We start from the raw sequence: 72,089 nt of genomic DNA, 5'->3' as shown, positions 1-72,089 counted from the left end.
GAATATATGTTTCTTGCATTAAGCACCTGAGGTTTGGTGATTGTAATCTCAGCCTAACTCTTCTATCCTACCTTAAACAGGTCTTAGGAGAAAAAAGACTGACATCCCTCAAGGAAGAGGGAATTCTGCCTGCAGTCCGCCTTTGAACTTGAGCTGCAATGTCAGCTCTTTCCTGGACCTCTTGTCTGCCAGCCTATCTCTGCTGTTTCTGGACTTACCCAATGATTAAATGAATGAATTAACAAATGAATGCATACATACATACACACATACATCCTATTGTCTGTTTCTCTGGTAAACACTGACCGACACGCCATCAACCTACAAATGTAATAAAGTACCACAACTGTAGCAGAGAAAATGTTCAACAAACATGTCTTGCCCACAATTCTTCATGTTCTTAGAGTTAGATAAGACCGTGTGAATAGTTTGAGTATATATATATTTTAAACATCCAAAATGAATGTGTAAAAAAAAAAATAAAGTAGAAAGTGAAAAGATTAATCATTCTAGATGTTGCAACTTTAAGATGCAAAGCCTTCCTTATTCTGGGTTACAGAGTGGCCAAGTGGAGTAGAGGCCTCTGCCAATCTCTGTAGTATGAGTGTGAAATAAATGTTTCTTGTATTAAATCTCTAAAGTTCAATGATTGTAATCTCAGCCCAACTTTTCTATTCTATCTAAATAAGGATACACCATGCTTACCATTTAATAAAAATAATCAGTGATATTCTTAAATAGCTAGAGACTCCAACCATTATATTAAGTAAAATATATTGAATTATATACATAATCTATAAGGAGACTGAAGAGTGTCTTCTCTTTTTAATATTTTGTTTATACATTGGCTTTTAAAATTTGATGTCAGGAAATTTATATACTTTTTACTTTAGATAATACTCATTCTGAAACTCTTTATAGTATGTTTAATTAATTTTAAAGAAACGACTATGTATTAAATGGGTTTAATAGTTCTAGTTACAAGACACAGTTTGATATTTAAGATAAACTCTTTTATAGTACAAATTTACAAATTTAGTTTCAGAGAGTTGAAATACCATTTCCACTGTTATTCAGACATCATTGTAGAATCAAGATTCTGTCAGAATCTGAAGACCAGTATCCTTCAATCAACAGGATGTTTAGATATTGAAATGACTCTAAAATGAGTTTGAAGAAAAATAGTTTCAATCATCTCTGATGACACCTCGAAGAGTTGTTCGAGTACCAGTAAAGCAATTTATATAACTCTAATACTAGTGATATATATAAAACTATGACTGGGACATATTGGAATGTTAGATCATTGTCAATAGGTTTAAAATCTTAAACCGCATAAATCACACATTTTCTCATTAAAAGTAGAAATTATTTTTTAATTAAATTTACTGGGGTGACACTGGTTAATAAAATTATATGGTTTCCAAGTATGCAATTCAATAATATATCATATGCATATTACATCATGTGTTCACCACCCAAAGTTAAATTTCCTTCTGTCACCATATATTTGACCCCTTGTACCCTTAACTACCCACCTTTTCTACTCTCCCCACTTTCCCTCTGGTGGCCCCTAAACTGTTGTCTGTGTGTATGAGTTTTTGTTTGTCTTGTCCGTTTGCTGCTTTCAGTTTTCTATCCCATATATGAGTGAAATTATATGGTTCTCTACTTTTTCTGTCATGTTATTTTGCTTAGTATGATAATCTCAAGATCCATCCATGTTGTTGCAAGTGGCAGTATTTCATCTTTTCTTATGGTTGAGTGATACTCCGCTGTATATAAGTACCATGTCTTCTCCTTCCTAGACTAAATCATGAAGAACTGGAAAATATAAATAAACTGATCAACAGTATGGAAATTGAAACAATCATCAAAAATTTCCCCAAAAGGAAAAGTCCAGGACCAGATGGCTTCACTAGTGAATTCTACTAAACATTCAAAGGAATTTAATATTTATTTTTTTTCAAACTCTTCCAAAAATTGAAGAAGAGGCAATATAAATTATTTTTAATCTCCAAAGAGTGAATTTTTCTTTAAGTTTAAAAAGAGTATATTAAATATAAGGAAAGAAATCCAAAAGCACACTAATTCCTTATACTTTCTAGAAATTGTAATGCTGAGATATAGTTATAATAATACTCATTCTAGATCTTAGTAAAAAAAGTGTATTCAAAGTAATTTATTAACTTTGGTTGGCAATAATCTAGCTGGTCACAGGTAGTTGTTTTCAATAAAAATTACCTATGTTAATAATATCAATAGGAATGAAGATCCAAAACAGCATTTATAATTAAGAAATGTTCAATTAAAAGGTGACATCTTCCTTTTATAAAATGTTTCAAATATAATCCCAACTCCCTTTACATTAGCAATAGAGTGTCCAAAGCTAAATAACAAAGAAAAAAAATCTTTTGAGACAAGCAAAACCAAAGTTACTTTAAAAAAGATCTGCAAATAGATTTCATGAATAAAATATCTTTGACCATAAGTTTGGTCCCATAAGTTAGGAGAATTAGTAAAAACTCAGACTTTAAAGATAAAAATCAAAAACCAGGATCACTTGTGTAGACAATGAATGTAGTTAGTTCTAGGTAAGGTGCACTCATTAATTAGGTCAAAATTTGAAGATTCTATCTGAAGAAATATCAGTTTTCATGTACAGAGCATTTTAGAATCTCTAAAATATGGAACATGAATTAATTATTAATTGGGAGAATTGTACTAAGCAAGCACAGCCAGTAAGTCATGAAGGCACAGGGTTCATGTATAAAGATTTAAAAGAAAAAATTAAACAGAATCCTCTTTTTTTAAAAAAAAAAAAACTAACAATAAAATGTTAAGATAAAACCTGAAAATAAGAATATGTCTACTTTTATCTGTGTGTTTATATGTTAAAGAGTTGTGATCTTATAACCTCAATTCGAAATGGATACTGCTTTAACAGAAATGTGAAATTTTTTGAGGGAATAAAATGAGAATTTCATTTATATGTAAGTCCTGCCCTTGAGACAAGGGTTGATAGGAGAATCTGGTTGAGAAAGAAAGGATGTTTTTCCTAAACGAGGATGATAAATCCTAGTTTAAAAAAAATCAAATTATAATTGTGAAAAAATTATGTGTGCTAAATCAAAATAATGGCATGGAGTCAGAATAAAAGTCTATACAAATAATTATTTGGTATCTAGAAGATCAGGAGCAGAAGTGTTTTCTGTCAGGGGTCACTTCATCTAGGGTGGTCCTAATAAAAGTAACAAGATTTTGAGATATTTTACATAGTATAGAGTAAAAGTAGCTTTTTTAGGAACTATATTGATATGACCACATTAACACAACAGATCTGAAAAATAAAAAGAGCAGAAAATTGAATATATTTTTCTGTTTTATGGATTCTGAGCTTCTGTGAGATAAATCCATCTGAATTATTTCTCTCCTCTGAGAGCTCCCCTCAAGGACCAACAAATAGCAGGAGTAACTAACTTCACACACTCAGCACGTAACTTGCATTAGTGGTACTGTGTCTTAAGTGCTCAAGAGCTATGTTATTTATCTCTTATAAACTATGCTATTCCTGCCCTCAGCCTGCACCTCAAATGGCCTATTTCATTACCTACTAGGATGATCAAATCTACAATTCTGAAGAGTCTAAATTCCAAGGCTCTGACTTTATAGGTTTTTCTGTTATCTTCCACTGGTCTTTACTATAAAAAATGGAAGTAATAAGAGATGCACACTAAGAATTCTTTAAATTCCATACATTTTTTTTTATGACACAAATTTTAACAATCTATTTTCCCCTTGGTTTTGTAGCTTCCCTTCATCTCTGGTTGTTTGGGGGCAGGAGCAGCTCAAAATAGCCAGGGGTTAGTCCTTACTCCCGATTTGATAAAACACTTATATCCCCTGGTTAAACCATTTCTTCATTAGGAGTGAAGATCTCTAGCAAATCTGTGCTCAAGTTTGCAGGAAGGTAAAGCAAAAACTTGCAAAGTAGGTCATTTGTTGCCAGGGAGTCCCAAACACACACCATGAGCAATGCATGTGTTTATGATGTGTATAGAAGGTTGATTAGAGAAACATATGTAGGATTTATTGGCAAATAACTAACAATAAGAGAAGTAGTACAACACACACTGTCTCCTGAACTCTCATTATTCCACAGCTTAAGCAGGGTAGAGATGGTCTGAATGCACACTGGCCACTGTTCCACTGACCTGCCAGAATTAGAAGGTTGACAATGAATAAGCCCCAAACCCACATTGTATTACAGATTTATTATTTAATCCAAAAAGGGATAGGAGACACCTAGTTTCAGTAAAAATTCAGAAATATATCAAAGTATCTCTGGGCCCAGGTACAATGTTATAGAGAATGCTTAACAATCACCCAGGTCTGCATACTGAGTGTCTTTGGGAAGTCTTCAAGCCAGAAATTCAGATTAAAGGCCTTCTTATCTCCCTGTAGGATCTTAGTATAACTGAGCCATCTCTCTGCTAAGATACCCAAAGTGGAGAGGGAGGGTGAGCCTTCAGGGTCATCTGGACTTGCTATTATTACTTTTGTAGATATAGCAGTGAGAAGGTTCTCTCCCACTTTCTGACTTCATTCCCAGATTAGTGCATTCTGACTATGGAAAAGAGCACCGCATATTAGTCACTCTTTCAAAGCAAGTTCAGCAACATTTGTAAGATTGCAAAACCAACTTTATAGGGTGTTGTGTCCCAGGTGTCCTCAAAACTGAATCTTTACCCATCTCATTATTCCTCCAGATCAGCTGGTACATAAGTTAAGTAAATTCAATGGATATGGATTTGTTGGCCCCTTCTTTGGCTGTGAAATGGTTTTCTCAGTTAGAAGCAATGCGTTGTAGGATAACATGACTGTGAGTAAGACATTCTGTAATTGTATGAGTGGTGGTGCTAGAGTAAGAAAGAAGGTGAATGGGTAAGGCAAAGCCATTTCCAAAATATGTATCTATTTCTATAAAATAAATTTTGTTCCCCAAGAGTTGTTTCTCCTTCTGTGAGGTACGTGGTATAAGTTGCAACAACCTAGTTTTTACCTTAGAGAGAATATTCCAGCATACCCTCAGAAATCTCACTGACAGGACAGAGTCCAGGACTTTTAATTTTTTTAGCCCCAACTCCCTACACACAAATAACTACCTAGGCATGAAGGATATTTTTGTTACTCCCTGCCCCTGACTTCTAGATTCAAAGAGCATCAGTGTCATGGACCAGTGGGATGTTCTTAGGAATATCCTGATCAAGGTTCTGAAGACTCTGTAATGACAGAAATCAGACAGCTGATATAACCCTAAGATAATGGCAGTATCCATACTTTATACAATATACATATAATATACCAGTATGTCTGACAAGTAAAAATGAGTTGTTTCTTTTCATCCTTTCAAGTTATTATGGAGAAGAAAAAGAACAAAATCCACTTTGCTAGCCAGATCATTAGCTGTGTACTAAGTTCCAAAGGCTGTTTTGATTTCTTGTACTCAGGATACATAGTGGAACAGTAGTTACAATTGGAGTCATCACCTGATTAAATTTAGAATGATCTACAAGCATTCTCTGAGATCTCTCTTGCTTTTTGCAGATGAGTTAAATGTGGAGGTCCTAGGAAGTGCTATTTCTTCATTCTTAATCCTCTAGAGTTTTGATTTTAGATTACTATTTAATTAACATTGGGCCCTTCTTATTATAATGGTCATTGCAGGGATTCTGTCAGTTTCTTAATTTACTTTACCCAATTATGTAATCAGGAACTGGGAAAATAGCCAAAGGATGGATCCATGGATCCAATAGACCTACTTTGAGATAAACTTGGGCCCAAACTTCATTCACCAGCCAACTCTCATAAGCTTTAGTGGGCCATAATGGTGTTTCAGATTTATATGAATTACTGTAAACTCAGAGCCAGTGCAGAGTCACAGGCAAAACAGTCACATACTCCTTCAGGGAATGCTTGGAGGAAGATTTACAGTCTGTACACATGACAGTGCTGTAAGGCCTTCCTCATGGGGGTCTGGTCTCCACTTCAATCAAAGGTTTCAGGTTTATGGACTAATTTGGGGGAAGGAATTGAGTGTTAGGCCATGACTTCTCATGGCACTGACTCGAACACGATTTCTGCTCCCCAGACTGCATTTATTTCCTGTTATATAAGTCAAGTAATATTTTATAATTGTTTATTTTGTTCCTAGAACCTTGTAACCAATTAGCCATGCCCCAGATTCCTGGAGGTTAAAACACTCGGAATGGTAATTTATCCTTACAGCCAGTAGGGAAACTGAGCCCTCCTTACCACTGATAGCTAAGTGCTGACACCCGGCCTCTGTCACTCTGAGATCTCACCATTTTCATTAAAATCATGTATATTACATCAAGGATGGCAACTCCCATCATCATCCCCCATCTGCAGATGACAGCCAACACCAAGTTTTCAAGGATTCTGCTATTTCCTTTACAACGCATTTCTCAAAGCCTCAGGGATGGGAATATTTTCTGTAACTTTTAGGCAACGTTGTTCAGAGAAAGAGAAAGCAAGTTGCACATAATATTATTCTAACATTACCAAATTTGTAAATCTGTTGAAGTCCTTTCTCTAAACAATTACAGAGAAATTCTGACATCTTGACCTTATTAAACATAGCCTTTTGTGGAATCCATGCTTTAGTCAGTCAATCGAGCAAAATGTTAGAGCCATTTTCAGCCGATCAACTTGGTACATTAAATCTTATAAACCAATAGATACAGCCAACTTAACTTTATATTCCATCTTCTTAGTCTAACATGCTTAGGATGTACATGATTCTCAAGTTCCAAATGGTATACAGAAGCAAATTATTACAATCCCTGCAATGTGTAGGCTGTCTTCTCACAAAATAACTAGTGATTCTCCTATGGGTTTTATTGAAATTTGACTCTAGTTTTGCATCTAGAGACAATGAGATATAAAATGGGTAGATCATGAAAGAAGGCTAGTTTTCTCAGAAACAGAAAGTTCCGATAGGAAAATGAATTTGGAGATTCAATTATGGGATTCATTTAATTCTGAGGATCCGAAGTTTTCAACTTCATCTGAGAACACCCAAATGTTTTTGCCCATATCAAAGAAATTATCCCCTGCTCACTAAAAAACTTGGCAAAGTTGTCTGACCAATCTGCACCAGAATTCTTCAAACTCTGACATAAGACTTTAGTCCTGATCTTCAACCATTTTTACATTTTCTATAATGAATTTAAAATTTTCATTTAAAGCTTTCATGAAGCTTTCTGTTTTTGAGCCAATAATTCAAAATGTTGTTGACTTTTTTGGGGGGGTGAAGGGGAGGGTGGTGGTAAGCCTTTCGATGTCATCTCACATACTTCCCAACCTGTACAATATCTGTAACCATTGTCACTGCCAAGTTCAGCAGATTACTTAGTTTCTTAGAGCCCTGATACTTCAGGTGGTTGTGATGTCATTACATACCATGGGTTACTAAAATTCTCCTTTCTGCCTGCAAGGGAGTCATTCCTACACTTATGCTCTACTGTGTGAACAACTCTATGCTACAATTTTTTTCTTGGGGATTTGTTTCCTGTGATCATTCCTTTAAGCAAAAACATATCTGCCACATTTAAACCAGGTAAATAGAAATCACTCTGTGTACCTAAAATAGTATGTTCGGTGCAGGAAATTGATTATTCAGTGATGAAAAGAGTTAAGGAGATGGTGAAGCAAACCAGAGATTAGCAACATCAGGAAGCCACTCCCATAGAAGCAAAAAACAAGTAACTATGTTAAGGGAGCCAAAGGCCAAGGCTATCTGACAGGATCTGGGAATATGGCAGGAGCTAAGGCCACAGAGAAGCTGTAGTCACTGCTGGAGATATAGCTGCTGCCTGAGATGTTGACCAAAGCATAGTGAGAGGAGAAATATTTTGGCTTCTCCCTATTTCCTGGTCTCACACGCCAATCTCCTGAGAGTGCCAAAGGTTAATCTTCCTACGATACTGAGTATAAGAGATTGGAAGGTATACAAAAAGGATCTGAGAGCAAACAGTCCTCAGACTTACAAAGAAACAAAAGTGGTTGCCCTACCTAAGAGGAGAAAATATTCCTCACTCTAACTTCAGGTGGACTGCTCTGACCACAGTAAGCGGCTTCCACTACCCAGTAAGAAGGTCATAAGGCTCAAAGTACACAATAAACCTATAATAAAGCTATCTGGAGGAGGAGAACAGACCAAGCATGCATTAGGGCATTAACTAGGAGGAAGAAAATAAGGAGAAACAGATATTCACTTAAGAGAAATGAAGAAAATATGATTAATTGGGCGAAATTTTTGATAGAAGACAACATGATAGAAAACCAAACACATGGTACAGCCAGAACAAGGAGGTTGAGGATGATGCTTTTAGAGCACAGATCTATTTAGCTTGCTTTATTCAACACATGAGATGGTATCATAAGGAGGTGGAAACTACTTTCAGATTATTGTGATAAATTATTCTTCCTGATGAAAGTTTGAATGACTGTAGATAATCACATGAAATTTGAACATAATGAAATTAAATATTAACAAATGTTCATTGATATTAAAATTTACTAATTTATTAGTTTCCCAATGAAAGTCATAGAAGCCAACATGGATTGTTAAAATTAAGCTGAACAACTCACAAGGACTTTGTTTTTAAAACAATGCTGAGTTAAATGAGTAGGGGGCAAGGTTGTAATGTCTTTAATGACATATGTCTGTAACTTTATCTACAGTGTTGGACGTAATTTGTAATAAGAATGTGCAAAGTGTTTCTTTTTCTACATTTCTATTTTTCACCGTTGAGTAATTCAAACCAGCATGTTGAACACATAAAATGAGCAAAAAGTCTAAATTATGCACAGGCTTGACTATTGTCTCCTTGAGGAATAAGCTGTGTTAAAAATACAAATTCCAGGGTTTCAAATTCCTAAGGGAATAGTGCGTCTTTTTTTTTCTTCTCCTTTCCTTTCTCCTTCCCCTCTTCCCCCTCTTCCTCCTCCTTTCCCTCCTCCTCCTCCTTCTTCTTCTCATTGTATAGATACTAATGACATTTGTTCCAAAGAGAGTCTTGGGAATTTTTCTTTGTTCGACTTTGTTCAACATTGTCATTTTGAATCTTTATAGCTCAGACTGCCATTGACAGCCGAAGTTATCAAATAATCTTTTTCAATTGTTATTCTTTCCAAAGTGTAATAGCTCCAGGAAAATATTAATTCTGATGTTTAAATGTTATAGTATTATATTTAGAGAAAATATAGAATCACAGAACATTTAGAACTAGAAGAAGCCTTAACAATTGTCTAGCTTTATTGTCCTAATTTTATAGATGAAGAACACACAAAGAAAATTTAGTGATTTTTTTTTTTCCCAGTAGCACACAGGTTGTTAATGTGAGAATTAAGTCAGGACTCCATTTTGTTCAGATAATCTAAAAAGTATCCTTTCAGGAATGCTTCATTTACACAGAACTATATCATTCATGTGATATAGTTCTGGTGTGTAGTCATAAATAGTTGCAAACACCATATAGTCTTTCTTTATTATTAAGAAAAACAAGACTTCTTTGTCCAGGGGATAATTTATTCCTCACGCTCCTCAGATTTATGTTATTTGCACATAAATTCTTCAGTTCAGAGTCATTTTACAAACTTTTTTCCCCTGTTCATCCATGTCGAACTCCTTCCAAAAGTTTTCAGCTTTCCCTTCTGCCTCCTTCCCTCAATCTGAGGCTTTTTAATATGTGTATGTGTGTGTGTGTGTGTGTGTGTGTGTATCGTGGCTATTAGTATGGAACTTTCTTATCATCTTTGAATTTGTAGTTTAATGTACTGCAACTGGTAAACTAGAAAATTATACATACAAGGCCATACACCAATGCTCTTGTAGGTAGGGCTTTCTTTTTTACAATGAGACATGTTTAGGTGGCAAGTGCATAGGTAGATTTGCCCTAAGTTAATAACACTAAAGCTTTAGGGCCCTTTATTTGCACAGGACCCATCCAAAGCCTTGGGATAGATCCTAACATTTGTGTCAACATATGTCTCAGCAATTTTTCTTTTCAAAAATAAGCTATTTTAACTACAATCACCTAAGAACACTCTCACTGAAATAACCTTATCGCACTTTTTCCTTGTGTGGTGGTGTGGATCAAGTTAAAGGAAAATTGAGTTGGCAGATATGTGTAGTTTGATTAATACCATTCTAAAACACTTCCACGTATAATTTAATAATCACATTTTAGTGTATGAATGGCATCTGGGAATATTTGAACTCCTCACTGCCCTGATTCAAAAGAGGCTGAGAGCATAGTACTTGCTGAATAGGTCCTATGAGTGTTCTACCACCAACATTAAGAGGATAGTGAAAAAGAAACACATTTGAAATGTGAAGATAAAAGTTAGCTGTTGGAAGAGTAGTATGTTATATCATAGATGTGTTTTAAGTAGGTAAATATAAATTTATATAACTTTTTGGATTTTGTGTTTATGTTATCCATCAGCTTTTTCAAATTTGTTAGTTGTGATTTCTCATTCTAAATAAGTATTTACTTTTATACCTAATTTAGGATTCTTTTTGTATTATTTTTTTAAAAGCTCCCCCCACACACCCACCTCAACTTTTTTAAGTTTTAGACCTGGCAAATCCTCCATCGTCCCCTAGGTAATTAACTTCTAAAGTTAATCCTTTCAGGCTCAGGAAAGCCTGATCCTGCTTTATTCCAGGAGCCAGAGTTCAGTAGAACTGGGACAGAAAAGACCTGTTGTTATGAGCAACCAAAAAAGTCAAAACAGGTAAAAATAAAATTCTTCTGAGAAGTGCAATAAAAAGATCATCATCAGAGAAGGTGGATTCTGTTGACAGGTCTGAAAGAATTATCATGTGACCACAAAACAGACAAGTTCAAAAGCCTCACAGGTTCAGACATACATCAGAGAACAAGGAGCAGTGGTTGCATCTAAAAATATTTCTATGAAAAAGCTGACATTTCTAAGAGTTGTTTTTATGAATGTGTACTGCGAGGGTAGTTTGGCTTTTTGTCAATAGTCAGTAGACACTATAACCACTATCAATTGTCAGGGAAAAGGATTTGATATTCATATGACTTCAAGACCATGAACCCTAGGAATTAAAATAACTACTTTTTTTTTTTTTACTTGTATTAGTACTGTTAGCATATATAGTTGACCCTGTAGAAAAAATAAATGGGGAAAGAAAAAATATGTTATACCAACACATACACATTAAGTTCTGGGGTTCCAGGAGCAGGGAGAGTTCTCCTGCTCTATTTTTATGGAATTTGGAGAGAGAAGACAATGAGGTTTATCTCTTTTGTCCACAAATTTATGATAATTTGATTTCTGACGAAGAAATTGAACTAGATTTTCCAATCAGTCATCATGATATCTCAGTCATGGAATTAGCTGACCAGTAATTTAGTTCAAGGAGCACAGCTCATTTGTGTCATAAGAAGTTTAGATGCCAGGCATCCAATCACCCAGAGTAGGATCTTTATGCTCTTGCTTACTTATATTTTATATGTGAATGTGAGCGAACAGTAGGTAGAAATGTTAATTGTTTAGTAGATTGGGAGGCAACTTGGCATAGTGGAAAAAAACACAAGCTTTGAAGTTATACAGACTGAGTGTTTTTTCCTGATTCTGCTTTAGGCAAGTTATTTAAAATCTGTACAACTCAGTTTTCTTATCTGTAAAGTGAAAATGAAAAAACCCACCTTAAAAAGTTGTGTTGAGGAGTCAAGGAGACGACTTTTGTAAAGTTTCTTGTTACAGGTGCCAAATAAACTGGCATCATTAGTAATTAATACATGAAATCCTAAACTTCCTAGGAAGTTCAGCATTTATCAGGCATTTATACATTATATCATTTAATCTAATGTATACTCTATAATGTAGGTATTACTTTTATTATTATTATTATTAATGGGGAAGAGTACTTTTACCCACATTAAACAACTGAAAAGTAATGGATAAGAAGATTAAAACCAAATCTTCGTGCAATGTCTTAGCTTTCTGATAGTAAAGCTGAAAGTTAAGATATCGTGTGTTTTTGAATGATTTATTCTATCACTTTTCCTCCTGCCCCTACACACACTCAAAGTATGAGAAATGAGGATACTTCACAAACATTATCTTAATTATAGAAAAAGAATTAAAATGTAATTTTGATTTTTAAGCAGGCCAAACAAGAACTCATCACCAAATAGAGTGTTGGCATTTTCAGATAAAAACGTCAACACAAAAAGTTATAATTCTTTCAACTATTATTCATTATTTTAATAAAATTTGAAGTTGACCCAAGTAGAAAAATAACCATGATTCTTCAGACCAGAACGATGTGTTCAATAAATTGATTCTGTATTCCCAAATTATGAAGATTGTTCTGCAACTACAAAATCTGTCATAACTCTGTTTTGCTCAAATGAGCCATATTACCCTTGTTTACCCTTCTAAGTACCCTTCTCTTTCTGGCCATTGTCAGTTCCTCCTACCATCTTTTTTATTTCTTTCAGCTAAGACATTATTAAAATATGCTCACAGCAAGTACATTTAGATGAACAATAATAAAAACTTCGCTGTGTGGCGGGAGAGCAGTGTGGTGTTCTAAGATTCTTTTTTTGGTTAAATCTGAGTTTGAATCCTGACTCTGTTACTTGAAGCCAAATGTCCTTGAGCAAGTGCTTACGTGATGATTTCTTCAATTCTCTAAATTACTAAAAAATGAGATTAATAAAAACAATGGTATTGACTTAGCGGTAAATGATTTGTATACTTTAATTCTCGTAACAACTTGGTGAAGTAGTTACCTTTAATATCTTTATTTTACAAATGAACACACTGAGATTTAAAGAGGTTAAGGAAATTGTTCAAAGACATACAGCTTCTAAGTAGCATCACTAAAACTCAAATCTCCATTTTTTTTTAAATATTACTAACAGCCTCCCAAATAATGCTATCTATAGACTGCTATTTGTGAGATTCCTTAAATTTGTTTATTGTTCATGATATATAGAAGACTTTTAATAAATATCAGGTCCTTTCTCTTTGTATCTACATGGTACTTTTAGTTTTCTCAAAGCAGTTTATATTTCTTATTTCATTTGATCTTCATCTGACATATAAAAAAAAATGAGACCGAATGTATCAACAAATTGCTAGAGGAACTAATCTGAGGACCTGGGGGGATTTCTCTCTTCATATTTACTACCTTCTTCTCGCCAAACCTTCAACCTGTCAAAATCCTGTAAGAAGAGATTCATTTTTCTCTTGAGTCTTCCCTTCCTTTTTGGCTCCAGGCAGAAAGGCATATGAGTACCTTGATGTTACAGAACCTGATAACATACACTTAGAATGATTTCTCTGTGATCTTTGGGATCATCATGGCAGAAGGCCACTCTCAACTAGACTTTTGCTTCCCTGCAATGACAAGCCTTAATGGAATCTGGCCTGCGGAGTGTCTGGGCTGTGTGCGAGGCTGGTGTCAGAACAAGTGCAAGCAAGTTCCCTGAAGCTCAGCCATTACAACATTGTGTAACTCAAACATTCCTTCAAGGCAACACCCACCTTTTCCAGTGGGAATCTACTGAAATAATTCCTCTGGAAGCAGTGTGAAACTGGGGGGAGGGTATGAAGTATGTGCTTTTGGAGGAGATCATGGATGGGGGAGTGAGTGGAGACAAGGAAGGGGGAGAATGACAAGCAAAGATGGAAAAAATAACCAGCACTGCCATCAAAATATTCTCCTCAAGGATGAGAGAGTACACCCTACAGCTGTTAGCACTGTTCAGCATATTTTGCATATTTACATATACCAAGTATTTCCAAACAGCCTTGTGTTTGTTTTAAAATCTCACACGGAGATGTCTGGTAAAGCTGTTACTGTGGAAAGCTTATTTTGTTAGTGATGTTTACAAAACTTTTTTAAAAATTTTGTATATACTTTATAAGTTGAGCCGAAGAGTCACTGTAAGTACCCACATTAGAGAGAAATATGGATTAGTTCATTTACCCATAAGACAACATTCAGACCAAAACATCCATGTCCTAAGGCAAAGAAAGCACTTATATGGTTGAAGCTAATTTTTGAAATTATTATTTTTGGTCCAATACAAAATGAAACACAGGTAATCACCCAGTGATCCTTGGTTAGTCCTTAAGCCACTAAAGCGTGATTTTCTTAGTTGCTGTTGAGTCTCATCTTTGATTTAGAAGTTTTGTTTTGTGTTTTTTGTAAGAAAAATGGTCATACTGAATAGATTTCTCATATAGCCAATTTCTTTTGGAAACCTAAAATACCACAAAACCACACATAGCCCATTTGTAAAAGATTAAGAAACTTCCAGCAGAATGCAGTTGTTTAAAGCTGTATTTTCCTTTTAGCAAGATCCACTAGAAAAGGATAGAGTGTCATGCTTAAAGGGGAACAGATTTTGTATTTTTTGGCAAGATATTAAATTCTCTATTGCTATATTTGGCTCCATGCAAATAGTCTCCTGTACAAGTGCAAAGCAAAGATCAATGCCGGTGTTCTTCATTCAGCCATAGCCAAACTTGGTATGGAAAGTAAAACAGTTTTGCTTGTGTGTTGTTTTTAAGAAAGTCTAGCTCATTTATTGATGAACAGAATTTTAGAATATAGGTACCTATTATACTCATTAAATCTATCAAAACATGTTTGGTTTCTATAACAGTTTTTCCACTGCTTAACTGATAACAGATGTAATGATTCAACCTAGACAGAAATGTAAAAGCTTTACCACGTCAGAGTGGTTATGTATAGATATTTAGGCAAATGTGTATAAGGAAGTCAAATGAGATGCTTAGAGACTTAGAACATCACAGGATAGGCATATGTTCCCAAAAAAGGAAGCAAAACAATTAAATGGTAGTGATTGTCCCCAAAGAAAACACACTTCAACCAGGAAGAATCTGCACCAGATGTCCTGCTCTCTACCCTCCTGAGTGCCTGTCTGAAATAAATACCACATAACCCTTTGGGTCCCGAGGCACTATAACCATGTGAAATGTTTGAAATAGCAACAAAAATTTCTTTTATATGCAATTATTTAGGCGAATGAATATGAATCCTACATAAATGAGCAATGCAAACATGGAACAAGCCTTACTAGTTCCAGTGATACAGTAAATCCTCCTAGATTATAAGGTTGATTAAAAAAAAATATTGAAATCTAATAGTAACTGTAGTATGATAGTAACTGTAGTATAATAGATAGTATGGCTCCTCACAAAATGTCTACATCCTAATCCTCAGAATCCGTGAGTATGTTACCTAACATTTAATGATTTTGCAGATATGATTAAATTAGGGACCTTAAAATGGGAAGATTATCCTGGATTATCCAGGTAGAGCCAATGTAATTACAAAGGTCTTTAAACATGTAAGAGGGAGGCAAAAGAAAGAGTTTAGAGTGATGCCATATAAGAAGGACTTGACCAGCAGTTGCTGGCTTTGAAGATGGCAGGAGATGGCCATTAACCAAGGACTCTAAATGCTGAAAACAGCAAGGAAACAGATTCTCCCTGCTTAGAGTATCCAGAAGGAAAGCAACTGGCACTTTGCTTTTAGCCCACTGAGACCAGGGCAGAATGTCTGACCTACACAGCTGTAAGACAATACATTTATGTTCTTTTAAGCCATCAAATTTGTGGTCATTTTTTACAGCACCCATAAAAACTCATAACACTAATCTAGTTTAAATATGGCAGACCATTCAGAAGCTTGTGCCAAATTATTTCACCTGTAATGCTGGAAGGTCTACTGATTTCCAGGCTTTGCACTTTCACATTCAAGATTCATTTAATAAAAAAGTAGAAAACACAGGTTGGGAAACTCTAGTTTCCTTTTAAAATATAAGGTCTCGGACTACTTTCTGTGTGCACTTTTTCAAGTCAATGAATTGTCAGGAAAGTTTCCTTTGTTTGTCCATACTTCTTATAGTAAATTCTGTATCAACAAATGTAAAACTGAAACAAAATACACCTGTCCCAAAGAGTCAATCTATAACTTTAGAAGTATTGTATTAAAAAAATTTATAAGCTTCCTGTTATGTAATTATATAGCCCATTTCACTTGCAATTCATTATAAATACTTGTTTTATAATCCATTCTTCACTGTGACAATACATTCTTTGACTCTAGAAATTAACTAATCAAGGAAAACATCTATGATGTTTTAATTTCCAAAGATATCTGTAAGTTGCTTAATTAAATAAGAAAACAAAGAGCTTTAGGTTGTCAAGAAATGCTACATTAAATATAAACATTAAGTTCACATTAAATTATTTATTGAAGAAATTGAAGATGACATCTGATTTTATTACAAAGTCCTCCATTATTTTATATCATTGACACAGTTATGAGACCTGCATTTGAAAAGTGAATAGAAATATGAAAATGTCTCTTCTCCCACCCTCAAGAAAAACAAAAAAAATGATTTTATAATTAGCTCGTAAAGCTAAAACTTTTATGAATTATATATTTTTTGTAAATTGAGAATGACAACATAGCTAAGATTAATTTGTCCTTCTGAAAATGTAAAATTAAGATAGCATAAAATTGCTCAAAAAACTAACAAATCTGGAATTTCATTGTAGTTCAATGTTGTAAGATATTTCTATCATTAGATTTGTTCACCTAATCAAGTGACAGATATAAAGTTCACCATACTATGTATTTTTTTATAAAAGTATATCATCTTACCTAGATTTATATGATGAAAACAAATTAAATCCATGTTTTTCTTTCAATATATGCACTTTAAAATGACACAGAGTTCACATGAAAACCTTTCCCTATATTGTATATCCAGAAAAAATGTATGGAATAGTATTTTTAAATCAGATATAATATCCAAGATTGTAAATATCCTAAGAAATTAAATCAAGTATGTAAATAATCATTATTAATTTTTGCCCTAGCCACAGCATGGAAAAAATGTACACCTTTATTAGTATAAAGAGATATTAGAAAAGTTCACATCTTATGCATATACCAAAAGAGCTAATTAAAGAATCTTGTATTCTAAAAGAGTTTTTCTTAGGTCAAAATTTAGTAGTCCTGAAACTGTTAAAAAGGAAGTTAATTATGGTGACACACCCTTTTCTAAAAATGTCATTGCTTACTTATACAATGAAACTGGCAAATTACACTTAATTATTATTTCTTGGAATTTTACAAGAGAATTCAAATTAATTTGCTATTTCAAGAGAACTAGTTGAATCAATTATTTGAAACTATAAAAATATTTTTCAAACAAACAAAAAGCACAGTAGATGATAAAAGAAATAAGAAAATTAAGATATTTTAATAATAATGACTATTTCTATACTTTGGAAAAGTGTATAGGGTAAAATTCCCAGAGAGCACTGAAAGAAAAAAAAACTTACAGAAAAATTCTGAAAGTTTATTCTGTGACCAATCTCCATGACCAAGTTACCAAGGTAATTAACATTTTGAAGATATTGAGACTGAAGTTTCCTTGCAGGCCCTGTCCACGCCTCAATCTCCAGTCATCCACTTTTGTGTAGTTTAAGTATTTATCTTCAACATACATTACTGAATAAAACTTTAACCTAATTTTTCTAAAACAACTTTAATAATAGTTTTAATGGTTTAATACCAGATTTAAAGGGCTCTTGGGCCATGATTTTAGGAAATAAATTTCAATGTCTCTCTCAAACAAGCCTTAAATTTTCTGAAAGATGTGTCTTTTATCCTGGATGAAAGAAAAGCAAAACAATAGAACAAAACAAAACAAAACAGCGTCCTTAAGGTCCTACATATTAAAATCGACAGGCTGATTTCTGTCTTGGTCTCAGTTTATGCTTTCTGCTGTCCTTCTGCCTCATATAAAGGTGATCAATCACAGGAATTCTAACTGCCATCAATACCCCTTCGTAACTGTAATGGTTCAACTAGACTCTTTCCATCTTCAATAACTGACACAGTGTCAACATCTGCTTCCAATAAAGTTGTTTCTTTTTTTCTCAAGTAGAGTAAATCTGCTGACTGAGATTGTAAAGGGTTGTATTTTTTTCTCCCCCTTTCATGCGGAAGATTTTTTCCACCATATTTTGCAATTTTTCCTCCAAAGCAAGTAAAAAAAAATTGGATAACTTCAAAAGAGTTGTTTTTATTCCAGGTGCTAAGGAAGTCCAAAATATAACTGAAAAATATAAACTTTGGTGACTTAATGAAACTGTTGCTTTAATTTTAAAGAAAATAATACATGCAGTCCTAGATGAATACAGTTTTGGAATATATGAGAAAACTCAGAGTTGGACTACATCCATTAAGAAGTTAACTTATTTTCCTTCATAAATGGAACACCAAGATATTAGAGATAATTAATAAATTTACATTCTATCTTCAACACCTAGTGGAAGGCAAAAACTCTCTTGTAATAATTTGTTACTGAAAAGCACATATATTTGACTGCTGCAGAAACGCATATGAAAATTAAAAAGAAGGGACATTTTAGGAGCTCAATTTTATGATCTACTTATTCAACCGATAGACTTTTGTGGTAGCTATCATTTATTGAACATCTTTTATGAGACAGATAGATGACTGATCATATGTATGATTTCCAACCTTCACAGACTGACTGTTAGGTATTATTATCCAATTCATTCACAAGACAAATAAATGAAACCTCAAATCACACACATCTAACTATGGCTAAACCAGAATTCAGAGAATGACCTAATGCCCAAGCCAATGCTCCTTTCCATTAATTCATTCTGCTTCTCTATTCAACTCCCAGTCAGAACTCCAACATAAATACTTTCCTTTTCCACCACTTAATGACAACGCCTCATAGACTTGAATTGGCAAATATTATCTAACAAAGGGACACTCAGTAAGGAATAGAATGCAGTTTCTTGAAATATAATTTCTGATCACCACTTTAAACTACAGATATAACATTAAACCATAGTAGATGTAAAAGCTAGATAGATTCTGTCATAAATTCTACAGGTCTTAGAGTAGGAATGGGCAATATTATTTGCATAATAAATAACAAACTCCTCAAGGGTATGTTTTTATGCCAGCGCCTAGAATTTTTTTAAGTTTATTATAAAGTTAAAGAAATTAATCTCTCAATTATTTGAAATCCACTGGTTCTCATTTGCAAAATTTAGAGCAATCCTGGCCATTTTTGCTTAAGATCATCATGTAAATAATTTTAAAAAGAAAAAGAAAAATTAGAAGGAGAAGTTAGGGAAGATCATTAAACTTTTTAAGAAGAAACATCGTTTTTTAAAAATTTAGAGACTTTTCAAATAAACAATGATAGATCAATAACCTGTTAGGATCTAAATTGTCATTATTACATTGTTTCTTAGCTCATGATAGTTTAGTGGTCAAAGCATAGATTAGATGTCAAATAAATGAGATGATTTTCTAGGGTCTAGCACATAAACCTTTAGAAAGCTTGAATAAAGTCTGATTTGTAAAACTGTCAAAGGTGGAGTGGTTCCAAATGAAACTGGGGAGGTGGGTGGTAGCCCTCAGTAAAGCAGTTTGGAAGACTATAAGTTCAACAGCATCATTTTAATGTGAGAAAACCAGACCCAGTAAGTGACAGCATTTTAAATTTAAATTCAGAATATCATTGCTAAATTACAACTCATCCTCCTTTAAACTTCTGGTGTTAAGAGCAATATGACCATAACAAGGGGCTGCCAGACAATTATAGAGAGACAGGAACTCACTCTCTTTTGACTTAGATTTTGATCCACTCCTTGTATATGCAAGGATCTAACCCTTGCAGTATGCCAACAATGCCCAGGCCTGTTCTCAGTAGGAGAGTCCACTTATAAATCTTTCCTGTGTATAGCAGAATTCAAGTTCCCAACTCTTCTTGGGCCTCCAGAGTAAAGGAATATACTATCCTATAGTTACCAAGAGTAACACAGAGCAGTCTCAAGTCAGGGAAAAGCTATCTAATCATCTATTCTCTCCCCTTCAATTCAATCCAGTGGAGAATAAGGAAAGGAGCAAAGAGTTAATACTTTTTTTCTCTTAACTGGGAAAATACAATTGAATAAACTGAATGAGTTAGAGTAAAACACTATTCTAAGAGAAACTGCAAAGGAGATTAATAGGTTACAAGGGGAGGTGAGAAAATATATAATCTCCAGTGAATCATCCCATGGGAACTACCAAATATTTGTCTTCAAAAACTCAGGAGGACACTAGATGAAACCAATTTTATAGACTCGTTCAGCTCTGTGCTTCACAGATTTGGGCAAATTACAAACAATTGTATCAAATCAAATTGTAAATCAAAATGTGGATAATTTAACCAAGCCAGGCCCTAGAAATTTAAGTTAATATCATTAGTAAAGGGAAGAAGATACCTTAACTTTGGACCTCACATTAGGTACAAATGTGTATATTATGTTAAGGAGAGTCTGGTTAAGAAGAAGCAAGGTATGGAGTGATGAGAATACAATGAGACAGTATATAGATTTATAACTCATGAGATGTACCAGGAAAGAAAACTAGTACATAAAGTAGAGCTAAGGGAAATATTTAAAAGTTATTTGTGAGAACTCTGCCTAGCTAAGTGGAGGTCGTGCTGTTCTTGTGTCTAAAATGTTCACATACATGATATACACAATTTAAGACGGAAAGTGGTATTTCACTAAATGGTGTAATTCACATGGTTGAGGACAGGTATGGAAAAAATTTGAGAAACGTTTTTACTAAATGAAACTTCTATATAACATTAACTTTTTAACATGACCCATTTCTGGAAGCAGTTGAAAGAAAAATGGACTTTGCCTTAAAAGTCCTTAAAATATCGTTAACTGCTACTTTCATAATTCTAATCTTTTCCTAACAGGGTCTTAATAATAATTGCAACTTTGCCTTATTTAGATTCTGAAGGCCATGTCAAGTTGAATCTGGGGACTTTAATAATAAATTTCAGATAATAAACTATAGATTCATTAATCCAATTTTAGTAATCGTGGCATAAATCCAAATTTAAATTTCATTTTCCCTAATTTTTTATTAAAAAGAATTAAATCAACTAAAACCAGATTTAAACAACAACGACAAAAAAAAACTTGTAAAAATCTATGTTTAAAATAGTATATATACAATATATTAGTTTTCAAATTACAATGAAAGCTAACATTATCAGAAACAGCCACTGAAATAAAGGCTTTGTGATGTGTCTAGTACCTTCCCAAATATTATCACTTCAAACTATTTCCAGGAAAAAAAATCCACTTAAAATATGACCTTAAAAATAGCCATGAATGAATAATTAGGAACATATGAAAGAAGTCACTGGCACTCAAAGGTAGCATGGTTAAATAATTTTTTTTTTCCGAGAGTTGGATAAAGCTCTGGTCTTATTTATCAAAGTTGGATGGATGAGAAAAAAAATTATATACTCTGAGCAAACTGTCTATCTGATCAAAAGCTGATGCAAAACTTCCTTAATCAACTTCTTTGGGAGAAATCAAAGTAATGAAATATTCTTTCTTTACTGTGGTCATTAAAACTTCCTTTTCAAGCTTTTCATATGACTCAAAGCTAAGTAAGCTAGCATGGAATTAAATCTTCACTGAGATTTAATGTAATACAATACTATGTTGGCTTGGCTATGGTGCTATTTTTATAAAAAAGAGAAACTATCAAACACTTGAGGTAACCTAGAAAGCACAGAGCATATCACAGACATCTTAAAGACAAGCATTTTAAACATTTTGCCAGTGCTTCTCTGAGAGAAAGTTCTTTAAACAGAACTTAACAATGTTTACAATATTAAAAAACACACATCCCTCAAAAATACTCCATTGATGCTAAATCAAACTTCTGTATTTCTACAAAAATAGATGCACATAGAGCTACAAAATTGTATTCCTGAAAGAATGAGCTTTTTCATTTGTGGTTCATCTTTTCCTGACAAAGTGGTCGGTTAAAAAAAAAAAATCAAAATGAAAAATTAAACTATGTATTGATAAAAGCAAGACAAAAAAAGAAAGTTGCACAGTTGGCAAAGGCTCAGATGAGGGAAAAAAAAACAAACAAAAATGCTTTTCTTCAATGTCTAAGACCCACTCTTCTTTCTCAAGAAAAGGTCCCAAACCACAGTCAGCTAGCTGACACTTCCTCTTCTTCCATGTCTATTGTGTCCCATCACAGAATGGAAAATCCTGGCAGCATCTTTTTCAGTGGGCCCGTGGATTCACACTCCAACCTGACTTGCTAATACTGTGTGTTTCAGTACCATGGTGATTCCTTGCTCTTGTCTTGATGCTGTAGACCTTGAAAAGATGACAATGAGAAAAACGAAAAGCATTAATACATGTAACCCTCAAAAAATGAGCATAATCTACAATGCACTGGATACAGAAACCAAAAGGGCATCTAGGCAACCATGAGGTATGGTCTAAAGACCACCTGACCTCTAAGGAAAGAAAGTCTGTGCTTTAGATCACAGTTTTCAAAAAGCTAACCAACACAGTAAGCGACAAAAACTAGAGTTTGCTATTTGTACAGTACAAATTCTTTACTGTGGTTTTTATTTCCTTGGAGTATGAGTGAATGATAAATAAAAAAAAATAAAATAAAATATAAATAAAATAAAATAAAATAAAATAAAATAAAATAAAATAAAATAAATAAAATAAAATAAAATAAAATAAAATAAAATAAAATAAAATAAAATAAAAAAACTTCTATTTCTAATTTCAAAAGGAGCTGATATTGGGAGAAAACAATATAACCAATATTTGGAGCATTCTGGCAGCACTTCAGTTAATACTTTTCAGCAACAAAGATGATACTTTTCTGACTAAAGTAGTGAATAAATTCTAGTGGTACTTTGAAATTTATTCTATTTTGAAATTGCTATTAATTATGGTGAGCAATTAGATATGCTTAAAAACTGACTAGTATTGTTAGTAAAACAGATATAGCTAGTTCACGGAAAACAACAAAAACCAATATTCTATTTATAAATTTATTTATTTTTTATCACATCTTCACCCAGAAAATAAATATTTAAAATGGTTTATAAAAATCCATACTTCCTAGCAAGAAAATAAACTTTATAGGTACATTTAAAAGAATAGTGACAAAAGGAAAATATGTGAACATGTATGAATTCCAACTCAAAACTAAAATGATTAGGAAGATGATTATAAAGGAGGAAACATTAAAAATGTGGCTCTGATTCGGTTCTAATAGAGTCAATTGACTAATTCTAATATGGGCAATTAGCATAGCTCCTTCGGCCTACACGCTCTTGAAGTCACTTTCTTCAGTTTCCTTTATTTTTGTCCTAAGGCATAATTGTTTGGAAGAGTAAAGACTCAGTATAACGGCTGCTCTTAAATTGTTTAAAACCAAATACCAAAACATGAAGGTAAGGCTATTAAATAAGTGGGTAGAAATGCAGCCTGATTGCTATTATAGGGGTGCTAGGATCGCAGGCTGTCTTCTTGATCTTTGATCTAAAACTGTTGTAAGTCTGGGCTGGATGTCAGAAATACAATAGTTAAATGAGCCAGTATGGTTTTAAACTGTAATAGTTACTAAAACAGCTGTAGTGATTTCATTTTTTGTCCCTCCAACTTGTCAAAAATTTTTATAAAACCATGAGTATCATTACAAAACAGACACAATTAGTTGTTGATGGGAGACATCAAGACAATCTACAAAACACTAAATAAAGGGAAAGAAAATAAATAGGAGGTAAAGAAGCAACTCACAGAACCACAACTGACTATTCTCTATAGCATTTGTGTGCTGGAAGAAGCAACTCTTCCTAAGGAAAGATTAGTTCCATCTTATTATTTTTTTTCTCATGTGTACTAGTATTATGTTTAGATAAAATCAATAGTTTTCCTTTACTATTCCAAAAGAAGAGGAGGAGACAGAAGAGAAAGAAGGGGAAGAAGAAGAAGAAATAAAAGGGTTTGGTGTATACCAATTTACTCTAAGTTTGCTTTATTTATTTTCAAACGATTGTGTAGTTAGAATAATTTACAACCTAAAAGAGTCTGTGTTGGGTGACTCTTATAATCTAAACCACCTTAACTGACAATCTGCTGACTGCATAAATATTTTTTTCATTATTAAAATGTCTCATCTTCTATATGACTCAGCATTTTCACACTTGAAGACTACATTAATCTATAGAATGTCAGCACTGCAAGTCATGAATAGTGTTGGAATCATCAAGTGGCTTGAGTGTCTTTTTCCCCTTAAATAAAGGCAATCCCTGGTTTGCTTTGCAAAGACATGTGATTCCTTCAAATCATGTTAGCCTTTTACTGAGGATAAGAGTTGAATTACTTAACATAGTCCTAAATTTTCCAATCAGAAAAACAGAAGGCATTTTCTCATTATAACGTCATCTCTTCAATTTTTTGTTTGTTTCCAAGTCTTTGCATTACTCCAATGCAAACTTTAAAACAATCGATTCACCTATGGCCTGAAATGCATTAAATATTTAATGTGGTCCTTGTGGTTTAACTCTTTCCTGATAAAGACACTTAAGTCAAACATTTGCTTTAATTATCAGGTATTCATGCCTGTAAATTTCAAAATAAGCATAAGTAAAGCATAAGAAAATGAACAACCACAAGGAAAGACCCTGCTACTAATAAGTTGCAAGGAAAAAGTAAGGCTGATTTTTCTTGTTTGACAATTGAAGAGGCTAGATCAGAATATTTAAGAGTCACCAGTACATTAGATTTTCTAACAAGGGTTAAAGGGGACAAAATCAAAAGTCCAGGACTCTTATATGATCTGCACATGTATGAGATTTCCCTAAATTTTCTTACCAGAACACAAAATCTATCACTATAATTTTGTTCCTATTCAGGCTTTTTAATTTTTTTTTTTTTTTGTCTTCTCATTTCCTTAACTTAAACTATGTGAAATAAGTTCGTAACAAATCCTGAAGTTTTCCCAGTGGCTATCTAAAATCACCATATTTATCTTCTTAATATTAGTGATTCAGTTTTGGTTTTATTGTTTAGTCCATGAGATTGTCAGTAGAAAAATAAAACATCAAAAAATGATGTTAGTGAACATTTTCTTAAGGACTGAATATGCCAGTCACTGTACTCAGTGCTTTACATGAAATATCTCATTTAATGTCCCCCACATGCTACAATCATATCCATCCTACGAATGAAAAAATTGAGACTAAGAGAAGTTAAGCAACTATCAAGCAGTAGAGCTAGGATTGAAAACAAAGTGGTCTGATGTCAGCATCGATGGTCTTAACCAAAATGCATACGATCCTTCCTACATAGACTAGAAAGGTTATAGGCTGTGTCACTAGCCTATATTTTCTAACTCCCCAAGTCAAAATTCTTTCATAAAATGAATTTAAGAAAACGCGAATGCATTTTTATATTCTTTTTGCACTGTTTAGAAACACCTTGATGTAACAGTATATCAGGCTTAACAAAAGAGCTCTTAGTGATTTTTTTTTTTTTAAACTATACATCTGCAATGTTTTTCCTAACACAGTAAACGATTACACAATAGTTTGTTATACTTTGGATGAAGACTATGTACTTTGATCATGTAATAGCATATGCCGTATTAACTGATGTGTTTTTTGATACATAGCCATCCCTTGCCTTCCAATCCCCCATCCCATCCCCGCCACAAACTTCCCTAGTGTGAACACTGAAGACACAGGATAGCCATTTGGCCTATGAGGCGGTTTGTCATAAATAGACCCAAGAACAAAGACATCACATTGTTGGCTTTGGAGTCTGAGAGTCTGGGATTTAATTAGGAAGAAAACCTAAAAGGAAATATCAGCCCACAGACCCAGCTCCTCACTTCAATTCCACCACTACTCCACCTGATCACCAAAAAAAAAAAAAAAAAAAAAAAAAAAAACCCACACACACACACACACACACAGGAAAAACACAAAGGAAGTATGAACATAGAAAAGAAATTTAGGATTATTAGGGGAGAAGTCTTGGCCAAGGAAAATCATAATATGATTTCCTTTTAAAATTTGAAAAACCTGTCTTAATAACAAGGTACCATAACTAATTTTCTCATTTTCTAGCTGAGATTTTTGGGAGACAACAGCTTCATATCTTTGCCTTTTGCCAAGGGCTCTGGGAATAAAAAAGTAGAGATTGCAATAGGGTTAAGTCGTAGAGACTTCCTTCTTCCTAGTTTCTCTCAACTCCTAAGTGTCTTCTGAAAAGATCTTAAAGTTCCCATGGGTCCCCCAAGTAAGGTACATAAATTAGCTTAGAGAGAATTCTGATGGGCCTGCTAGCACGTCCTGAATAGCTATGATGTGGAGATCCCAAGACAGGCGAAATGGGATGGGCAATACCACTTGAGCATCTTGGAGGGGTCACAAATACTAGGAAGCTAAGCTCAAGTTAAATAGGTCATTATCAGGGGAGCACTGTACAGAGAATGCAGGAGAGACAGAGTAGGGGGAGGAAATATATTTGGAAACAAAGGCCAGGGTAGGATTGAAGTGACAAGACCAAGAATCAGACGGCAATTTTTTAATTCACGATTTTTTTTTTGATGTGACTAACTCTGGGAGTACAGAGACAATCCTAGAAAGAAACTGATAGAAGAATCTGAGAAGTTCTATCTCAAAATAGGAAATTGTTTTGAACTGAGTGCAACGGGGGTATCATTGAGTTGAGCTAGGAATACTCAGAATTGTTGAGGCTAAGTTTCCTGCCATTGAAATAAATAATAAATTGGGTTACTGAAAAATTTACACTCTGGAACATGAGTTTTGGGAACGGTTTGATTGTCAGAGTCATATCCACCAGAAAAACATGTCCTATTTTTAAGGAAGCATAATCACTTGACAACACCATTGACTATAGCTCTTAAGTTGAATATGCTTCCAATTAATTTTATTGCTGGAGATAAAAAGGGTAATGTGGTTACCGTACACTGGGGAACATGCTGTTGATAAAAAGGGAAGAAAAATAGTAACATAAAACCTGTAAGTGTGGGTAGAATGTTTTATGACCTAAAAGTAAAGAAAGTATCTAAATGAATAAATATAAACTTTTCATTTCATCGATATTTTTTAGAAAACTTTTTGAATCATAATGCTTACTTTAGACTAAAGAAGTTGGTAGCTTATTCTTACATTTAAAAAAAAAAAATAATTCCCTGCTTTGGCCCTGATTTAATAAAGGTAAGTCATATTTATTACAAATATAAATATATACAATCCTGTGTTCTATGCTGTATCAGAATATCCAACCTTCACCAACAACTTGACCTCTAACGTTGATACACTGAGAAATGATCACAAACAAAGTGATGTTAGAGACACTCATATAATCTTCTCCTACATTATAAAATTATCACTGATAATGATCATACAACTGCATTTGTCTGAGCCCTGGAGCAATTGGTTTAAATGCTAGTTAAGAATTTCTAAATAAGATCTTTGTGGGGGTAGCACCTTAACACTAACATAGGGGGAGAAAATAAGAGCTAGAACAATCTATTTTAGTAACTATGACTTCAGTTCAGGTGCTTATCAAGATAGATCATTTTTACCCACCATGGAGACCTCCCTTATTCTTTTTTAAAATGCCTTTTTAAAATTTCAAAACTTCATAGATTTCTTGTTTAAAAAATCAAGTTATGAGGAATTCAGAAAGTAAAAGTTCTACATAATATCTCCTGTCATCACCCAACTTTCTGAGTACACTTTGGGTGTGCATACCTAGGCACACCATTATTTATATTGTGCTACAACGTGTTTATTTCACCAGCAATATTATCTTAGAAAATTATTCTTTATTCGTATATATAGATCAGACCTTTTGGAAGATTGCACAACATCCATTTTATCCTTTACTATTAATTTCCTAGTTCTCTACAGATGTGCATCGCTTGGATATACACATTCACAGTGTACAAATGTACATGTTACTTATGTGACTATTTTGGTAGATAAGACAAATTCCTGAAAATATGTTTGCATAATTGCTGAACCCAAGCATTTATGTACATTTATACATTTACATTTATATATTTCATTGTGAATACCCTTTCAGAAAGTTTGTACCAATATTCATAATTTTTTAGTATTTATTATTATTAATGCAGATTAAAAGTATCTAATTGTTTCAATGTGCATTTCTTTCAGTATTAATGAAGTTGAACATTATGTGACTGGCATTTCTTCCTCTGTGTTTTATCTTTGGCCAGTTTTCTATGCTTTTAAGAAAGTAATTCTCCCATTGATTTCTAACTGCTTTTTGTATATTAAGTATATTAACATTTTTTCTCATATATTACAAATATTTTTCCCTGGGTAATGAGTACTAAGCACACCTCCATACTTAGGAATTAAATGTTGAACATAATTTTTTTTAAAGTCATCCCAAATAAGATGGATTCTTGAACCAGAACAAAGATTAAATTTATTACAACACTTGAATTACAATTACCCTTATCATTACAACTCTTACACACTAAAACAATAGTAAAAGATTCCTAACTATGACAGCATAATGATTTATTAGCAGAGGTTTTTTTTTTTCCTGTATATGAAGATGTTTCTTTGAGGCGCATTTAGAATTGACTTAAAAACTCCATGTAGCAGTACTGTCAGAAACATTGAGATGAAAGCTGTCTGAACGTGTCAAAATATCTTAAATTCAGATTTAAAAGAGGAGTAGAAATGTAAAACCCTCAGAAGTGACATTACTAGTAGACCATAATTTACTAAGTTATTGTAAGAAGCACACCACCTGCACACCTGAGGCAAACACTGCAGGTGACAAGCAGTTTAGTGCCCAGGTGTTTCCTGCTGCTCCTGTTTTTCCAGACCCAGACAGCAAGCCACCTTAGTCTGTCTGCCCTCACAGAACTTTACTCCTCCAAAAACCACAAACCTTCCCATGCACAGAATCTTCAGCTTTTGCCTTTAGCGACATCCATTTCCTCAGACTTGTGCCGGTTAAAATGCCTCGCTGGAAGGGAAACTGGCAAGTACTTTGAGCCTCAAGATACAAAGTTACAAATCTGAATCAGTCATTTTAAAACTGACCATGTGGACAAATATCAAATATGAATCACGGAGTTAGGTAGTTTTTGATCACAGCGGTAATTTACCATGCTCAAAATTTAAATGTCAATGTGATAACTTTTTTGGTGAAAGAATCTGGGGACCAAGAGGTGCACTATGGAATGTAGACACTGCTCACCAACTCAGTGACTTCAATTTCAAAAGCAGATATAAAGAGACTTTGAAAACAGAGACAAAGAATAAAGCAAAAAGGGATTGGGGTAGAGTGAAATGGAACACCCTCTGTAATTTCTTCTACAGATTTTCTCCCAGAACTGGAGAGAAACAAATCCAAAAAAAAAATGCTTGGATCACTTATTGTAACTGAAACCACAAGTTATAGTACTCTCAAGAGATTCTAACTATCCAGACATCTGTTGGATAACAAATGCAGCCAAACATGCATCTTTAAAGAGGTTTCTAGGTTATGCAGTGACAGCTTTATGATCCAGAAAGTAGATAATCCAACCAGAGGAAGAGCTAATTAGGATCTATTGCTTACCCACAGAAACATAATTAGGGACACAACACTAACACAGGAAACACTGTACCTGGGAGTACAAATTATTTAAAGACACAAAAATTTGATAAATTACTTTAGAACTGCAGAAATACAAATCTGTGTTTATGCCCTTTTGGTTTAAGTAATCAATCTCTCTGTTAAATCAAAACATATTGGAAAATATTCAGTAAGAATGAGATATGTAGCATATACACCAATTCTACACTGACATCAGGAATTTTTCATCTCACTTATATGTGCCATGAACACAAGTTTGCTCTCTGACATTTTCCAGAAAAGTCTGTTTAATACAAGAAAACATAAATAGAACTTCAATAATCATGAAGATGCTAAGTATCATCTGATACTGCTCAAACAAAGCAACCATGAAAATAAGTATTATGACACATGCTTGTGGTTGACAAAAATTATGAAGTTAAATCTCCACTACATCAGGCTGCATCCAAATGAAAACTGGCATATTTTGCCTCTTATTGGTCTCTTGCAAGACTCTTTTTGGTCATCTTTTTGCCAAGGAATTTAGAACATGTTGGCCACAGACAACTGTTTGTGAAACCTTATATTTTTGATAAATAAAACAATAAGAGTTAGGCAGCCTGAAAGAGAATAAAGAGAATCTGTAAATTCCAAAGACCATACAGAATTTTATATAATTTTTGTACCTGTTTGAAAGCTAATGTTAAATTGTCTAGGGTCAAGTTCTAAAACAGGTTTCTTCTTTTCAGCTGTTTCTTTTAGATGTATCCTTATATGTAATATGAAAAATAGCATAGCATTACTGAAAAGATAATTAATTTGCTGATACAAAAGACACTGACCTCTGAAATGTTTTTAATGCTTTAAAAACAGGCCTTTTAATGCTTTGAGCGATTCTCTTTCAGCGTCACACTAGAATTACTCAGTTTTTTTTCAATCTCTGTAGCAGGTATCCCCAACCCACGGGCCATGGACCCGTACCAGATCATGTCCTATTAGGAACCAGGCCGCACAGCTGGAGGTGAGTGGCGGCAAGCATGTGAAACTTCATCTATATTTGCAGCCGCTTTCTCACACTAAGCATCACTGTCTCAGCTTCACCTCAGATCATCAGGCATTAGACTCTCATAGGAGCACTGGTCCCTGGTGCCAAAAAAGGGTGAGGACTGCTGTTCCAGAGGTTCCCTCTCAGGCGAGCACATAAGTCTCTCTCTTGGGAAGAAATGATAGTTTGAAAAAGTCCCCAATCACAATCATATCTAGTTGATGAAAACTCCTTTAAGAAACAATAAAAAAATGACGACATTACCTAATTTTGCTTGCGATTTTTAAGAAAACATTTCAGAATGAAAGAGATGCTACCTAGCTTATATAGCTATCCATAAAAATGTGTTCATAAAATTAATACTCAAATGGAAAATGAATCCGTTTTTAGTTCACAATTTTTTTTGGATCTTTATAAATGACAAGAACAAATATCTCCTCAATACATAAGCAATGGGATAGGATGTGTATAAATACATATATATTTTTAGTACCTTTTCATTCCACATGGCAATTCTACATAGAGAAAACTACATTTCAAAATGTCTTGAAGTTGTACATTCTGATAACTCTTCAATCCCTTATCTTTATTCTTTATTCCACATCTCCTATTGTCTGCCCAACAAATAAAAAGCACCCAGTTTTCATTGTATGGCCAATACTAGCAAATACTACTACTGGGAAAATTAGCTCCAACAAGTATCACAGCTATTCTTCAAGAACATAAATGAATTAAGTTAGATACAGTCAGAAAGTGTCAGAGGCATTTAAGCTAGCATCTCAATTATTCACACTGCTTTATGTCTCCAATGTTAATTTCTTTTTCTACTTGAAATGCATCATATTTATTAAGAAAAATGAGAATTTTAGTTCTGTATCATGCATCATCACCTAGAAAATACAAACAAGTTTTAGTTCATTAGTTCATTGAAATCTCCCAATTGTGTCAGAATAGGATGTATCATTTCTATTTTGCATCTAAGGAAGAGGAGAAGCTGGGACATTATGAGACTTATTTAACATAATATAGTTAAGTTGTGACATGAGTCCCAGAATCTACTTTTTTGGTCCTCTGTTCTTCCCATACACATCCCTGGACACACATTTCTATGTCTGTGCAAAGAGTCCATTGACCATCATTTTTATGAACTCCTAAATGATTTGGAAGTGAGAATAAATTATTAATAAAATCAACCTCCCTCTCTCCTCCTTTTTTCCTGTTTCATACACATATGTATGTACACACATACATACATATACATATATATTTTTCTTCTAAACTCTCCTCCCTCTCTCCTCCTTAAATTTGAATTAGCGACCCCAGTACCTATAGCCCTAAAAGGAAACACATGTTGACTAGAAAACTAGAAAACTAGTTTTCTCTGATTTCTTTCACTGAATTATATATGCATGTACATACTGCACAAATGCTCCCATATAGGATTTCTCATCATTCATTTTTTTTACCAGAAATGCATATCTAGGCTCTTTTGCACCTTTTTTTTTTTTCAGTCAGCAATACCACATATAACATAATTCACTCAAAGGTACTTCTCTTAGAGGCAGTCACCCAATTCCAGTTTTTGCTACTGTGAACATTGCCACAATAAACATTTTTTGTACATATATTCTCATATGCTGCTGCTTATATTTATGAGGCATAGATTCACAGGAGTAAGAATTTGAGTAAACTGTAATACAATTTCTAGTTTACTTATTTTAAAAGCTGACAACTTCTTAATTTTCTACCAGCAATGTATGAGAAATAGCATACATTTTTCCTGAACCAAGATGTATTTTACAAAGATTCAAACTGATACACACATGTGTACACACACATATACAAACATGCATGTGTACACATACTTATTCTTATTATTAAGGAAATTCATCCTAAAACATACAAATCCCTCTCAGAAGGTTCTGAATCTGCCCTGTAAAGTAGGAGGAGGATCTGTGAGAGAAAATCCCCATACTTTGGGCATTGTGACATATGGCACCATTATACGAATGAAGGCCCAGAGAGAACCTGGACAAAATCGACATGGCTCTGGGAAAGTGGTGGAATTTCATTAAGGTCCTGCAGAATCCAGCCATGGATACTCAACACTGACAGCAGCGCTCTGGAATGCATTTCTCCCTCTGATTCACCATCCAGGTCCTTTTCATGCAGATCTCACTCTCTGGCTAGGATCTCCTGGCATACTGCATGCATTTCAAGATGGTTCCCATTACCCTTCTGGTCACGAAATTGTCATTCTGGACACGTGCCCTATACAACTGATGCCATTCAAGAGTACATAAATATTTTAACATATCTTTGGTGTTTTATTTTTTTCTCTCAGTGAAAAATAGGCTTGTGACATAAGCCAAAGAAAAAGAAAAAGTTATGCAGAAAGTGTGAAGCAGTGGTTGCTAACTACTAGAGTCTTTATTGCTACCAAATCATAATAAACTTTTTGAAAAGTTTAAAGAAAGCATTAGTTCATAAACATTCTGCCTGGTATTTTTTTTTTAATCTGCAACTATTGCCTTGTGACATTTTAACTATCCTAATTGAGATAATGTCCTCAAGATGAGCAACCAGAAATCTATAAATCTTACTGAACAACACAATTACCGTTGAAAAATCAGAGTCCTAAAACTGACTTCCATAAAAATATCATTTAATTTGTCTACTTGCTAAAAATCAAATGATTAGAAGTAAACTTCTATGCTTATTATTTCACAACACCACTAGAGAAAATTTCCTAATTTCCTCATCATTTACAAAAGTTACTAATAATTTCAGAGTAGATATCAGTGAATCACTAACCCCATAACCTTTGGCATTCTGACAACTAATATGTATGCTCTATGAGCAGAGGTGAAGTGGACAGGAGGAAAAAATGTTTTTAGTTGACCACCTTCAATATATGTTACTTTGATGTCCTTTCTTCTTTAGGGTGAAAAGTACCTCAATGCTTTAATATTTTATATAAATTATACTATCATGTTAATTATTACTGTGAGTCTCCAGTGATTTCCCTCCATATTTACCATTTCTCTCTCTTTGTAAAGCCTGGAATGGGAGCATTATCATATGAAGTAAATATTCAAATATCTTAGGTTGGTAACTCTTGGCTTCTCTTAGTCTATTTTGTAACTGTATATGTTCAGAGAGGGAAATAATTTCCAAGAGGTTATTAGATGTAAATCTCCATGATTTTAATCCCCTTAACATCCTCAATGAAATTTAAAAATTAGTAACATTTTAAAAGGGGATGTTAAAATAGTTTAGCATGGTTATCCTGAGAACTTCATGCAATCAGAATCTTTTCTATGCCCGGACTTGTCAGCACCAAGTCAGCTACAAAAAGTCATGGGTCTTGAGATGAGATCTGGTGAGATGGCACACTACAGGTTGAATAAAAAAGTGTGTGGTAACTTGATGTTTATTCCTCTTTCATGGAGAGAAACTGCCTCTCCATTTGATGCTCTAATGCATAGTTATTCTTCACCCTGCTTTTTTATTTCCCGTATTTGATAACACAAAATATATATGTTTCTACAAATAGACAGTAATGTAAAGCATCTGTATAGTATCGATCAAGACTGACCACCAGGATCTCAACAACTAAAATAGTTTAATTCACCTATTTCAAAGCAAATATAACAATTTTTACCAATAATAAATTAAATTTCATTAAAATATAATTTTCGTAATTGGTAAATGAGGGCCCATCACAAAATATTTAGATTAAAGGATTTGGATTAAGCCAGATTTTTTTTTTTTAATGTAGTTTGCTTATACTATAAAAATTCAGAAAACCATTTAAGTTAATTCTACCTTTATGGTATCATCAGACACAAAGGGTCTGTGAAGAGAAAAGAATAGGTAAGGAGGACATCTGTGTACTCGTACTCCAAACTTCCCCATCAGTGCCCAGTGTGCCCTACTTATTCTTAAACTTTAAGTCCTCAAAAAATTTTTTTCCAGGTTTCTTAACAGGTTTATTCACAGGTTAATCAAGCCCATTGGTATAAAAGTTTCTTCAGAAATAATTCAGTTTTTGCCTCAACACCTGAGAGAATACCAGAAACATAGCTTCCTGTACTTATGAAACTTTTCACAACCTACATTTAGTAAGTAAGTTGTAGATCTAGTAGCTATTGTAGCATTGTTTTTCTCTGTCTAGCAAGAACCGGTGTCCCATTCTATGATATATAATAATTAATTTTAATACCTGAAGATATGTTAGTTAGTGAGAGATGAACCAGGTAATGTTTAATATCTGGCTCTAATCATCATTTGGTGCAGAATCATGATGATTCACTCAATACAAATATATAATTAATGTTTATATGACAATGTTTTTGACAAGCACAAGGTACACCAACATGTTAATTCCCTTTTAGCTCCAGATTTCCTGAACTTGTAATGTAATATGAAATGTTTTGTTTTGGTTTTTAATTCCAGCCTACCTAACTGTATCATAGCAAAAAGATTATGTGTACCTCAGTTCTCAACTGTTTATGTACATTTTATATTGAAAAATTGTGACATTCCTCAAAGTAAAAAATAATAATAATTTTATAACAAAATTATAGCTAAAATAACATGAGGGACCCTAAAAATAATAAATATGTGGATCTAGAGATGAAAACAATCTTAAGCCATGAGCAACTTGTGTTTATAAAGAAGTCATACCACAAAGCATAACTCCTTTTTCTTTTGGTAAATTTAAATACAGTGGATGAAGTGGAAGTTATAAATAAAGTCAATCCTGTATTTCAGTAAAAAGATTTCATTAACAAATCTTTGCTTAAAATATTAAGTAAAGTGAAACTGGCTGGGATATACAATATTGCATGTCTTATTTAGGGTAAATTATTGGCAATAACAGAAAATAAGAATTACAGCATTCCAGTGAAATGCATTTATGGTATGAAGAGACATATTCCTGATTTCACATATGCTTATCTAATAATATGTGTATCACAATCACAAATATGCCCACATTTAACTCTCTTCTTCCTGTCACACAAGGAGTTCCATTACAATGTTCTAAGCTTACTAAAGCTAGTTCTCCATATGCTGAGATCCTCCCTTCTTCATCTTACCTTGCTAGGTATTTATCTTTGGCCTCACCTACCCTTCCTAATTTACACCTCTCTACGGCAGCTTAGAAAGGTGAAAGTTACTGATACAATTTGAAAACTATAGCTTTAATTATGGCAAAACAAACAAACAAACAAAAAAACCCTAATCTAAATGGCATTTCTCAAAGAACATTCCATGAGAAGTTAATAAGTATGCTAAAAACAAAAATGTGCCCATAAGAAAATCAGTGGAAAAATCGCCTATTAAAATTTAACATGTTTCTTTACTAAAGAATTTATAATAGTCTTTTATGTACTAAAGCAAATTGTAATCTCAAAGAGAGGTGAGTAGTAGGTGATGTTAACAAATTCATTTCACCATAGACCTTTTCCTTTTTGTTCAATTAAGCCATTATTATCACATGTTGAAACAGTTGTTCCCATGGAACCTATTTTTGAGAATGGTAAAGGAGAGAAAGCCTAATGTGGGATTTGAAATAACAGCATTTTGGTAAAGATGGGTATTTTTAGAGGATGGTAGATACAGAAGCCCTACAATCATATCAACTCACGACCATCCCGAGGTATCTGTATGTAATATCTATTCAACAGAGGAAGCAATAAGTGAAAGCAAACCATGCATGACAGGAAAGTAAGGCCAGAACAAGGGTAAAGAAAGCGAGGCACCCTGGGTGAAAATTTTAGGGAGGTATTTACACGCATGACTCTGAGAATGAGTATTTATTTAGATTTTGTGCCTAAGGCACCTCATTCTCTTCACCCCGGCATGGGCTCCTCAGAAAAGTTGGACTATCTCGCTTCATTCTTATGGAAGAATTTCGTCTATGAAATCTCAGAACTCTACTCTGTTACTGTAGTCTGTAATATTTTTTTAAATTAATAGCAGATATAGTAAATGCTCTTTGAAAAAATTTCAAGAAATATATAAGTCTATAAAAGAAAAAGTTAGGTTCTCTCAACTCCACAATTCTACTCCTAGGTATATACCGAAGAGAACTGAAACATGTTCACACAAAACTTATACATGTGTCCATTGTAGCATTATTCTTATCAGCCAAAAGTAGAAACAAATGAACTAGTGAACAGATAAACAAAATGCAGTATGTATATCCATATAGTGGCATATATGTCCACCCCTAAAATAAGAATGAAATTCTTATACATGTTATATGGATGAATCTTGAAAACACAGGTTAAATGAAAGAAAGCAGACACAAAAAATACCACATATATGACTCCATTTATATGAGCTGTCCAAAGGAGGAAAATTCATACAGGCAGAAAGTAGATTAGTGGTTGCCAGGTCCTACAAGGTCAGAGGGAGAAAATGTGGAGTGCCTCATAAAAGGTATGGAATTTCTTGTTGAAGTGATGGAAATGTTCCGAAATTAGATAGTGGAGATGGTTGAATAATATTGTGAACATACTAAAAGCCACTGAATTGTACATTTTAAAATGGTGTAGTATATAACATAGGAAATATAGCTCAATAATAATTATTTAAAAGCTAAAAAAGTGAGTTTGTCCACCTTCCTTTTTATAGCTAGAATTTATAGAATATCTATTATATGCAGGGTGCATTTGTAAATGTTTTACTTCATTAACTCATTTAATCCTCCAAATAACCCAGAGACATCTTTTAAAGATAAGGCGAGGCATCCAGGGTGTTAAGTACTTTGTACAAAGTCCTGCAGCTAATAAGTGACAAAGATGGGCTCATAAAATCAGACAATCTGTCTTCAAGGCCCAGGAGTAATCATCATAAAAAGTTGGGGTATATACTTCTAGATAATTTTCATTGGGGAAATGTAGAACTGTGTGTGTGTTGTGTGTGTGTGTGTGTGTGTGTGTGTGTGTGTGAATAAAAATTATACACATGGGGCTGAGTCAGAAAACTATAGTTCATAGGCCAAATCAGGCCCATTGTTTATATATAGCCTATGAGCTAAGAATGAGGAAAAAATGGGTTTTACATCTTTAAATTATTGAGAAAAAGGGAATAAAAGAGAGTAGCATTTCATGACACATGAAAAGTACAGAAAATTCCAATTTTAGTGTTCATCAGTAAAATTTTACTGAGACACAGCTATCTTCATTCATTTAAGTTTTCTCAGTGGCTGCTTCTATACTATAAGGTCAGAGTTGAGTAGTGATGACAGAGAGCATGAACCCACAAAATATTAATTATTTTTATCAGTCCTTTTACAGAAAAAAATTGCCCACTTCCAGAATATACCATACATGATACTCTAAAACTTTCTTTGGTCATTAAACTTTATATAATGTTCAATCTTCCAGATTTCCTACAGGTGGCTGCAAAATAAAAATGCAGCTAAAATTACTAAACCTTTTTCCCTGCTAATGCAAATGTCATATACTTTACAAAGTTATTCTCAAAATGGTTGCATTAATTATTAGTTTCATAATGGAATGTGAAAATGATCTACATTTTGGTGGCCTGTGTACCTAGACTTTGAGAAGTTTCATGTCTGTCTCATCTGAATGCAGGCTCTTCCTTCAACTGCTCAGTAGCCACTCAATACTGATTCTGAGTCCTGAGCTGAGCCACCATTTTGGGCTACACGGTCAGGTCAATGTTGCATAGATTGAAGAGAGGAATATATCTCCCATTCTTCTCAACTACCCTACTTTTCTTACATGGGCCCATTATACAGAAACTTCTGGGTTTTTTTATAAGTAGTTAGAAAAGCAAAAGAGGAGCTACACTTTTATTGTCTCCTTGTAGTGAATATTGTGATGGGCCAAAGATCCTTTCCCATTCCACGTCCATTCACTCATTCCCCTGCTGTTGGCAGCTCATGACTTTCAGTTGTTTCTCTCTTTGGCTCTCTCTCTTCTTCAGCTGAACAAAGTTTCTTGCCTAATATTATGTTCTGTTTCCATAGGCAAATCCATCTAATAACTGGTCAGTGCAGGAATATAAAAGCCCATCCACCTTGACTTAAGGCAAGATGATTATAAGGGGCCATCTGAGCTCCAGAGCTCCCTGTGGAATCCACTAAGGCTCAGTTAAACTTAATCATAGTGAGACCTCTCCTGCCCAATTCTTCTCATATCTCACGAAGTTGTTACTCTGAGAACAATACCCCATAAACTGTCTACAATCAAATCTACATCTGAGAGTCTGTTTCTTCGGGAAATTGACCTAAAACACTCCTCTCTAATTCTTCCCAAAGGAAAAGAAATGTGATATTTGATATGATGCCTGAGTGTAGGAGAAGAAAAGAGCGCATTTGGCTCAGCTCCTTTCCCTCTCTTTTCGGGCCATGCAAGGAGATGCATGTTCCACCTGCTACTTCCTCTTGTCACCTGCTATTTCCTTTTGTAGGGAAGCACACCAGGGTCATGCTTCAGCCGATGCTTCTCAGAGGCACATTTGAGCAAACATGAATCTCATTTCACAGTAATGAGGCTCTAAATTGTGTGACAAAGAAAATATCTATGGGAATCTTCTCTGAGCTCTAGATTCTCCCTAGAGTTGGATCTCCCAGAATCTAAATTTAGCCGAAGACACTAGGAAGTCAAGTTATGGCAGTAAGCTTAAATCTAGGATTTCCAATTTGGCCTGATCAATGATTATGCTAATAATTTAATCTTTGCTTTAATCTCTTGTCTTTGTTTTCTCATTTGGGTCAAAATTATGAGACATAGATGAATCACGATCATCATCTTAAATTCATAATGATAAAAGAGTAGCATTACATATATCCAATAGGTAAATCTTTACTCTTCATTATTAACCATTAATAGCCTAATTTAACAATCCAAATTAATAGTCATATTAATAGCATGTATGTATATATACCCCAGCAACTCTTTAGAGAGGTGCAAATCTTAGTTCAAATACAGCTTGAGGACTTGAGATTCAGGCAAGCAATTTTCAAATAGAAAAACTGAGCCTATTTCCTTATTTCTAAATGAATCTAAGAAGACTTGTTTCAAATTTACTTTAAGAATCAAAAGCAATAATATACATTAAGTATCTCTGGAATTATCTTACATAGTAGATATTCAATAAATGTTCATTTATAGTTCAGTAAGTAGCAAGAATTATTATGTAATATACCCAAATGGGTCCTCTCTAGATTTTTCAGAGAACAAAAATCCCATCTTCTCCAGTTCCAAAAGGTAAAAGGTTGATTTTTATTCCTAAGAAACTATTTAAAACTGAAATTCTGAACAATGAGTTAGTGAATTAGGTTCACACCAAAGCTGACAAGTACAAAAGTAGGTAACAGGTGACAGAGAATTAGAAACAGAGAGCAACAGCAAGCAGTCATGTCCATTACCCTTGTATGTTAGAGAATGCAGAGAAGGGATGCTTTAGAGTGAATGTTTTTGTCCCCCTAAAATTCATATGTTAAATCCTGATGCCCAATGTGATAGTATTAGAAGGTGGGGCCTTTGGTAGGTGATTAGGTCATGAGGGCAGAACCCTCATGAATGGAATTAGTCCCCTTATTAAAGAGATTCCAGAGTGCCTAGGAACCAGGAAGCAGTCCTTCATCAGACACTGAAAGTGCCAGCACCTCAATCCTGGAGTTTCCAGCCTCTAAAACTATGAGAACTAAAGTTTGTTGTTTAAGCCACCCAGTGTATGATATTCTTCTACAGCAGTTCAAAGTGACTAAGAAAGGAGAGAACATTCCCTTTGCTGTGAACTCTGACCACATAGGTACTATGGGATGGAAATAGGGAAGAACATCCAGAAACTGGCTATTCATAATGATAGCTATCAGATTAGCACTCTACTCAGATCTGGCACCAGGAATCAAACAACTCAAGAGTTGCCTTCTTTCTGCTCATATGTAGCAAAGAAAAAAAGAGAAGCCTGTGGTGGTTGGCCCCATCATATTCTCTTCTAGGGAGAGAAAACTAAGTTCCCTGATAGTTTGTTTAGAAAAGCAGTTTGAACTCAGAGACTCAACAGGAGTCTGAAAAGGGTGAGGCCAGACAATGACCAACATTTGAAAGCTCAGTACAGAACCAGTAATCAAAATAAAAATGTTCCATTTGTATCAGGGTGAATGCCACTTGATGCTAAGCATTTATTACTCTGGGGAGTTCTCTGCTGTGACCTATCATTCAGATTAAAGATTTTGCACACTATAGAAAAACTAAGGAAAGAATGAGTTTCTTTAAACTTCTGGGGAAAAAAATTCTAATATGTCACAAAACATTCCAGGAAAAGAATCTAGAATTGGAGGTGAAGGTGGGGGATTTTGGAATGTAGACTCTGGGGATGTAATCACTGACTTGATTTGTCTTTTTAGCTTCTGATGTCTGTGATTTCATGAACTCAGAACTATTAATACCATAGATATGACTAGTCTGGTCCAAAACCCAAGCTCAAACATTTAACATCATGACCTTCAGAACTAGTGAATTCCAAAGAGGAGCTGAATGCTCTGTGAATAAATATGTCCCTTACCATTTTTTATAAATCTGTTGAATATAAACTTTATAGTAGTTTTTGTTTGTTTGTTTAAGTCTGATGTTATTTAAAACAGAGAGAGAAGGAGATAAAGAGAGGCAGGAGTAGGAGGAGGGGAAGGAAAAGGAAGGGAGAGTTAAAAAAGAGAAGGCAAAGGAAGGAAAGAGGAGGGAAGGGAAATTCAATGATTTTTTAAACACATTTCCTAATTCTTTTCCAAGAGTAGACCATGAACCACATTTCAGAAAGCAGTTTGTTTTATAAATCATAAGACCTAACAAAAAGGAGAGAAGAAAAAATTACCAAAGCACACTATTTATGACTTCTATTAAGCATTACTGATAGTGTAGAGCACAGAGACAGAGGAGCTATAAAGAGTATGCTCAATTCTTTATAAACATAAGGTACCAAAGATTCTAGTCCAAAGAACGAGTTACTAGCTTCAAAAATGGGAGAAAAGTTCCAAGACTTTCTCAAGCTGTATTTCATGAGCTAATCATACCAGTTTCTGCAGGAATGCAGAAATTATTGCAAAATGGTTAGGTTCTATAAACACACTGGCGAAGCTTAACTTTACATATAAGAGAAAAAAATCTCAAGGTATATAGAACATCCCCCATTTTAAAATATTTCTTTCTTATATTTTTCTTCTTTTTACGAAAAGAAGGAAATCTCCCAGCTCACCTGTATCAAAGCCCACACTTGGCACTATGTCCACAGTTCCGTGAAAGGCTCCGGCCCATGCTGAGGTAGCAGTGGTGACTGTCGTTGGATCTGTCTTTGTGATGTCACACTGAGGAGCAGGAATCCTGGCTGTACGCACTGATGGCATCAGCAGGTGCCCATAGGATGGATCCAGGGCAGAGCCAGCAGAAGGATGGTGGTGATGGTGGTGGTGGTGGTGCCGGTGGTGCATGTGAGCATGGGGATGGTGGTGCCGCATGTACACATCGTGCATGTGGCTGTAGGATGGGCTCACCTGAGATGCCAAAGGGTAGTGCCAGGACTCAGATACAGGAGGAGGAGGGGCTGGGCCAGTCTGGTGCAGGCCGTGTCCTGGCCAGGGGCTGGAGTCGGCTGCGGTAAAGGTGCCAGGGGGTGCAGTGACCTGGAAGTCAGGATGAACTCCCCCCAAACAGGGTGCAGATGGGGCTTGGTAAGAGCTGGTCCAAAAAGAAGTCGGGAAACTACTCCTCTGACTTGAGAGAGTCGAGCTGTCTGAGAAGACAGAAAAATAAATTATTTACATAAGATTCAGTCTGTGATAGACTTGCCTCTACTTGTCCAATATTTTACAAGCAGGTTAACTGGTATGCACTCTTTTTCTCCCCACACAGAAGTGAATTGAGATCAGGTAAGCCTCTGAGCTCATGTGTTAAGTCAATGCACAGGATTCAAGGTGCTGAATGAGTCCCCCTCTTTGTTTGTGTAGCATATGCAGCCACAGTCTATGCTGAGGTTTGCAAGTTGGGACTGAAAAGCTTCATTTCTTCCTGGGTGTCTTGCTGCCATCACATCTGAACAGAGGTCATAGGTCCCTACATCAATGGTAAAGAAAGCTTAGGCCATAGATATGGTTCAAGTAGGTTGGAGATGATGTTTACTAACTTCTTTTAAATGCAAATACAATTTCCATTCAAACAAAACATTTTAATGCCGAAAGTAATAAATGGAAGGTTGCACTTAATTATTCTCATCAACACTTATTTTCCATCAAGAAAAGTGTATTCTAAGCTTATTTTTTTTTGTAGAGGTCTAGGAATTTTTGGACTAAGAATAATAATAGTTAACATTTAATGACAGTGACCAATTACACAATACTAGGCCAGGGGCTTTTCATAGATGATTTCAACGGATCCTTACTCTAGTTCTATGAGGTAGGTTTTATTATTATCTCCATTTTATCAATGTAGAAACCAAAGCAGGGAGGAAGCCCAAGACTTCACAGCGCACAAGTAGGAAACTGAGTTTGAAGACAGGTAGCCTGCCACAATGGCGGCACTCTTCATAACTGTGCCACCAGAGGGCACAATTGCAACTATAACCTGAACGTCAGAATTTGGTGAAGATTCTGTGGAAATTGAGAGTGGAAGAGATTCAAATAGAGGCAATAAGTTTGAGGAGGTATTTGGGAAGGGGGAACAATATCAAAGAATAGTACTCAGAGATAAATAAGAAAGAGGGAGAATCCTCCCCAATTCTGCTTCATTTCAATCTCTCCACTTCACCTTCATAACATTTAAAATGACCTATTATGTACCAGACATAGGGTGGTCAGGGATGACCAAAAAGATGTCACTTTTAATCACAATTTGATAGGAGACAAGTAAATAGACATGTGCAATATGACGTGGTAAGTGCTCTCGTAAGGGGAAGCACAGAGAGAGGGCACAGAAGCAGCTTAAGAAAGCGAAAGCTAAATTGAAAGAGTAGCCTTGTGAAGTAGGGCTAGACTTGTGAAGAGGTAGGGAAGAGTGTTTTAGAAAAAAAAAATATGTTAAAAAATTTTTAAAAAATTACACACACACGCTCACGCACGCACACACAGTAGCATTTGAGGGATTAAAAAGAGTTCAGTGGGCAAAAGGTGGCAAAAATTTGGACTAGGGTCCAAGAGGGATCCAGATGGGTATGGCCTTGCCAGCCACATATTGAATGTGGGCCTTGTCTTGAGAAGGTCCCAGTGAGCTTTTAAGAGTTTTAATCTAGGGAATGATAAAGTTAGACCTCTGTTTAGAAATTTCAGTACCCCTAGCACTAGTCTGCGGCCGTGATGTGGTGTAACTGAGTGAGCACTGGACTGGGAGCTTAGCATGCTCAACCAGAGAACTAGCACACCCAGCTCTTACCCACGCTCATTTTATGACCCCCAAATAAATCTGTTGATCTCCTCATGGCTCAGTTTCTTCTATTAAAAATGAGTCATTTGAATTAAAGTTCCAAATATCTTCTAGCTCCATACTTCTCTCATTTTGTAAAATGGCCTATGAATTATTTCTATCTATAGATAAAGATAAGGTTGCTTAGCACATTAGTCATGCACATACAGTGAAATACTATTTTCTTACTGGGTTCCACACACAGAACTTCACTAGATTTTTCCACTGAACAAAGGATATCCTAAGAAGTACTCTGAAATGAAAGTATGCAGAAGTCTGACATATCCATGTTCTCACTTCATAATTTTCCAGGACATTTTTTTTTTTTAACCTCAGGGAAAGCTTATATAACTTGAACCAACCACCACATATGTAACTTAACTAACATAATTAGGATATAACTGTGGTGTTCAAACATTTTTTTTTTCTCTAGCTTCCTTAATAGCTATGGTGCTAGCACTGCAAACTCTTCCATTCTCTCCCTGCCAGAGCTGCTAGCATCTACCAACTATTCATTCTATGAAGAGAAAGCTATTCAGTCTCACAGTCAAGTCTCTCACCTCCAGTGAATCTCCGTGGAGCTCAAAACTCTGGGGGAGATCTAGGAAATTATGTTTTTCAAGAGGCAAAAGATGAAAGTGTACACTGTTCTTCAAGTCCTGCATGATTTTGTTTTGTCACAATCACAACTCATCAGAAATTAGCACTTAAAATCAAACTCAGTGGCATTGGGGCAAATATGTTTTATTTCAGGGTTGTCTTCCTTTGACACATGAAAAATGACTGCTAATGACGGGCAAGATAATCGTGTAAGCTGTGAGAAGAAAATTAAAACTGCCTTAAATGATGGCCATTGCAGAATATTTCTGTCACACTCAACAATGAAAATGGTCAATGTTTAAAGTTTAAAATCCAAACAAGGAGTTTATAGAGACTTCTTATATAATATAGTACAGCTTTGCCATCACCAATCTGCCACTTGCTCTCACAGATCCAATCTTTGGTATCAAACCCTTCATTCTACTCATAACTTTCATCTCCGGGTGGGGCCAGAATCTGCTGAACCCAACCCACAGGTGTATGCCAGAGATGCAGTTTCCCTTATTAAAATCACTCATTAAAATTTCAAAAGTATAGAGAGTATATGTCATTTCTTTGGATGCTTTCTTTTCATTTCTTTTGTTTATATGTGCATGGACCCTATTTTATTTTATAGACGCTTAAGCATTTTGGATATGCAGACATAAATGTGAATAATGAAATAATGACAAATTCCTTACCAAAAATCTTGTCCTATTTATGAAGTATTGTATTGTGATTAGTGAACACATTACCATTGCAAGTGGAAATCTATTTTTAAAAATGTACTTCATAAAGTCTGAACAAAGCTTCAAAATTGCTATATGGTATCTTTATTGTTAAAAAAATCTTGATACAAAGAACCAGATGATATGATTTTTTTTTCATGCCTGGGAATCAGTGTACTTATTTCATATGTATGTAAATTTTTTCATTACATGACTCTTTGCTTACGAGTACTTAATCACAGCCACATTTGCTGGATGAAAAAGCATATGAAAAACTGAGCATGAGCTATTTCCTTGCAATATTACTTTTCAGGTTAGTGGAGGCAACTCAGAATTGTATAATGTTAACACTCCATGGTGACTTGGGTTCAATGTTACTTGATAGTTGGATGATGTTAACACTGACAGTCTGACATACATAGATCTGAATATATTTTGATTCAGTTTGCATTTGGGATTGAAAAACATTATATACACATATCCCTTGTTCCTAAGCAACAACGAAAAAATGGCAAAACTGATACATTGTCCACTATAACCCACCCAAAGCATACCCAGCAATCTCACTGTGTAATTTATACTAGAAATATAACTTTGAGATATAGATGAGTTTATCATGGAGCATCAAGTGGTTCTTTCAATTCACAGTAGCTGGGATACTTTTTATATTAACTCTAAATATCTCTAAAAATAAAATCTGGCAGCAAATAATTTAGCAAAAGAAAAATCAACACTTAATTTAAAAAATAAACATTATATTACTTAATTTTGAAAACTATGATTTTAAAAGGAAAAATGGGACAATAAAATAGTATAGAATTTCTATCTTAAGTTATCTCAAAAATCTCCAGAAAACAAATTCTTAGAATATTGATTTAAAGCATCAATGTTAAAAGATAACATTTACCTTTTTATTGCCCTCATTGAGAAAAATGTTACTGCATTTTTAGTCTAAAGGGCCCATGCTAATTTAATTCCTATTCTTTTGTTCTACTTCTCATGAAAATAAATCATTGAGTCAGAGGTGAAAGGATGTGTGTCCCAATGTTTTCTGTTACTAAGGAATTGGACATTACCCTTCCATCCTACAATTTCTGGGTAGTTACTTTGTTCTAGATTTGCTCAAAATGGGACGAAATCAGATGCCCAAACTCCATGGAGGCAGGTAAATCAGGCCTCACTTTCCTTCACTGTGTCTGTTCGAAATTTTCCAGTGGCGATTCTCCCAGCAGTGCCACCTGGAGATGCTAGCCAACTCTCTCCTTCCCAGTCTCAGCCAGCTCGAGAGATCGGCCCTCCTCTCCTTTCCCTTCTTTGCTGCTTTAGGTTAGTGCTCGTTTCGAGTGAGAATGAGTTATCCCAAGCAGACACTATGTAGATCAATCAAGCAATGATTATTTTGCCAGTACATAAGAAAAAATGTAAGTTTACTATTCAATGGTTTTTAAGTCAGTGCTATATTTTGCCATGGCCCAACTTATTTACTCCTTACACACACACACACACACACACACACACACAGACATACACACACAAACACACACACGTACTTTCTGTAATAATGTATGAGTATCAAGATCAATGCATGGCCATATTTGAAGCTGGCTTTTCCATTTGGTGGGGATAAGAAGGCAAACAAATTCATAAGGTTGTCTTAAGACCTATTCAATTCCAATAAGAAGTAACTGATGTTATATTGTATCTAAGTACAAATATTTGTCAATTGTTTGCCTAACAGCTGCAAAACACGTAAAGAGGATTTTCCTCACATCATCAAGATACACACTCAAAGTATGACCATTATTCTATTATTAGCTGACATCTATTCTTATCTAAAGATTTACTGTGTAAATATATTCTGCAATCAAACATAATTCAATTTTAAATTCTTTTGTAGCACCGTAGCAGTTGCATAGTTTGTAAAAATTTCATGCCATAAATCAGACCCTTTAATTTAATACAGCTGATCAGGAGCTCCTGCATAAAGTATTATTGCCATGACCATCAACATTGTCAATAGCCTCAAGTACCTATATGTCCGAGACACTGTGTTTTTGCCAGAAATACAAATTTTCAAAACACAATGCTGTATAAAGACCTAAAGTTGGGTTTCTATGTGCAAAGTGAATGGAAACTTACTTATGGAAGAGAGAAAGTCATCTGACCTTGATTTAGCACCTCGCATCCAGCCATATGCCAAATTATTCATATATATTATTAAAACATCTTTACAGTAACCCTAGGACGTGGGTATCAATAAACATATGTTATATAGTTGAAGTTGAGCCCAAGAGATTTTAAGTAATCTCCAATCGTGTAGTAACCAGACAGTAATAAGGCCCAAATCTGAACCCCAAACAAACAGAATCCAAAGTCTACATTATCCAAACCTGTATTGCTTTTGCTCCAGCAATTAATACAAAATTCTCAACAACTCTCTTCACTAGACATGGGAATGTCAATTTGTTATACTTGTAAGATATTATTATCTAAATTTTGTGAACCTATGAACTGTATCCAGGTTATATATGTTCACCTAAAACTGACTGATTCTCAACTAGAAACAATTATGGCTAAGTCTATTCACAAATGGAAAGTAAATAATACATTTGAAATCATAGAACTTTACAGAGAAAAGATTTCAACAATCACTTAATATACTTATTTTATAAATAAGAAAGCTACAATGATGATTTCATAAAACTTATTGCTAGTAAATTCTCCATTAAGAATTTTTTTTGTTTTCTAATCCCAGGTATAAAATATGAACTTAGTTTATCTAATTCAGTTGCTCAGTCATTCAATTCATATTTATTCCAGATCTTCCATATAGAAATGCATTATCCTGAGTATTAGGAAAAATTATTTGAGATAACTAGGTATATGTGGTCTTAGTAGGAGAGTGAGTGATGGAAATTGAAGAGCACATGTGTTTACCTGGGCTACTCTAATAAACTAAACTGACATACAAAGCTCTAAAAGTTCTCATTTCTGCCTATGACTCTTCATTTCACTCCATAGGACATGCCAGAATTTTTGCTCCTCATTAAATGCTCTAAGCTCAGTCCTTACTCAGAGCCTTTGTACTGGCTACTCCCTCTTCATTGAAAATAATTTCCCCTAGATATTCATGTGATGAGGAGCATTCTTATTTCCTTCAGGTCTGTGCTGAAATGTAATGGTCTCAAAGAGAGTGTCTATTATCACCCTAAGTAAAATAGTACCTTACGTTTCACCATATATTTATTACCTATCTCTTCCACTAAAAAATTCCATGAATGTAGAGCCTTAAACTCTCCTGTTCACTAATATACTCCCACTATCCAGAACACAGTAGGACTTTAATAAATATTTGCCGTGTAAGTCAGTGAATAAAACAGATTGATTTAAGGCCACATTTAAGGTAATGTCAAGAAAATTATAATACTAGCTACTAAAACATGACCATTATCCATCCTTTCTATACTGAAATTTGACATCTATCTTAAAGTCTTCTCTATTCAGTCATGTAGATTATGAAAAAAAACACTGAATTGCTGAGTTTTTGCATATACACATCTCACTGAAAATGATGCTGGTTATAATTCTATAGACAAATTGCTCTCCCATCTAGCTATAATTTTGGGTCCTTGTTCCTACGTTCCAAGTTAAATGATTACTAGGTTGCCTATGTCAGTATGCTAAAAGAAGGAGGCATTGTGTTTAATATCCTCCTAGTGTTAGGTAGCTAGTCAGACATGAGTGGCAGGGGGTAAAAAGGAAAAGGGGCCCAGCGTAGAGATGGTCCAAAGAATATTATTGGTAGTTAGAGAATCCCTCCTGCATCCCCAGAGACAAAGGACAGGAGGGTCATAGTCTTAGCTGGCCTAATATGACTACCGACGCCTGCTCTGGAGGTACTACCTTAATTTGCCTACAATTTAAACTTCTTTATAATACTATGCTTATGCCTGGAAGTTCATGAATCTAATTATAACAGAGTGTATTCTGAGTAAGCACATGTGCACTAGGCACAGAGTTATATAACAGTCAGGTGTCGATCAAAATGAGCTCACTTGCCAATCACCTAGGAATGCCTTTGAAACCACCCCATCACAACCCAAATATAAGGCAGACATTCCCACTTCTGGGCTCTCTTTTTGTGGTCTTTCTCTGGCCTTTTTGTGGCCCCTTTGTGTTGGTTACGTTACTGGGACCATATGCCTCCTTGGGGCATTCTTTGTCTTTCTAAAATATTTTTAATTCATCTTTTAAATTTTAATTAAATATTTTAAATAAATCTTTTCTAAATTTTAATGACCTGTGATTCTTTGCTGCGTCATTTGAAGAAGAATCAAGAGAAAACACTAACTACACATCTGCGCCATTATCCCTCTCCCTCCCCCCTGCTGCTGGGGTGACATCAAACTTTGATCCGCCCCAATGGTGATACTAGGACAAAGTATCTTCATAGATTTATTATTGATATACCAAACTATTTATTAAAGCCAGCTAATTTACTGAAATTTTCCTATTTTCACCCTCTACAAGTTATTAAATGTATTCATCATGTACAATTAAATAGGATATTGGTTGATTGCATAATATCTTAGGTTTCAAAGGACTAAGTTCTCAGTTCCTGAGGGAACTCCATAGTATGTACTAATCAAATAAGCAGTTATAACTCCCAATTCACTCCCAATTCAATTCAAGGTCTCAGTCATTTGAGTCTTTATCCCATCTCCTCTATAGTCACTACTTATCTCAGTGTTCTTCATATTTACTAAAAAGAAAGAAGGCCTAGAAATTTCATAAGGCCAGGACCGCTCATAAAATGAAGCAGAACCATTTCTCTGATACTAAGAGGGGACGCACCATCTATCTGCTTCTCACCTGCCCTCTACCATAGGTAGCATAGCATACAGGTGAGAAGCCTTTCCTCACCATAGGATCACCTAGGGCACTTGTTAAAGTGTGATTCTCAGAGCCTTCCTTTAAAGACTCTAATTTAGTACATCTGAGTTAAAGGGCCTGCAATCTGTGTTTTTAAGGGCACTAGATCAATGACTATCAAACCTGAGCCTGCATTTGAATCGCACTATAAGGAACTAGTTAAAACACAGATTACTCTACCCCTGAGTTTCTGATTCAGTAAATCTGGGGTGTGGCTCAAGAATATGCATTTCTAATAAGCTCCCATGTGATGTCTAGTCCTGGCAACCACACTTAAAATGTTGAGAAACATTTTACTAGATACTTCATATAAGCTAGTGAGTTCAGAAAAAAACATCCATAACACATTTCTCTAAAAGTATCATTGGAATGATGTATTATTTTTTTCTACTCTTGTAATTATCTCAGTTAAGATATCACCCAACAATTTTCAGTGAGTTAGTAATTAGATTCCAGCACACCTCTGTGACTTCTATATAGAGAGAAATAAAGAAGACACCCGATCTACTGTTTTACTTTACCAAGGTAAAAGTAGTAGTCTAAACCATGTAGACACAGTCAATAATATCGAGATTATATACTACAAAGAGTTAATACTGCAATAAGGCAGGACAGAGAAAGTTATCCAGAGAACACAGCAGACTTTCAAAGTTTGTATTCCTGGGTCAAACTCAGATCTCTGCTATGTCACCACGTAGCACCTAGTGGAATGAGCAAGAGCTCATTTTTAAAAGCTGATCCAGGCACGCCTATAATTTAGAGGTCCAAATTGGGCCATCGGGCCTTAAGGAATGGTGCCTTGCAGCTCGATCCTGCCACTATAAACTCCGGCTGGTTGCATCACTACTTTCCATGAGGAATTTAAGGGGTGTGACTGCATCCTTTCCAACCCTGCATTCCACATGTGACAAAACTGATCCAGCTGTTTGTCTGAAAGAAATTCCTTGCCGTCCTTAAAAATTAAAAAGCAAGTGGATATCCGTCCTTCAGGGGCAAGTCTCCAGCTGGAACCTGGTACAGGCGGTTTCGAAATAGAGACAGGGCTCCGGAGAGCATCTGCTTTTAAATTCTTACCTCGCCATAGGGGGGTTAGCCCCATCTTGCTTTTTGAAATGGCAGATTCTGGATGGAGGGTACTGGCTTGGCCCAAAGCTCTTGAGAAGTGTTCATCCACTACTGACCCAATGTCTCCCTGGAAATAAGTGAAAAGGACACAGCGAGAGTTAAGGTACTCCATCTCGGCAGGCTGGTCTTTCTCCTCCTCCTCATCCTCCTCCTCCTCCTCCTCCTCTTGTTTGCTGGGAAGCGTGACTTCCAGAGAGTCCTGCATCTTGCTGTATACCGCTAACTTCTTCTGGGATGGAATAAACAAAACACAGTATCAAAGACTGTTTGTAAGAAAGCATTAACTAGTTAACTTTTCACTAAAAATATATATATAAATATTAACACGTTTGCAAATTGAGCCTTCTTCATCTTCTTTACTCCATCTTCCTCCCCCTCCCCAAACCAGCCTTCTCCTTCTCACCCTGAAAAAAAGTCTGTTGTTTCAAATTTAGCAACAAAAACTCTGATATTAGATGGTATATTTTCAGAGCGTGAAAAGTTTTTTTAAAAATCTAAACAGTCCGAAAGGAGAGTGACTTAAAAAAATGTGACAGAGCCGTTTCTATTTTTTCTTCCCATTTTTTTCTGTTTTAAAGACTTAATGTACAGCAACATTAAACTTTGGGACAGGGAGAAATGGGGAATAGGAGGCCTAATTGTCTGAGAGAGCGGGAGGGAAGAAAAGAGCTTTTCATAAATGAAATAAACTAAAATAAAAACAAGAATGTAGCATCTTACAAAAGATGCTACAGATATATTGGCAGATATGTTGAACTCATTTCTCAAAAATCAAACTAAAATGACAAAATAAGTCTGTATGAAGACCCATTTTGCACGGAACATATTTTTCAGATGTCCCACTTATCACCATTATCACAGAGGGGAAAAAAAGGTATTGTTATGGCTTACAGAAAATAATACAAAATACTAGCAATGGCTGGTATGACTTTTAAATAAAAATGAGAAAGTTTTCATAATTTTAAAATATGTTTTAAACATATGATTATAGCAATTATTATAATAGTAAATATATATATAATGCCAGACAGTCTTATAAAACTTTATATTTATTAATTACCTCATTTAATTTTTACAATTCTATAACATGGTTATTGATACTATCCATATTTTAAAGATGATGAAACTAAGGCATAGTGAAGTGAAGTAACTCGTCAAAGCTCACAAAGCATGTAAGTGATGGAGCCAGCATGTGTAATAAAAATACTCAGTTATATATATATGTGTGTGCGCATATATGTGTTGGAGGAGAGTAGGGGAGGGGTATCTAGTGTGAGAATAAAAATTACCAAAATATTATGTCTTGTATTGTTTTTCTAGGTGGTAAGTTTGTGATTATTTTCTGATTCCTGCTTTTCAATATTTAAAAAGCATTTTTCATTGCACACAACTTCAGTGTGAATTAGGTATAAGAAGATAATGCTAAAGATTATAAAATTCATTATCTTAAAGATGGAATGGTGAAATGAGCTTTCTATCATTGTATACCTGCAAAACCTAATCCTTTACCATACCATGTTTTTTTTTTAATTTAAGAAAAAATGCATGCTGGAAAATGATTGTGAGTTGAAAAAAATAAATCATTCTAGAATACACAGTAAGCACATAGTTTTGTGAATGTTATCAAAACACATAACCCAGACTCTTATGTTTCTAATGTATTAGCTTGAAAATCTATAACCCCAAATTATAAATGCATAATTCAATAAATTTAACTCCTTCTCCCTAACAGTGAATATGTTGTTTTTGTGTAAGGTATATTATGAGTTGCTGGTTATTATTTAAGGGCTGATATTTATAAATATATATATTTTTATTTATAATATGTGTCAGTATGATTATCGTTATTGATAAATAGATAATTCATTCCTCGTGAGTAAATATGCCTTGTCGATGATTAGGTGATTGTAATAACTGAGTAGTTGTATTTCTTACAGTCTGTTTTGCATAGATTTAAACATGTTTATATTTAACTTCAATAGTAAAATGACCCAGCAACATAGGTTATGTATAAAGTGAGGGGACTGATCTAAATGGTCTCTAAAGTTACTCCCAGCTTTAAATTCCATTATAAACTTAAACAACTGTTACAATTCACTAGTTAAATCACAGTACTCTTTCTTTTTACATGTGTGTATTTGCTTAAAGCTATACCATTTTAAGCATATACACACATACTCTCTGCCCAGTACTCCAGCATAATAGAAAAAAGCACTATTTTTAAATGGGAAGGAAATGATAACTGATCTACAGAGTAGCTTCACTGTCCCTAAGAGTTCATTATTATCTATTAAACTGATTTTATTTTCCTGTTAATCTCCAACTGAGCATCAGTTTGTGAGAATCGAGTTTCGCGGCTATTATTTCATTTGTTCAATTTTAGTATATATTCTAAAATAAAAAAGTCCTGTTCATGTTAATTATTCAATGTGTAAAAATGTATAAACTACAAATCTTGATATAAACATAGCATAGTATTATGACCACTAACGATATATGTGTAAAAATGTATAAACTACAAATCTTGATATAAACGTAGCATAGTATTATGACCACTAACGATAATAAAATATCCTAATTTTTTAATTGATAGCAGTTGAATTTAAACTATAGATTTTCAATCTAATTAAGGTTATATAATTTTCCAAATGTGAAATAATTTCATGTTATTCTTTTTCAACCATTGTTGAATGGCTAGATATAAATAAATTAATCTAAAACTTACACAGTTTCCAATATAAAATGGGGGAAGAATGAGCAAAATCTGCTATTGTATCAAAATATCTTTTATTACTCTATTTTCTAAAAATCATTTGTGTTATATATGCATTCATTTCCTATATTCTTTATATTTCATATATATAAATATATACTGATATATTATTTCTTTTGATGTACAAACACTTGTGGTTCTATAAGAATACCTATATTGACTACTCTATTTAAGTAAAAATTTTGGGAATAATTATAAAGTATAGTTTTTTTATCTCTCTCCGAACTTTTTAAGGTAGGTCATCTCCTAATTAAATAAATTTGCTTGGACACAAAAAACTAAAATGATAAAAGAGCCTATAATATACCTACCAATAGGCAAGACAAAAGGCATACCTATCATTCATTACCTGTTGTAATTTTTTCAGATAAAATTGGGTCGATTTTTCCAAATTATAGTGAACTTACTTAAATATTTACATTTCACACACACACACACACACACACACATACACACACACACAGTCTCATTATCAACATCAGTTTTAAAGGAGGAATTCTAAAGTGTCCAAATGAACTGATAGCTACCTAAAATGCTAACGCTGAATTTGCCTATATTTTTCAAACATTAAGTGTGAGCGTGAAGAAAATAAGACACAGAATTTAAATAGCAATTGATTCTTATGCTGTAATTCATAACATCCTGATATTCATCTCCAAAGACTCTTAAGCCTGAGCTACTTTCTGTTATCTGTGCTTTAGTGACTATAAATCAATTCTTTGCCTTTTTCTAAACTAAGTATGTTACTCATGTGTATTTTTCTGTATTGTCTTGGTGTTAGCTCCTTGGAATGAAACTTCCCAAGTGTTATCTTCTTTTTCTGAGAATAATATAGAAAATTCAAAACATTGAGAATAAATCTCAGATCACCAAAACCCAGATTTCCTGAATTAAGATCGAAAGGCAATTTAGATCATATTTTTCTCAAAACGCACAATCGCTTCCTAAAAAGATTCAAATCACTCAGAAATGTTCATGCTTTTCTTAGGAGACCCTGAAGAACTGTTAATGAAAATGAAGAAGCCATCAAGAGACTTCAAAAACTACAAGTTGGTCTACGTAATGCACATTAACCGGCTCATCCCCATCTCAGAGTAGTGACAATTGTTGCCCAGGTAAAATGATACTCAATTTATGTGTGTTAAAAGCCACAAAGTTAAAACTAACTCAGGAAGAGGTTAGAGGAGCAGTCAGTGTGAGGGAGGCAGCCAAGGCAGTGCAAACTATACCCAGCCACATCACAGCCTGCCATCAGGCGCAGCAGAAACAAACTCGCACAGGAATGTGCAGGGGAAAGGGTTTGTCTGACAAGAGAAAGACTTCCATGTCAGGAGCCAAATACCACTAACTCCCTAAGGCTTAAGCCTACAAAATGCCAAATGATTACTGTGCATATGTGGAAACTTTTTCCTAAGGAAACAAAAGTATTTTAATGAATCATTGAATATTTGGAAATAGCTTTTTGCCTTTTTTTTTTTCTATGTTCTAAACATGCTTGGAACCTATAAGAAAGGACCACTAGCCAAGAGTAACTGTTTCAAAATTGTAAAGTCCATAAAAGCAGCATGTTGGTCTTTGATCATATTTCTCTGAATTCACTTGGATAACAGATTTTTTAAAACTATTTCAGACTTAAAATTTTGATCCTTAGCCTATTTGGAAGAAGAGGAATCAGGTTATGGGTGGGTGCGTCAGGATAAGAAAGATGTGCCACAGATCTTTTTTATATACACATTTTTTTCAATGAACTCTCACACACGCACAGATATTTTGTTTGAATAATTATTCTCAATTTACATATGCAAATACTGACTTATTTGACTAGAATCATCTAACTAGTAAATGGCAGAGAGGAAATTAGAATCTATTTCTGTCTGACTACAAAGCACATGCCAAGAAAATAGACTAAAGGAAATGAGTCTCTATATGATATTTATTTTAACTGAATATACAAACAAAAGCCCAGAGTCAGCATGGCATTTCATGCTAACTAAAGAGAGTCTAAAGCTATCTATAACATTAATATATATATATATATATATATATATATATATATATATATATATATATATAAACATATATTAGAGGTATAGCTATTAAGTAATGTAGTACTCTTTAAAATATATGTATATCTAGGTGAAATTGAACTTCTATATCTAAAAATGCATTGTCCCTTTGGCAATTCAGATACATAATACAATTGCCAGCCATTTTTTTCTGAAAGTCCTATTTTGGAAATGTGAGCAGCGCCAATTCGTGATACAGAATCACCTCTTAAAATTCTGTTTGTTTGTTTGGTTTGGTTTTATTTTTCTTAAAAGTAAGAAGGAGAAAACCCAAAATAATATTACTTAATATAATTTTATTATATTAAATAATATATTATATTACTTAATATAATTTTGAGAACACTTGCCTTTCAATGATTCTGGTCATTATCAAAAATCAAACCCATCCCCTCCAGGGATGAAATTTTTCTAGTTTTGAGGATTTTGAAAACAATGTACCATATGCTTAGAAAGAATTTCAAAATTTTTATTCCCAAAATGTTTTAAGCAATGATCACATAATAAGGGTACATGTTCTCTATCGAACTTACTACTTTGAATGGAATAACAGTTTCCAATGTAAAAATTTCTGGTATGTTTATATAATTCTATTAATAAACAGGGTATAATTAATTTCATTTTTTTAAAAAAATTATCTGTTATTTATTGAATTGTCAATTAATTCTTATTTCATGTCAATAATTGTGCAAAGACTTGGAGCCACAAAATTGAAAGTCATAGTCTGTCCCCAAACTCAAAGTGCTGGTAGTTAGTTGGGAAAGCATTGTAAGGGCAATAGAAAATAAAGGGATCTTCATGCCTTATCCATATGACTAACTGTGTTATTTCTCCAAGTAGCTAATATTCAAAAATTTTAAAATAAAAAAAGTAAGAAGGTAATGTTAGGTAAATTACTAATTATTTTCTTGTTTTCTAAAGCAGACCAGATGGGAAGTGAACATAATAGAAAGAGAACTGGAACAAGAGAGAAGATTTAACCAATACTAGTCCATGAGTCTGAGTAACCTTCTGGCTCTCGGCTTCCTCTTCTGAAGATGAGGAATTTTGACTTGATTATCTCAAAGGTCTTATCCAATTCTGTATCCTAATAAGCATCATGCTGGAGCTCTAGAAAAATTCACACTTAATTTTGTTCCTTCCATTGGCTGCCTCTTCTGATTTTGCAGGAAACTAGCCAAAAAAACCCTACAGACCATTGAAGACTAATTCATTCCCAGACATGGGTCATCTAGCCCAATTCCTAATAATTACTTTTGGTACTTCCTTTATCTACCTTCACAATAACAAGAAAGTATGCATGCTTTCAGTTCCCCCACTAAATCCCACATGGACAACTGTTTTGGCATACTAAAACAATATTTTTAAGAGAAAAAGAACACCTGTTTACTCTAGGTCATTTTTTTAAAATTTTTTTTTTAATTTTTTTTTTCTCTACTAAAGTACGAAGCAAGTGAAAAATAGTTCAGTTACCCCAGTTCAGACCACACTTGTAAATTACTGGCATAAATCTGGTATCCACTGAAATATGGCATTTATGACTTCTTTCTAGAAGCAGATGTTTGTGTCTAATGGTTCAAGGTACTCTTATGGTCTTCTTAAATGAATAGTTAAAGCACAAAAACAGCTGCTTAAAGATGTTTTTTGGATTCAGGGAATAGTTTTGCCCCAAATTATTTTCTTAACTGTCTCGGCTAACACTGATATTCAAGTATTAGAGAGCCTTTGTTTCTTAAATGAAAATGTTTTACTGGAAATAATACCTTAAGTTATTATCTATTACTAGATATATTAGCTTTGACAAAATTTTAAATGCTAACTGAAAACAGTGCCTATGGAATGGAATCCAAGCTAAACGCCCAGGTTTTAGAATGACAGTCACCTAACTCACAAATTTGTTTTAGGAACTGCCCCAAGTATCTTGAACGTAATATTTTTATTCCCACTAAAAATTCCCTTTGCACAGAAAGATATGACAGAAATATACATACTGCCCAATGGGGTCAGCTCAGCATCTCTTCCGTAATTGCCCGAAGAGTCACTGCTTGCTTGTATGGTTCTACCCTTTGAAAACCCTCATTTCCTGTAGTAAGGGACATTTCCCTGCCACCCCCAATTTAGTGAGATGTGAGACTTAATAAGTGGCAGGTGAAGTAGGGCTTCCTTGCATTTATCTAAAATACTCTTCACTTAAATTTCCAATGAGTGTTACCTTGTCCTCGCATTTGATTTCCTGGTGAACATATCCTCACAGTGCATGCTTTTATAGATTTCAAGCCTCCCTTACTATCATTATTGTAATCTCCTTTCTAGTTGGCTGCCAGAGAACACTGTTCGGTTAAGTTATTTTAAAGTTTAATTTTTTTCTCTAGCTTTGAACCTTTTAGCTGAAAAGTTATCAGGAGCATAAAACTGTGAGGCACTTTAAGCTTCCAAGTCTCTGCAGTCAAGTTAATTTGTGTAGTGTGGAATTCTAAGGGCTGTTCTTTCTCAAAGAAGTCCTGTATGAATTCTTGTAAATACACTTAAGTCTTTACTTACGGTTGCAAGAAAATTAGATCCTTCACCTTAAATAAGTTGATTGTGTATTGAAACTATCTAAAGAATAATTGTATTCTTTCTTCTTAATAAATCAAAACTTATGTTGGACTAGCAATGATAAATGAGGCACTTAAAGCTGACTGTTAATACCACTTCCTGCATATTATTTTAAATAAATAAATGTTCATTTGCTAAGTGGATATTCTGCCTCATCAACAAAGGATGCAATATGAATAGCAAAAGTCATTAGCATAATACAAATGCTTGCAAAAGGACTTTGGAATGCCTAAACTAAAAAAGTACACTACCAAGGACTTGGAAAGAATTTCAAGCTCTAAGGCCAAAGAATCTACTGCATATTAATCTTCTTTATCAAAAAGTTGATTTGGAGCACGAAAGACAAAAATAAGCTTATTGTGCAATAGCAAAAAAAAAAAAAAGCTTAGGAGACGGCATGGCATGGTGGAAAGATGCTACATAGGGGAGCAGGGGATGATAATGGTTCTAATTTTGTCATCAATTAGTTTTGAAATCTTTAGCCAGGCATTTCTTCCCTATGACTATCTATTTTCCCATTTGTAAAAGGAGGGCTTGAGGCATGTTTTCCTAGTTTTTTTCCCTAACAAATAGAATCTTGGAAAGGTTTTATGACCTAATCAAGGTGGCAGAGTCCAGAGAAAGAGTTTGAAAAAAACTCTTTACAAATTTATAACTTGCTCTAATTTATGTGAAGCCCAAAATGTGATTGTTAAAAACTCCTATGCACAGTTAAAAAAAAAAAAACAAAACTAATGATTATTCTCTGCTTTTACTACCTCATCCATGAACTACACAATTTTAAAAGCTTCATTTTAAGTTTCTTCCTAATGTTTAACATTATGAATATATGGGGGGGATTAGACAGCAACAGACTGTCTGCATTTATGATGAGAAATCCATTGGGTATGAAGGGAATCTATGATTTCATATTATTCCCCTCATATTTCAAAAAAAAATTTCCTGACACATATTTCAAAAATTGTTTTTTCTTGGTTCCTACTGTCACTATTAGAACCCAAGTACATTCCTTCTGCACATGTTCTACAGTGTTATCATGCCTTCGGAGCGTGTGCTGAGAGACTGAGTCAAGAGTTCTCCTGAGATGTTAGGGACTGATATATGAAGGCTATGAAGTGATGGTGGGCTTTGGGACCAGATAACTTAGTGTCCCTTAGCAAATCCTGACTCCATAGAGCACACTGTAAGATTTATGCACAGCTATGCAATTTCTAGGAATTAATGTCAGAAACTATAAACTTTCCTCTTCAGGTATATTTACATTACTTTAATTCATTTAGCTCACTGTATGCCTAAGTAACACATTGCAGTGCAGCCTGATTTATATGTAGCTAACTATGTTTTTAAGGACACTAACCTATTACCCACTTGCAATGTATAACATGTTTAATAAAAAACTAAACTTCAAATTTCAAGTGCACATTTGTGCATTTAAGGGAGAGTACACATGCCTGGAGTAGGAAGTTCTAATATTTCAAAAAGAATTGTCAGCTATATACATTAAGAGGAAAAATATATCTGTTTAAAATCCATCATAATGAACCATTTTAATATACCAAATTACAAGGACTTCAGAGCTATACAGATTTCAGGAAAAAATCAAAGATACACTACTACAATTGAATACAGAAGTTAATACGAAACTTTAGTGCTCTCTTTTCTAACATTTTATAAATTACCATTAAACCATCTTTATAATTCTACCATTTTTTCTGCTTCTTTTCTTTTTTTCTATACTGTTTAGCAGATAAATCTGAGGCATGTACCTTTTCAATTTCTCAAATGCAGTAGAAGTTGTAGCCCTTATTTTTGTCTCTCAAGCAAGATGCTATTAAGGGTCACTTCCCATGTACGGAGAAAACAATCTTCATGGATAATAATGATAAAACCTTATGGAATGCAAAAACAACCAAAATATGTATTCTCAGATGACTGCATTAAGGCCAAGTCAATATTAGTCCCACTTCACCCACGCACCGTACACTCTAAAAATGCTGTCAGCCTGATAAGAATTTCCTGATTTACTTTTTTCAATAGAAAATATAGGTTATCACAATAAACTTCTGACAGTTATAGAACATTAGTTACCCTATCGAGTCTCTTTAATTTACTAGCCAATTATAGTTAAATAGTTTCTTTACTTGATTGAAAAAAAAAAGTAATCTTGAACAAGCCATTTTGGTAAAAGCAACATGAAAATTTCTAAGCATGCCTCTCAACTAAGTTATTAAGGTTATCACAGCCTAGTAGCTACTCAAACCATATCCACAGAAGTTCAAACTATAGTAGAAGTTGATTATTATTTACTAATATGTGCCACTCACCCATGTAGACAAATCCAGTAAAAGAGAAAGCTCATTCTTCAGTTTGTTGATGGTCTTAGCAAAAGAATAAAATTTGGGTACTGAGTCTCAGGGCTATTGCAAACGTTAGATAAAGGATTGGGGTTGTTTCTTATTAAAAACTAAATTTTATTATTAGTGGCTTATAATTTTTCTGATCCTGGATCTTATTTTCTAGCTCAAAAAAAAAGGTATTACAATCCTACAGCCCACCACAGATTTATATTTTAATGGACTTATTTTCACAACTCTAGAAAACAAAACCTTATCCACAACTTCTATTAGTTCAAGTTATTTTTTAAGGGGAAAAGCACCTTTCTGAATGTTTAGTAAAATTTGATTCTGTTGCTCGTCCACATTCCAATTGGTAATTGAAGGCCTCTACAGGCTCTGAGATAGAAGAAATGAAATGAGGAAAGGGTGTTTCATCTGGGACATAGTGTTTATAAAACACATAAACTGATTTCAAGCATCTCTTTGCCTCACTTGCCTAACCTATATCTATATGGTTTTCTCCATCACTTATATCTTTTATATTTAAAGCCAAAGAAAAGCAAAAAAACATAACCAAATTGTTTAATCTGTCGCTCCGGACCACAAAGTACAAAACGTTTACCCATTCCCCTCCCCAAAGATAAATTTTCTTTGAAATGTTTAAACTGCTGAATATTAAGTAACCATAATGATGATGATGATAATAATAATAATAAAATAATAATAATAATAATAATAATAATAATAGCGAGAAAGTGGGGTTCCTTCCTCTTTTGCCTAGTTGGTCCTAGTTAAGCTGTACTGTTCAGCAGATAAATCTGAGGAATGTACTCTTTCAGAGTCAGATGAATTTCACAGTCCTTAGATTCTAAACAGAAGTTATAACTTCTTTCCAAAGAATAGCACTACAAATCTAGAGAAGACACAAAGAAAATATAGGAATTAAAAGACCTGATTAATTAAAGAGCCAATCTCTTAAGACCATCATAAAACATAGGGTTCCAAACAAACTAAAAAAAAAAAAAAAAATCAGTTCAATAAATTCTAGTTCTCTGATAAATGTCTCCATAAGTGTATTTTTTAAATCTCACCGAATCAACCCACTCTAATTCCCAGAGTCTGAGGACTCTATTTTGGTACAACCCAGTGCCACATACTCACATATGTGTTTTATGTAGAGCTAACTAAGCCTTGATATACACTCCGTTGGTGTCCAGAGAGGAATGCACAGGGGTACCTAGTGCCAAATTCTCCAGAACCCTACTCTTCCTTCTGAAGAAACTATATCATCTCCCTGATTCTCCAATCCTTTTTATCAACAGTATTTTCAGTTGCTCTTGGCATGGTGGAGACCCAGCATCCACTGATCAAAGAGTACCTCTTGGCCAGAAGGGTACACATAGACACACACACACACACACACACACACACACACGCACGCACACCACTTCCAACAGACTGAACTATAACGCCTCTAAGTTTTGATGGAATTAAAAGGAAATGAGGGTGGAGGAAGGATGAAGAGGGTAAAGAGTGTTAAATACATGGTGAGAGAAGGAGACTAGACTTTGGGTAGGGAACACGCAATGTAATATACAGAAGATGTATTACAGAATTGTACACCTGAAACATATGAATGTTATCAAACAATGTTACCCCCAATAAATTTAACTTAAAAAAAGTGAATGAGGAACTTTGAGATCAATCCCTGTCCTCTCTTCGCAGTCTTAAAAAGACACGCTTTTCAGAGAAGTTCTAGTAACGTTTGATAGGCGTTACACTAGACCCATGTTCCACCATAAAAGTCCCAGAGAAGTCATTCCACGAACTCACTGTCCAGGTAACAGCCTCCCCAATATCAGTGACACATTCCATCTCCTTAATCAAGAAAATCCTGAAACACTCTGCCTTTCCAAAGGAAACAAAATATTTGGTTTAAAGTTAGTGTACTCACAGACTCATAAGACAGATGCCCTTGGTAAGCTTCAGAAAACTGAGCCCTAAGAGCTAGGATGGCTATGAGAGTAGCTCCGGTGGCAGCAGCTCAATGAAGCCCCCAGCCAGGTAATTCCTTACTTCGAATCCCCACCCATCCACCCGGCTACTCGTCCCTTCCCGAAGCCTCTCTTCCTCTCCTCTGGTGGCTTTCGGCTGAAGGGCGCTTCCGCAGGTCCCAGAGCATCCTCGTGCCACAGATCCCGGCGGGACGTCGTGGAAGCCCCAGACCGATACTCTCGGTGCCCCTCGCCCCCGCCCCCGCCCCCGCCCCCGGCAAGCTGCCGGGTCGGTGACTCACCTGCTGGCCAGGTTGAGGAGCCGGGTGGTAGTAGGCTGTGGGGCAGGTTGCAGCTGCCACAGGGTTGGGCAGATACTGGGGTGCTCCATATGGCTGGGGGTGATACATCACCTCCGCACAACTCATGGCAGCCGGGGCAGCGGCGGCCCCCGAGCTGCCGCCGCCGCTCTACGCGCTCGAGCGACCGGCGCCGCCGCCGCTGCCGCCGCAGCTGCGGCCTCTGTCTCTGCTCCAGCTGCTACTGCGGCGAAGGCGGGTCCTCGGCGGCCGCGGGCTCCGCGCGGGGCGCGGGCTCGGGAGGGATTGGCAATCAGCGGTGGCCCGTGTGCGAGCACCTTCATCTTCAGCCCCTCCGGATGTCCCCTTGCGCGCGCTCATATAGCGGCTTGGGGACACAGCGGCCCGCGAGGCGAAGGCATGGCAGTACCGGGCTCCGGCGGGGGCAGAGGCACCCACGACAGCGCCAGTCACAGCCGCAGCCCTGGCCCAGGTCAGGCAGCCCTGGGGAGAGGAGCTCTGGTTTGCATACACACAATACACGCCCCGGGCTCGTCCTATCACCAGCGCTGCCGGCTGGGCGACGACCGGGAGGCAGGGGCAGAGGGAGGGGCGACCCGGGAGGACCGGAGCACTTCGCCTCCCCAGGCTTTGACGCCGAGCGCTGCAAAGTTCCTCCAACTCTGTCCGCGGCGGGCGGGTCGCCCAGCAGGGGGACCCCGGGAACGGTAGGCTACGGATTGGAGCGAAGTTTGAAGCCCTCTCCGCCTCCCAGCCTTGGGATGGTGGTGGGAGGGGAATGGTATGCGAGAGGCTCCGCGCCCTCAGAGCTCGGCGGGTTCCCACCCTGTCTCAGTCACCTGGCTACCAGGGCGAGGCTTCCCAACCCCAGGGAGCTTTCACAGGGAACCCTAACACGGAGGCGAAGGAAAGCTGAGTGTACAGAGAAGTAAACCAGAGCAGGCACAAAATAAACTGGGATATTCCCTACATTAACTATAAACATAAGTGAAAGTTAACTTTATTGCAAGTGCGCACATGCCAGGAATGTAATACAGTTTTCTACAAGCAATCTCCGCTTTAAGTTTACTCCTTCATAGTATGACATTCTTGTGGGATGTCAACCTTTTCTGGCTTTTCCAGCCTGGTTTCACGGAACAATAGACAGTACAATCCACGAAACTATTTAAAGGTTTCTCTGTTAACAAGTGGTTTATATCCCTCTCCAAAATGAAAAAGAAAATCTGTTGTAGAAATTGCTATATAGTCAGGCAAAGCAAAAAAAGATTTATACTTATTTTATAAATAAACTCTAGCTCTGACCTTTAACAACTATTTTTCTCCCCATATATAGGTATCTCCCTTTATGACAGAATAATCTCCTTTATTTTCACAGAGACTGTCTTTTGCCAGAGGAAAAATCAATCTGGATGTCAAATGGACTGATGTTGTGGACTGAACCAAGCCTCTCGCTCAGATCCCTATGTTGAAGCTCTAACCCCTATGTGACTATATTTAAAACGAGGCCTATAAGGAGAAAATTAAGGTTAAATGAGATCATAGATTGAGGTCCTAATCTAGAACTTGTGTCCTTATAAGACAAAGACATCAGTGATCTCTCTCTGTGCTGGCATAGAGGATAGGCCTTGTGAGGAACCAGTGAAAAGACAGTCTACAAACCAACAAGAGAGGTCTTACCAGAAACGAATCTGAGGCCACCTTGATCTTGGACTTTTAGTTTCCAAAACTGTGAGAAAGTACATTTCTGTTATTTCAGCCTCACAGTCTATGGTATTTTATTGTGGCAGTGCTATCAGACTAATGTAGATATATAGTACTAATATAAACTTTTATGTAAGTATGTATGTAGGACAACACAGACACATGCATACATAAATACATATACACTCACACATACACAAACTCACACACTTAAACACAAACTATAATAATTGGAAAGGATCTCTTTGCTACTCATGACAGCTCTTATTCACTCACTCATTTCTTTCATCCATTGAATATTAAAAGTACACATATTAAGGGCTTGCAGAGTTTGAAATTTAAATGTACTGTTTATAGTGGAGCAATATTCCTATTAATCAGATACATAAAAATTTATTTAAAATGTTTATTACTGCCTTTTCCGAAATTAACATTCCCCGGTTATATCCTTTTCATGTGTTCCAGATTCATCTATTCAGATTCCCTCTAAATGCTCCACATAGATGTCTCATAGGGACGCCAGTGATAACGGCACTAATATTTTTTCTCACATCCCCAACCTGATCCTCTTCTCTTAACCTACATCTCAGGTATCAAAACTCCCATCCACCAGTTGCTGAGCTAGAACTCTAGAAATTATACAACACTCCATCTCTCTCTTCATAGTCCCCAAGTCAAGTCTTAGAGTCCACTATAATCCTAAGTTCACTCAGTATCTTATACTCAGACTCCTGCAGGAGGCTGCTACCCAGTTTCCAGGCCTCAAGTTGAGCTATCGAGACTCTGATTCATTCTTTACAACATATCTTTCCACTCTTTTCTGTCCTAGCCACTGCAAATCCAACAGATCCATGATGTTTCACTCTTTTAAAAAATTTTACAGTAGCCCCTCACAGTCTGCAGTCTCAACCTTCAAATTCTGCCCCTGCCTATGTCACTATCTCTCACAACTGTCCATTCAGCCATCTGAATTGAGAACTCCCTTTCTAGGGAGGAGCATGGTGTCTGCTCTTCCCATGCCTTTTCACACAGGACCAGAACATCTGCATTAATACCCCTCTCCCCACCTTCTTCACTTGTTAACTCTTTGTTGTCTTGCACAGCAGCCTCTGAAGACCAGTTTCGATGCCCCTACTCTTGGCAACTCCAGCATCCCATGAATACTGCTCTTACCATACTAATAAACAACCACCTGATTTGAAATGGCTTATTTGCTTGCTTCCTCGACATAACCATGGCGGCTTGAAAATCTCAATCTTATAATATCTGGCTTAATAAACATTCATTGAATAAATAAAGCATAAAAAAGGGACAAAAAACTCATAGAGGAGCTTACAAACTCATCGAGGATTTAAGCACATATGAAATAAGTGAAGGCTCTCTTTTAGGCTTCTTACTGTATGTTAAAATAAGGACACTGTGGTATGATAAACTTTAGGACCTAAAGTATAAAGTGATTGAATTAGGCCACAAAGCTGGTTTGAGAGGGCAGCTCTTCCTCATAACCAGACCTCTTATTTTAAGTACTTAACGCTTTTCACTTTATCTTTAAATAATATATCTACAGTTGATTATTTTTGGTATAATTATGTGTTTAATATCTCCTCTACTAGATTGTTGCAGAAATCATTTATATTTTGTGTAGCCGACATTTAGAAGATATTTAATATATATTTGTTGACTTAGAAAATAAAGCCAGAACTAGATACAACATGTCCATCCCCACAATTTCTACATCTTCTTTGTGCCCTACATGGCCTCCAGTATGATTCAATTATTTATTGCATGACAAAGATGTAGTTCTTGGATACTAATAAGTCATGGATTCAAAAGTCTGAAGGTATTTGGCAGAATCTTTCTAAAATGCAATACTTTTGTTTTGACACCTCCCTTCATTTTTATATTTTACTTATGGCAGAAAATAGAGAATAAAGATAAATTCTGCCCAAAATTAGAATCTAGAAGTATAGACATAGTAGAGGAAGAAAATAATCTGCTAAAGGCTGGAATCTTTGTTTGCTTATTAACAAAATGTAGTATAATTCCTGTTAAGGAGAGTTAAGTTGGACTTCTGGTAGGAGACCAGATGTACTTGACTCCCTCCAGGTAGATGTTTAGGGTTGCAGAATGGAAAAGAATCAAAAAGATCATCTAGTCTAAAACATCTTTCAAAGATTAGCAAACATGTATTCTGATTAAAGTCTAGGGAACTAGACTTTAGAAAGAACTGGAGGCAGAACTAAACCACAGCCCCAGGTCTCTTGACTCTTATCACTCTATGATAAGGATATATAAATAAACACATATGTGTATTAACATGCATACACACATTATATGTATATATACATATATGCACCTATTCATATATATTCATTTAAGCATATATGTATATATGTATATAAATATCAGAAAGAAGAAGTTTTAGATTAGGTTATCCTTTGTTCAACTTGGAGTTGTGGGGAAAAAGTGGGCGTGGCAGGGGGAATGTAGGTCAATTGCATTAACAATAATGAGTCACCCAGATCCAGAGAATGCCATCTGACTACTGGTGTACTCATTGTCAGGTCTATTATGTAGAGATGTCACAATCACTGGAATAAAATGGGAAGAAACTTGATTATTTGCACTTCTGAGCTAAAGTTCCTCAAATTTCACCCTTTCGTCTCTTCTCCTCTCTCACACTGCTCTACCTCTTCTGATTCAGTCTTGATGGAGAACCCCGTACTACCCATCAGTGTTTATCCTCCTATTCTTTTCTGTCCTAGACACTGCAATTCTAATAGAATACCAAAATTACCTTACATGTTTCCAACTCTTCTGAGTCAGAGGTTTATGGTCACTACATTTTTGGCCTTACCCACTAAATTTCCCAGAATGTTTATAATTTTTTCAGCTGAAATTTAGCGAAGTAAACTCTCCAAACAGTTTTATTTAAAGAGGTAAGTTGAAGTGGATTTTCTCAATATCTTTTGAGATAATATAAGGCAAAAAAAAAAGAAGAAGAAGAAGAAGAAGAAGAAGAAGAAGAAGAAGAAGAAGAAGAAGAAGAAGAAGAAGAAGAAGAAGAAGAAGAAGAAGAAGAAGAAGAAGAAGAAGAAGAAGAAGAAGAAGAAGAAGAAGAAGAAGAAGAAGAAGTTTTGTTTTCTTTGTTGTTTTTTTGTCTTTAACTTGGTCTCAGTGTAAAGGAGCACATGGGACCTGCAGTGCTGGGCTTGGGTCGTCTGCACAGGGAATTCCCAGGTCTTAGGTACAGATGCATGGTTATACTAGGCAAAATAATAACCACCCCCAAAGATGTCCCATTCTAATCTCTGGAACCTATGTATATGTTTTATTTTACATAACAAGAGGGAGTTAAGATTGAAAATTGAATTAAGACTACTAATGAGTGGATTTTAAGATAAGAAAATTATCTTGAATTATTAGGATGGACCCACTGTAATCACAAGTGTCCTTTTAAGAGGGAGGCAGGAGACAGAAAAGTCAGTGTAATATTGATGTAAAGTGAGAAAGAGTACGGGTCTATCGATTATCCTGAAGATGAAAGGTAGACACAGCCAAGAAAGACAGCAGCCTCCGATACCTGGAAAAGGCACAAAAGTGGGCTTCCCTAGGGCCTCCAGAAGAAACACAGCATTGCCAACACCATTTTAGACTTCTGACCTTCAGAACTGTAAAGTAATACATTTGCATTATTTTAAATTGCTAAGTTGTGGTAATTTGTTACAGCAGCAGTAAGAAACTAACATAATAATTTAATGGAGGAGAGGGTACCAAAGGAAGGGATTTGCGTGATTGTGTCCTCTATGCCATACAGATTACTATGAAGAGAGGCACAATAGGACGAGGGCCAGTGAGGAGAACTCTGAAGCTCAGAGACCAGGGATGGACACTGGTTGCCTAGATCTAAGGGTTGTACCAATAATACCTATGGAACAGATGTGAAAACAGAAGGTCAAAACTCACATGTAAAGCAATAAAACCTCTTTATTCAGTTGTCCTTAAGGAGCATTTGCCTTAAATGGGCTCTCCTCAATGCCCGGCAGCTTTACTATGTTTCTGAAGTGTCATCTTGCAAATACTGCCTTCTGTCTTCGCTGTTTTCAAATCTCCCACCTTTCTCCACTTTCTTCTTTTCCATTCGCTATTCAGGCCATTTGCAATCAGATTTCTGCCCCATCACCCACCAACGTTTATTAAGGTCACCAGTAATATACGTGGTAAAAGTTTGAAATTCATTTTTTTAAACTTTATCTCAATTAATGCTTCATAAATTTTGACATTACAGATTAATCCCTCCTTAAAATTCTCTCTTTTCTTGGTGAACTTCCATGACATCCTCCCGTCTTAATTGGTTTTCTTACACTTATTCTCCCTCGCTTTCCTTTTCTATGTTCTCTACTTAAACTCTAAATGTGAGTTTCTCAGTAGCTTAGTCCTAGGTCTTTTTCTCATCTTACTTTATCCTCTTACCCTAAGAAATCTCATCCATCTTCAAATCACTTCTGTATGCAAATAACTTATAAAGATTAGCCCAAGATTTCCAGAGTGGGGATATATCTTTTGTGGAATTCTGAAGTCAATAAATAAAGCAAATGAAACCACATGTGGCCCATATTATTACTGAACATTTCTTCAATGCTTACAATGAACTGTATGTATATCTCCAGTGTGTCAGTAAGTTCAACACAGACTGTTTGGTCTCTAGCATTGAAAAGTCTACCTGTTCTTGGATTGACCACCAGATCAAATATTGGTTCATATTTAGGAGCCACGTCTTTTTAGAAAATACTAATCTTTAAATTCTAAAATCATACTCAAATTGTCAAGATATACACCTAATGTGAGAGAAATGTGAGAATTTAGACCAACTCAAGTAATAATAGATTATCTTCTATCTTACACTTACTGTGGGCTAGCTCAGTGTCCACTGAGTTGAATGGTAAATATGATGCTTCTTTATCGTAAATCCTCTCTCTCCTCTCTTTCTGCTGTGTCAGCTTACTTCCACAATCTACTCATTTCCTACTGTCCATTCTGCAACTTTGTTCTAGAACATGTCATTCGTTCATTTGCTCCAGTACAATGACCTCTTTCCCTCTGCCTTTGTGTGCACTATTTACTAAGATAACTCTTCCCTCCACTCCCTAACTAACATCTAGGTCTTAGTTTAGACATGCTTCCTCAAAGACAATTTCCCAATTTAAAGTACACCCTGTCCAACACCCACTATTTCCACCAATAACAGCCTGCTCAACCCCTCTCCCACCTTCCTAGTGTTTGCCATATTTTGAAATACAGGCTTTTCTCAACTTTTTTTTTCCTTTTCCGCATTAAGATCCATAAAGACATAAAACATGTATGTTTCATTTACTGCTATATTATAGCACCTAATAGGTATTCATTAGATATTTATTGAATGAGGTAATGATTTTATATTTTATTAAAGGATAATTTCCTTTGGGATTCAGTTGTAGGGATAGGCTTTGTTTAAAAGCATATTTTTACTACCCAAAATATAGGTTATATACTTGTTAAATAATTCAAAGCATGTGCTTTTATGAGAGGATGAAGAATAATGAAGAGGGTTTATATAGATCAAGTGTTTATGATTTTGTGCTTTCATGGGGAAGATAATGATAAGGGGAACTCACATTTTATGAGGCTCTGTAATGGACCAGGCATTTATGTTAAGATTTCTTTTTCTCTCATTCATTCATTTAATTCTCACAATAATCCTATGACATAGTAGTTATTGTCATTTTAGATATGAAAAAGCTTAAGGTCAGAGAAATTAAATATTGGAATAAGTGAGTGGCTGAGGCAGGACCTAATCCCAGGTTTGATTCTCAAACATTTGTGTGTTTTTTAAAATTACTATTATACCATTTTATCTAGCAGAAAATAGACACTAAGTCTAATGACATGGTCTATGTATATATTTAACTTCACATATTTATGTGAAGAAGATAAGATAGATATACTAAAGAATTGACAAAGCTCAGAGAAAACTTCCTAGATCAATTATTTGTCTAATGAATCAATTTAATTAAAATTCCCACTGAGCCTGAGTTTCTAGCTTTTAAGAACTTATCTGGAGAGAAGTAAGTAGAGAACTTCCAAAAATTCCCACGTTTGGAAAAATTAATTGCAAGAGATTATAAAATCTTCAAATTGTTCTCTTTGGGTAGAATTGAGAAATTTTATGTCAAAAATACCTTTTTATTTAATCTGTTTCTCCTTTTGGGAGAATTTCTTTTATAATCTATTAAAAATAGAAGACCATTTTATATTACAAAAGAGGCCTTAATTTCAGAAACAGAGACTTTGAATGGAATAAAGAGTGACTAGAGAAGGCAGCGGGACAGGACAGCAAGCTGTGTAGGACAGCAAGTTGTGTAGGTGAAAGTTGATTAGAGAAGTCACCAGAAGGTCAGAGGCTGGCCTTGCTGTTGGCTGACCAGTAATATCAGGGTCACAATTGGGCCCTCAGATATTCGCATGAATAATAACAAGAGCACCAACATTGGCTTCAGACAAAATTCTGATCTTCGGTTTCTCATACCTAAGTAGAGATAGTCACATTCATAAGGCTTCTGTGAAGATCAATAAATAATGCATATTAAGCTCACAAGGGAAAACCTGATCCATGCTGAACTTTAAAATGTTAGTGTTTTTGTTTGTCACAAACCTCCTTAGGCAAGCTGTGGAATAGATAAAAATCTGGAACAAGACCCATCAAAGAACAACTAAAAACTTTAAAAAAATAACATAATAAGGGGCAGAGGTGAGGAGTTCTTTTTAAAT

The 72,089-nt window shown here is 35.1% G+C and overlaps 1 protein-coding gene and 1 long non-coding RNA gene across 6 annotated transcripts; one reads left to right on the top strand and one right to left on the bottom strand.

Annotated features, from left to right (window-relative positions):
• Positions 1 to 16,337: 16,337 nt before the first annotated feature.
• On the bottom strand, positions 16,338 to 63,727 carry VGLL3 (vestigial like family member 3). Of its 5 annotated transcripts, none has more exons than XM_039878264.1 (4): positions 63,564 to 63,727; positions 51,444 to 51,723; positions 41,936 to 42,469; positions 16,338 to 22,362 (listed from the first exon to the last, which is right to left on the bottom strand). In XM_039878264.1, the coding sequence occupies exons 1-4, from the start codon at positions 63,687 to 63,689 to the stop codon at positions 22,319 to 22,321; spliced, it is 984 nt and encodes a 327-aa protein (XP_039734198.1). In that variant the 5' UTR covers positions 63,690 to 63,727; the 3' UTR covers positions 16,338 to 22,318. The 5 variants fall into 5 exon arrangements, with proteins under 5 accessions (XP_039734198.1, XP_039734199.1, XP_039734202.1 ...); XM_039878265.1 differs by having other exon boundaries at positions 51,444 to 51,720; XM_039878268.1 differs by having other exon boundaries at positions 51,444 to 51,561.
• LOC120615096 (uncharacterized) lies at positions 55,260 to 57,695 on the top strand. Its single transcript, XR_005656194.1, has 2 exons — positions 55,260 to 55,382; positions 57,255 to 57,695. It is a non-coding gene; the product is annotated as an uncharacterized LOC120615096 (long non-coding RNA).
• Positions 63,728 to 72,089: the final 8,362 nt, after the last annotated feature.

Source organism: Pteropus medius, unplaced genomic scaffold, assembly GCF_902729225.1.
Source record: "Pteropus medius unplaced genomic scaffold, Ma_sr-lr_union100, whole genome shotgun sequence".
NCBI classification, from domain to species: Eukaryota; Metazoa; Chordata; class Mammalia; order Chiroptera; family Pteropodidae; genus Pteropus; species Pteropus medius.
The sequence above is the reverse complement of the archived record's forward strand: the minus strand, read 5'-3'. Positions and strand labels throughout refer to the sequence as shown.

Excerpts from the sequence above, each read along its gene's own strand:
- VGLL3 (XM_039878264.1), bottom strand. The coding sequence starts at position 63,689 with ATGAGTTGTGCGGAGGTGATGTATCACCCCCAGCCATATGGAGCACCC. Across the intron at positions 42,470-51,443 it reads GCTAACCCCCCTATGGCGAG|ACAGCTCGACTCTCTCAAGT; the intron begins GTAAGAATTTAA and ends CTGTCTTCTCAG. Across the intron at positions 22,363-41,935 it reads AAGTGTGGGCTTTGATACAG|GTCTACAGCATCAAGACAAG; the intron begins GTGAGCTGGGAG and ends CATCTTTTCAAG.